The sequence below is a fragment of the Aquarana catesbeiana genome, linkage group LG10 (assembly GCF_042186555.1).
Source record: "Aquarana catesbeiana isolate 2022-GZ linkage group LG10, ASM4218655v1, whole genome shotgun sequence".
NCBI lineage: Eukaryota > Metazoa > Chordata > Amphibia > Anura > Ranidae > Aquarana > Aquarana catesbeiana.
In genome coordinates this window covers 56946475-57018563 of record NC_133333.1, presented here as the reverse complement: position 1 = coordinate 57018563, position 72089 = coordinate 56946475, and the positions used below count along the sequence as shown (strand labels likewise).

The 72089-nt window shown below is 43.3% G+C and overlaps 1 protein-coding gene across 2 annotated transcripts; it reads right to left on the bottom strand.

The window, feature by feature from the left end:
* Positions 1 to 15183: 15183 nt before the first annotated feature.
* Positions 15184 to 64998, bottom strand: LOC141110706 (galactoside alpha-(1,2)-fucosyltransferase 2-like). Of its 2 annotated transcripts, none has more exons than XM_073602231.1 (2): positions 64610 to 64998; positions 15184 to 16946 (listed from the first exon to the last, which is right to left on the bottom strand). In XM_073602231.1, exon 2 carries the CDS (start codon positions 16922 to 16924, stop codon positions 15848 to 15850), a length of 1077 nt encoding a protein of 358 aa, XP_073458332.1. In that variant the 5' UTR covers positions 16925 to 16946; positions 64610 to 64998; the 3' UTR covers positions 15184 to 15847. The 2 variants fall into 2 exon arrangements, 1 of the variants encoding a protein (XP_073458332.1); XR_012236324.1 differs by lacking the exon at positions 15184 to 16946 and adding an exon at positions 63098 to 63377.
* Positions 64999 to 72089: the final 7091 nt, after the last annotated feature.

The following is a 72089-nucleotide window of genomic DNA, read 5'->3' as shown; positions in this document are numbered from 1 at the left end:
CCAGAAAATAAAAATTATTTTGGTTACATTGTGCATTTTCTGCTTATCCTTTTTTCGAATTTGAGGTAAAGACATGTTATTCTGCATTTGGATGCAATGAAACATAACATACATCTAAATAATATTCCAAGAAAATGCATGGCATACATTATGCTATGGCATCCTGCTGCCAGGGGACAGAACCAGCAGCAGACATAAAATAAGATGAGAATCCCTCACGCACACTGGCACCATTGGTGGTGCCCCTACTGGCACTCCATTGTGCACCTTCCAGATCGTGCATGAGGGAATCTTCAAAAAGATAGCCATCACGAATTCTAACAAAATTATGAAGCACACATGCTGCTTTTACTGCAGATATTGCATTCTCCAGTTTTAAATTTATCGGTGTATGTAGCAAACGCCACTTGTTGGCTAAAATGCCAAAAGAACATTCTACCACTCGTCTTGCCCTCGTTAACCGGTAATTGAAGATTCGCTTCTCTTCACTCAGACACCTATTGGAATAAGGCCTTAAGAGATGCTCACTGAGAGCAAAGGCCTCATCCCCAACAAACAAATGGCATTGGCGGCCCATTTGTTCCTGGCAATGGACAGTCCTGTGGCAGGTCCAGACCATTTTCCCGCAACATTCTTCCAAAGGATGATCTTTGGAAAATACTGGAGTCTGAGCTGCTGCCATATGATCCAATGTCTATATAGCTAAAACAATAATTGGCATCAGCCACTGCTAGTAATACAAAAGAAAAATATTTTTGTAATTAAAGTATTTTGTTCCACTGCCAATGGGCATCACTACCCTCATATGTTTTCCGTCAATTGCCCCTAGACAATTTGGGAAATTGCAACGATCCCAGAAAAGTTCCGCTTTCTTGCACCAATCTTCGCAAGTGGGCTTCTTCAGGACCAAATCCCTAAGGACATTCCAGATGTCTCGGCAGGTATCGTGGACAATATTGCTGACAGTAGTTTTGCCAACCAAAAACTCATAATGCAAACTTGAAAAGGAATGTCCAGTTGCCAGGTACCTAAAATGGAAAAGTACATACATTTTATGATAATGATACATATTTACACTAAGCTACTTCAATAAACAAAAAAAAAAGAGCTAGGAAGGAGGTGCCTGAGGACGTGAAGAATGAAGAAGAGGAGCAGGAGAAAGACACTGGTGATGTAGAGGCAGAGTTAAGATTGTAAAAACAAGCTTACGCACAATTACATGCTAGTATTTATTTTTGGACTTCATGTAAAGATGATGAAAGAATGATGTGGATCTCCAAATGCCACATAGAAGTTAAGAAGAAGAAACAGTAGGTATGAAAAGTTACCTCAATGTTATTATGAGTCTTTCAACAGCTGGAATACTCCTTCTGAAACTTGTGTTTTGTCACTCTAGATGACTAGAGAGCAAAGCCAACAATTCATCAAAACTGTAAAGAGACAAAATATGGCTATTATCTACACTGACCATGTAAAAATCAAACATTTACAAATGTTCCATTTTTCTAAAAATTTGATCAGATTATAGTTAACACTTCTAGCTATTCAAATGTAAAAATAATAAAAAGAGTCATACTGACCAGGCATATACACATTTTCATAAATATATCTGGCAGCATTTGCAAGTTGACATCAAAAAATGTTCTCACCTTCTAATTGACATCCTTGTGTAATTGAAGAATTTGTCTTCATGAGCCCGGAGGTCATTGTAAAGGACCCCAAACTGGCCTCTCACTTCCCTTTGGGCGATGATGGGATGTATCCAAAACCTATGCCTTCTCCTCCTCCGGTTATCCTCCTCTTCTTTATCTATAAATGCTGCTACAGCAGCCAAAATGACTGCTGACCCAACATATTGCATAGCCAACATGTTTGCTAACAAACATACAAACATACAACACGTGACAACGAAAGAGGAAGGGGAAATAAATAAGCAGGATAAGGAATTACATCACTATGACTAAATCGCAGAACATCCAAGTCGCACAAAGTCGTTATTAAAGTCGCAACAAAACACACCACAAATCGCAGTGTAAATCGCGCGACTTTGGGGACGCAATAGTGGAAACATAGCCTTAAGCATAAAGAAGAGTAAGGAGTCCTGGAAGTGATGGTTTGGCCCCCATAGGCACCTGATCTCAACATCATTGAGTAATGTCCTGGAATACAGGAAGAGAGAAGGATTTGAGGCAGCCTACATCCACAGAAGATCTGCAGTTAGCTCTGAAAGATGTTTGGACAACCTACCTGTTGAGTTCCTACACTGTGTGCAAGTGTACAGTACCTAGAAGAATTGATAATGTTTTGAAGGCAAAGGAAGGTCACACAAATATTATTTTGATTCAGATTTCTCTACACTTCTATTTCTGAAGCATTCTTAATTGACATAATTTTTTCACACCTGCTTAAAATTTTTTCACAGTACTGTATGTGCACTAAAAACAAGGCTTTTATCAGGCTTTAATTTTGTCATTACTATACAATAATGTTGGCACCTGAAAAGTCTCTTATGAGTTTTAGATGGTAATAAGAAATTAGTTGAATTGGGATATATGGTGCCTGGATATTTGGACCATTATTATCATTACTTACTATTCATTACTAATAGATCTACATGGAAGAATATTTGCAGACTATTCACAAATCTACAAATCCCTCATATGCATAAAGAAGGATGGGCAATTATACATCCTTTATAGTGTAGAATAGCCTCATCTTCTTGTTCCAAGTAAATTGGGATTTAGGCCCAGGTTTATTTACTGAATAAAAATGTTGTACACAGCTGCGAAGGCAAGAAATAAAGTTAATAACTCTATCACAGATCCAGTTTAAATTTTTGGAAGTCCCAGGCAGTGTTGTCCACTGAGCTACTCTTTTTGCCCTTGGCATAGAACTCCTGGCAATTTTGTTAAGATCCTCTCAATTGAATAAGGGATTAACCATCAACTCATTAGAGTATGTCTTTCCCTATTCTGATCATACGGATCTATCCGAAAGTCCCTAATCTATTAAATACCCTTAACCCCTTGACTCCAATGTAACACATGCACTCACTGGCCACTTTATTTGGTACACCTTGTTAGTATCAGGTTGGACCCCCTTTGCCTTCTGAACTGCCTTAATTCTTCGTGGCATAGATTCAACAAGGTATTGAATTCCTCCGAGATTTTGGTCCATATTGACATGATAGCATCAAGCAGTTGCTGCAGATATGTCGGCTACAGATCCATGATACGAATCTCCCATTCCACCACATCCCAAAGGTGCGCTATTGGATTGAGATCTGGTGACTGTGGAGGCCATTGGAGTACAGTAAACTCATTGTCATGTTCAAGAAACCAGTTTAAGACGATTTGAGCTTTGTGACATGGTGGTGCATTATCCTGCTGAAAGTAGCTATCAGAAGATGGGTACACTATAGGCATAAAGGGATGGACATGGTCAGCAACAATACTCAGGTAGGCCATTAAATGATGCTTAATTGGTACCAAGGGGTCCAAAGTGCACCAAGAAAATATCCCCCACACCATTACACCACCACCAGCAGCCACCAGCCTGAACCATTGATACAAGGCAGGATGGATCCATGCTTTCCATGCCAAATTCTGACCCTACCATCTGAATGTTGCAGCTGAAATAGAGACTCATTAGACCGGGCAACGCTTTTCCAATCTTCTATTGTTCAATTTTGGTGAGCCTGTGTGAATTGTAGCCTCCGTTTCCTGTTCTTAGCTTCCAGGAGTAGAACCCGGTGTGGTTTTCTGCTGCTGTAGCCCATCTTCTTCAAGGTTCAATGTGTTGTGCGTTCAGGGATGATATTCTGCATACTGTGGTTGTAAGTGGTGATTAAAGTTACTGTTGCCTTTCTATCATCTCAAACCAGTCTGCCCATTCTCCTCTGACATCATATTTATGTCCACACAACCGCCGCTCACTGGATATTTTGTTTTTTTCGGACCATTCCCTGTAAACCCTAGAGATGGTTGTGTGTGAAAATCCCAGTAGATCAGCAGCCTTTGAAATACTCAATCCATCTGGCACCAACAACCATGCCACGTTCAAAGTCACATAGATCCCCTTTCTTCTCCATTCAGCAAGTTATCTAGATGCCTAAAGGCATTGAGTTGCTGTCATGTGATTGGATGATTAGCAATTTGTGTTACAAAGCAATTGCACAGGTATACCCATTAAAGTTGCTGGTGGGTGTATATGCGGCACTGGGCTTTTTGCCATGGGGCCGCATATTTGCATATCCCCCTTTGTGCTGGGAGCACACCACACAGCACAGAAGTATGGCTTTTTGCTTGCATGTCTTCCATGAAGTCCACTTCTAGCCAGACTTCTTCTGACAGTCCTGGCGCCACCGCACTTATGTATTGTTTGCCAACTACATGCTCCCGATGAGGGAGGTTGGCGCCAATCGCTGAGCACCCATTGAGCTCAGGTGCGGACGCCGCCCCTCCTGGGATGCACGCACGTGGTGCTGGTGGCGTGTATATACACATCCCCATTTGGAGCAGGCTGTCTACACGGCCAGTCTCCTCCTGGGCTCCTTGCAGACTGGCTGTTGGTCCGCTGGTATTGTTTGGATGCAGCATTTAGGCAAGGGCTTCTTGGTCACCCCTCACTGTCTCATTCTGGGTGTCAGGTTTCCTGTTTCTCTCTAATCTGTCTCTCATCATTTTGACTTGTTCACATACCTACTATTTCTTTTAAGTTTATTTAGCACTATGCACACCAACTATTTAGCTTATTCATATTCCCCTTCTTTACACTACTTCATACACATCTGGGTTTATTTAATAATTACTTTAAAACAACTTTTATGGTTTCAAATTATACATATATGTAATATTCATTCCCAGATATTCCTGTTTGATGAGCTACACAATACTGCCATGTTCATATGGGCACCATTCCTTACCCATGCACTCTTCACACCATCCCATGCTGCAATCCTCTATACACGTCACCTCAGCCCCCATGGAGGGGTCATTTGCCTCTGGCTCTCCGTGTGCCATTTCCCGCATGCTTTACTATCTGCCCGATTTGGTAAGTCTGTTTGGCCAATTATTTCTAGCATAAGTCTACTATTTTTATTCCCCTCTACATTGAGTGTGGTTTATCATATTTATTATATTCTATAGGCAATTGTCGCATCTGCTCCTGACGAGTGAAGGTATTGAGGAAACGCGTCGAGATACGAGTTTAATCTGATGCCACCTCTATATTAGTTATCTACCCATTTTTATATAAACATGTGATCACGGACACAGTTATCGAGCATGCCACTCTTGGCACTTGTAGGCCACATTATTGCTCTGTATGTTAATACTTTTATTATCATGTATCTATCACGATATGTGTTTCATGGATATTTACCTCTGTATTTATTACACCTACATTTGGTGCTAAGGATATATATGTGTATATATGAATGAATTTCCATTTTTTATTATTACTACTTTACGGAATAAAACTTTTTACTTTTACCTTTGCATTCCATCTGCTTCATTTAATGTCCCAACTTCCCTTTGCTGTATATCTGACAGTAGATGGGTGTACCTGGGTCCTACTGGTTTCCACTAGTTTTGTGCTGATGGCACTACTGAACATCTTTCGATGTTGAAGTAAGCATGATGTGTCTTTCATCTGCTACATTAAGTTTCCTGGCCGACCACTAGGTTAGCAGTCCTCAACATTGCACAATCAATGATGTCCTGAATGCTGAAAAATACAGGCAAATATTTATCCATCATGCCATACCATTAGGGATGCCTGTGATTGGTCCCAAATGTATTCTGAAGCAGAACAATGACCCCAAAAAGACAGCCAATGCCATTAGGAATGATCTTCAGTGTAAAGAACAAGGAGTCCTGGAAGTGATGGTTTGGCCCCCACAGAGCCCTGATCTCAACATCGAGTCTGTCTGGTATTACATAAAGAAAGAAGGATTTGAGGCAGCCTACATCCACAGAAGATCTGTGATTAGTTCTCCAAGATGTTTGGAACAACCTACCTGCCAAAGTTCCTTCAAAAACCGTTTGCAGTTGTACCTAGAAGAACTAATGCTGTTTTGAAGCCAAAGAGTAGTCACACCAGATTTGATTTGGATTTTTCTTCTGTTCGCTCACTTTGCATTTTGTAAATTGATAGAAATATAAACAATTAAAATATGTTTTTAAAAGCATTCTTACTTTACAGCATTTTTTCACACCTGTCTAAAACTTTTTTTGCAGAGCACTGTACTTGGGTATATCAATAGGACTATTTTCAGAAATGATTGGTCTGCCTACCCAAATAACACAATTTTGGGAAATTCATCTCTGAGTTTTTGACAGATCCTAGCGCTGAGTTATGGTCCTCTCTAGGCATATTTATACATTAACGTTTTGTTGGCAATAAGTTTAAAAGCTTACAAGTCTTTTAATTAGAGTGTGGAATCTCCACAGATATATTTTCATGCTATTAGCAAGTTAGATATGCAGTGACTATTAAATTTAGGGCCCTAGAGGCAAACATGTGTCAAACTCCTCTGGAACAACTTCTTTGGACCTTCAAAAACGTAACTCAATTAATCTCACTGTATTATGCAGAGTTACTCTCTGACAGAATGGACCAACCGTCTTATGTTAGAAATAAATGGCACCAAAAGTTGTCTCAGCTGACATCAGAGGATTGGAAGGGTTTTAAATAGGCTTATATGTCCTCAGGCGCCTCCTTCAAAGTCAAATTATAATACAGGGGTGCCCAACCTTTTGAAGAGTGAGGGCCACTTAAGTGACTTGTTAACCGGTCATGGGCCACAATGAGCAGAGCAGGCGGATGACAGGTCTATGTCTACTCTGCATATGTAGAGCGGACACGAACACAGCCCTCTCTACCTTATGGGCCTTCCTATCCGATCCACCCAGACGGGACGGATGCTCTTTTGGATTTTTAGAGGTAAATGGAGGGTCCGGTTGGGTCCGCCTGAAAAACGATGATCAGACCGATCATTTGAAAATGGCCTAAGGCTGCTTTCACACTGATGCATTGCGGGTTGCCAGCACAGTGGGTGCAGCGCAGCGCCCCTGTGGCTTACCTGCAAGTTAGCTGCACTTTGCCATAGACCTCTATTAGACTTCTATTATATTCTGCAGGTGGGGTGCACTTTCTGAAAGTGCACCAAATCTCTTTATTCAGGCATTTTGGTGCACTTTCAGAAAGCGCACCAAACCCGCAGGTAATAACAGAAGTCTATGGCTCATCACAGGTAACCCACAGATGCACTGTGCTGCACCTGTGGATCAATTTGAAAGCAGCCCAGTCACCACTGCAGAGCAGGAATGGCCATATATACAAAGTGATTTTAGTAATTAACTGACCTTTAAAGAGGGAGTCCTGTGAAAAAAAAAAAAGTCAGCAGCTACAAATACTGCAGCTGCTGACTTTTAAAATAAGGACACTCACCTGTCCTAGGGTCCAGCGATGTCGGCACCTGAGACCGAATCGTCCCTCGGTCCTCGGGTGCTGCCGCCGCCATTCTCTGTAAGGGAATTAGGAAGTGAAGCGCTGCGGCTTCACTTCCCGGTTCCCTACTGCGCATGCGCGAGTCGCGCTGCGCTTCCTAACTGGTCCTCGCTGTCTCTGGGACCCGTGTGTGTCCCGGCAGACCGCGCGGTGGGGACGGGAAGAGGCATAGACTCCCGTGGGAGTCTATGCCGGAAATGGGTGCAAATACCTGTCTTAGACAGGTATCTGCACCCCCCTCCCCCCTGAAAGGTGCCAAATGTGACACCGGAGGGGGGGAGGGTTCCGAAAAGCAGAGGTTCAATTTTTTTGTGAACCTCCGCTTTAATAACAGTCTTCCATTCAGGTATCGCCGGCTGTTGCTGTCCCAGGCAGAGTGCATTTGGTATCACTGTGACAGGAGCTGATGCTATACAGGAAGCATTAGCTTATGTGGCTCTGCTCCACAGCCGCTTGCTTCTTCTACCACCGACTCCATTTACAACACTATTTCTTTGGGATGGCAGGTCGGCAACTTGTAAGCTGAGCTTGCTGACCTGCCATCCCAGAGCAGGAGGTCGCGGACCACATCAGAGGGCTCCACGGGCCACTGGTTGGGCACCCCTGACATAATACAACCTAAACTGTCACCAAATCTACCACACTCCTTTGAGGCTTTATAGATTGAACTCTGGTCATTATATAAAGTGGTCATTGACCACTTTGCTTTCAAGGTTATAGTCAGGCAGTGGATGTTCATGTGGTCTTGTCCTTATATACACCAATTTTGGGTACAAGTTACTTTATTATTTATTTTATTGAATCTACATCTAGTCTCCCTAACATTAGTTTTCTCAAAGTTTGTCACCAGTGGTTGGTGAATGACCTAAAACTTCCTTCCCAGGCCAATACATTTTTAAAGCACTATACGCCTATGCCAAAATGGTGGAGAAATTTGTTCATAACCATAAAGTATTGGAGATATTGGATATAGTTTGAAAACACAGCTTTCAAACATTTTCTATATGGTTCGCTGCATGACCCAGAGAAAGTGTTATTCAACTGACCCATCTATCCATGATTGAAATTGCAGTTTTTAGATTACCAGGAAAGCATCATTGCTACAAACTGTGTCCTACTAGAGACAGCTTGAGGGATGAAGAGAGCCTGAGTTACTAAAGGAGACATTTTAGCTGTCAGAACTGACAAAGTAATATTCTCTAGTTATAAACTGTGATCTGTGGAAAGTCGCTGTAATAGCTTGCTCATAAATGAATCTGCTTCTATCCACTGCTCTAGTTCTCTTTTTCCATCACCCCTCCCCCCAGTCGCGGTACGTCCATAAGGGCGCACGGGCGCCGCCCCCCTCTCCAGCTACCCCCTCTATGACTAATGGATAGATTCATGCATTGAAGCCACCTCCTATTCAGGCGTCTGGCTCCTTTTCAGACGCCAGGCGCCGGAATTACAGCGGCTGGGTTTTTTTTAAGCACCTGATTAGAGCCATAGGTTTTAAATGGCTTCAAAAAAGGTGGACTTGTGGCGCAAAGCATTGCACTCGGAGTCCACACAGGTGTGTTAGAAAAGCGAAAGAATATTTGCTTTCCTAACACTGAACCGCCTCTCCGCCTATCAGGTGCACAGGTCTGTTACCCGTCACCTGATTGGCTGAAAGGACAGGCGCTGCGATTGAATGCCTGTCAGGAAGAAGGGAGGAGATGCATGGAGGACACAGGAGCGGCTGCCTGACCCGCTGCAAGGTCCCACCGCTCGCCGCTGTCACCCACATGCCTGACCCACCATCGAGACAGGGTAAGTGCAGGGCAGACGGTGAGCGGGCGGGGGGGTCACAGTGGCACTATTTGATAGGGCACAGTGGCAGCGTTTGATGGGCAGAGTGGCAGCATTTGAGGGGCACAGTGGCAGCATTTGAGGGGCACAGTGGCTGCGTTTGATGGCACAGTGGCTGCGTTTGATGGCACAGTGGCTGCGTTTGATGGGCACAGTGGCTGCAATTGATGGACACACTGGCTGCATTTGGGCACAGTGGGGCTGAAATTGATGCTTTTTTTCCAGAACTTTTCAGTTTGTTTGCGCCCCCCAAAAATTTTGAGCACCAGCTGTCACTGCCTCCCCCCCTACACTTTTTCTTCACTCTCTCCTTCTTGGACCCTGGTGCACTAGCTGCTCACCCTTCTCAGGTGCAGTTCCCCCAATATAACCCTTATGGATCTCCCCTGCTGTGGGGACTACCCTGGGTTGAGAGAGCCCTAAAGGTTGCTTTCATTTAAACTATCCATAGGGGTTGATTTACTAAAACTCGAGAGTGCAAAATCAGGTGGCCAATCAGCTTCTAGCTATAGCTTGTTTAATTAGAATTTAACAAAAACCTGGAAGCTGATTGGTTTCTATGCTGCACCAGATTTTGCACTCTTCAGATTTAGTAAATCATTCTCATAGTCATATTTTCAGATTTCAGACCTAGATTGCATTCCAGATCTCCCTCTACTGGGCCTTTTTTTTCTTTGTTAAAGTGCTTGTGCCCTGAAAAAAATAAATCTGTAAGGTAAAGGCATAATGAGCTAGTATGCAACGCATACTAGCTCATTTTGAAATACTTACCTTAGAACGAACTGCCTCCCAGTCACTGCTGAGGGAGCTGACATGTTTCCTCTGCATTTCTTCCGGGTTCACGGCTCCGGCGCTGAGTGGCCGAAGCCGTGATGATGTCACGCCCGCGCATGCACGCAGGAGTCCTCTTTCCAGCAAGGTCCGGCAGCATCTGCCGGACCTTCAGAGAGCATGCGCCACTGACATCAGCGGCTGCATGCTAGGTGAATATTTCCTTAAACCATACAGGTTTAGGAGATATTCGTTTTACCTACAGGTAAGCCTTATTATAGACTCACCTGTAGGTAAAAATGTGCAAGCGGGGTATACAGCCGCTTTAAGGGCAGATCACATATGCTGATTTTCATATGTTACTCTTTGCTTCAAGCACCATGGTTTGGAAATGCAGTCTTGGCCACTGATGGATGTCCCTGCACTCGTATGTGGCACCAAGCTAGACAAGGGCCCTAGAGAGGAATACGCTTATACTCCAAACAGCCACACTGAGTTTAAGGCAATCTTGACTCACTGCAGTGTACAGGCAGTACATTTTGCATACTGTATCTACAGTGTCACCATCCTGGCCTGTTTTTATTGCTGAAACTTCAAATAAAATATAAATTACTTACCTCTTTCATCACTGGGCACTCCTTTATCCTCATTTCTTCTACACCATCCTGAAAAGACATCGTTTTTGCAGACACTGAAAATGCAACTGTTGAACATCATAAACCGGTGCATTTTCAGGGATTTTTATCGACTGTCTTTAATTGTACATATGGCTGGGAACTTTGCATGCATACATAGGGTAGGTTTAGATTCTGTTTCACTGGGCTCAGTTAAGCCATTTCCGCTGTCGCTGTAGTGTGGCTACACCAACTTCTCACCATAGCACCGTGCTGCAGGGAGATTCACCCTCTCTATTTCTGTTCACTGTTGTCATTTAAAGTGAAAGTAACAGAAAAACCCAAATTTTGGTTTGTCTCCAGAAAAGTAAGAAAAGGGGAAATTTTCTAATTGGGACACTAGTTCTGGTGAGCTAAATGTCTCCAAGGAATTCCTGTAATTTGCAGGGATTTCCTCTCACTTCCTGTTGTGGCTACTGGCAGGGCCGTCTTTAAAATGGAGCTTTTTGGCAACAACAATAAACGCTACATTTGGGGAGGAGTCAACAAGGCCTACGATGAAAGGTACACCATTCCTACTGTGAAACATTTTGGGGATGTGTGAGCTACAAAGGCGCAGGAAATTTGGTCAAAATTGATGGCAAGATGAATGCAGTATGTTATCAAAAGATACTAGAGGAACATTTACATTATTCAGCCAGGAAGCTGCGCATGGGACGTACTTGGACATTCCAACATGACAATAAACCAAAATACAAGGCCAAGCCGACTTGTCTTTGGCTATAGCAGAATAAAGTGAAGGTTCTGGAGTGGCCATCTTTGTCTCGTGACCTCAATACCATTGAGCCACTCTGGGGAGATCTCAAACATGCAGTTCATGCAAGACAGCCCAAGAATTTACAGGAACTGGAGGCTTTTTTGCCAAGAGGAATGGGCAGCTTTACCATCTGAGAAGATAAAGAGCCTCATCCACAAATACCACAAAATACTTCAAGCTGTCATTGATGTTAAAGGGGGCAATACATGATATTAAGAACTGGAGTATGTAAACTTTTGATCAGGGTTATTTGGGTAGTGTCTGTCGATATTATGATTTAAAAAGAGTAAACACAGTTAATTGATAATAAATGGCTTCAGCCAAACACTAACCATGTGTGAAAGAGAAGTTTTTGTGTTATCATTCATATTCTCTGAAAAATGGCCAAGAAATCAAATTCTGTCAGGGTATGTAAACTTATGAGCAGAACTGTACTTATTTTGGGTATTTTTACCAAAGATATGTAGCAGTATAGATTTTGGACAAAATTTATGAAGAAAATTTACTATTTTGCAAAACTTTATAACCTAAACGAAGAAAAATGCATTTTTTTTACAAAATTTTCGCTCTTTTTTAATTTATAGCACAAAAAATTAAAAACACAGTGTTGATCAAATACCACCAAAAAAAGCTGTATTTGTGTGAAAAAAAGGACAAACATTTCATATGGGTACAATGTTGCATGACTGAGTAATTGTTATTCAAAGTGTGAGAGCACTGAAAGCTGAAAATTGGTCTGGTTAAGAAGGGGGTTCAAGTGCCCAGTAGGCAAGTGGTTAAAGCAGAACTTCAGTAATTTTTTTCGTCTTTTGATCTCTTAAATCTTCTGCCCTTGTTGTTTTAAGTTTGGATAGTAAAACATTTTTTTTCTGCCAGTAAATACCTTATACAGCCCACTTCCTGTTTTTGGATGATAAAAAGCCTAAGCTTATGACATCATGCACAGCTCTCCCTCTCACTCTCGTGAGAGTTTGCCAGGAAGGGAAGAGGGATGAGGCATAAGAGGGCCAATGAGAGCTGCAGAGCTGGAGGTGTGCCTCTGTGTGTCTGTGTAAATCCAGGAAGTGAACAGGCAGCAGCTTCAGCTGCCCACAGTTAAAATGGTTGCAGCTAGACTCAATGGAGGGAGATTTCTGCAGCATATTTGGCAAGTACAGAACCACAGTATATATAAAATAATATGCAAAGTGGTTGGAGGGAAGCTTCAGAATGTGAGCAGACTGCAGTTCCTCTTTAAACTATGTTTTTAAAAGTGTTAAAAATGTCTCTAAATGCACTAAGGCAAACTAAAAGAATCCCTATCTTTTGAAGAGTGCTACTATAGTATAACCCTCTGAACATACCTGTCGAGGTGACAGTGAAAGTTATTTTAAAATCATAGTTGTCATTGCTGTTGTTGTGAAGGATTGATAGGCCCAAAAGCTATCTGGTGGCAATTTAAAAAGAGTTAATTGCTTAGTTATCTTAACCCAGTGACAATCACTCTGTTGGCACTTAGATTGTGGTCCCACGAGCTGGAAAATTTATGTGCAGGGTAAGGCTGACAGTGTCATTGTTGCGTAAGTGACAGCACGGTGTGAGGTTGACCAGCCTTTTGTCACAAATTGGTGAGAAGGGCAGTGGTCTGGCACCATGTGTCATCACAAGGACAACTAGAGAGGGCCCTGACAGACAGCAATAAAAACTTGATAGGTGTTCTACTCCATCTCCACTCTATCCTAAACTAAAAAAAAAAAAAAAAAAAAAAAGAAGTATCGCCTAGTTGTACTTTAATGGTTATACTGTTCCTCTTTTCTGGAAAAGTGAAGACAAATTAGAGAGATCACTCTGAGATAAGATGTTGAAAAATATGAAGCAAGAAGATTTGGGCAACAAATAATTTGAAAGATTAACCATCTCACCTCACACAAGATAGGCAACCCAATCCCAAATGTCTCAATGGTTATCATTGAGTGGTAACAGGGTGTTAAAAGTGCAAATTCTTGAGTAGGAGAGGTTCAATTTCCATTAGGTTTTATAGTAACACCTTCCAGTGAGTTTTCAATATTCTCACCAATACTTACACCAATCCATCCCATTACTGGCCACAATAAAAAGTGACTTTCCATATTTAGAAAAGGATGCTTTCATTCCATTGTTCTTTTGACTGTTCTCCGATTCTTTTTTTATCACGTGTATAGAGAGATCAAGGCTCACATCAAAGTAAAAGATGCCAGGTGAAAACAATAAGTACTTATTGTTTCCATAATTTGTGAGGTCGTTTAGACAACCTTATACTTGGTCTATGACTAAGCAATTTAGTATCTCCAGGACCAGGAGTATAATAAATTATGTAGGATATTTAAATGACTAGACTAATCAGTGTCTCCAGAATAATACATGTAGGATATTTATGACATCTCCCTTTGATTATTAAATATAGAATGTTTCAAGATAAATGGTGTGACATTCAATGTGCTTGATGCTATATACCAATTCTTTGTTATATATTTAAAGGTTAAGGGCTCTTTCACACGGGCTGTCCGATCAGGTCCGCCTGTCAGGGTTGAATGGAGGGTCAGATCAGGTCCGCCTGAAAAACTATGGTGCGGCGGATGTCAGCAGACACATGTTTGCTGACATCTGCCGTTATCCAATCTGATCCTGTCCACAAAATCCAGACAGCTGGAGGTCCTATTTTCCATCCGTCTGGCGGAGTAGATCAGATATGATCCGATGAAAATTGACAGGCAGTTAGTTTTCATCCGATCTCCCTATAGAGGAGAGCGAGACTGGGTCTGTCTCTCAGTAAGCAGAGACGGACCTGTCATCCGCCTGCTCAGCAGGGATTAGCGGAGCGATCCCCCGCTGAGAAATCGGATCCCACAAAACAGAGGCGGCCGTGTGAAAGGGGCCTAACTCCACATCTGTGTAAAAAAAATAGCAAAATAATGTAGCAAATACAATAGCTACAGCTTCCAAGTTTTATTGTCAAAGCTTAAAAGAACAAGGTAACGTTAGAAGCTAATTGGTTACTATGCACAGCTACACCAGATTCTGTGTGCACTAGTTTTAGTAAATCTCTCCCTTAAGGTTATTAAAAATTACCTTTCCTTTTTAATTTCTAGCCGCTGCAATTTTCTGTAAAATGAAACATAATATGGCAACCTGGAGACATTCTGTACACAGTTGGTGATTGACTCACTGATTTTTTCAGAAGTCTGCACTAAGATACAAGGCAGATTTTAGGCATCCTCTGCAATGAAACTTTAATTTTGGTGAGATACTCCTAAAGGGTTAATTACATCTAAAGGGATACAGACTCTGCAACTTTCTTCATTAGAACACCACAAGTGCATCAGCTTATTAATAATGAAAAGGTCACTCCTACTCCGATTCACTCTGTACAAAACAAACTGCTATTTCTTCAGAGCAGAAACAGGTAGGAGTGTGCAGCAAAGTTTCTTAAAATCCTTGCAATGTACATTGATCACCCAGAAGGGATTGTTTTTTTGTTTAAATTTTAAGTCAGTGCATTAAAAAATAGATTTTTTTTAAGATTTGGTAGCTGCTGGGGAGTGAAACTACCTACAAGGGAGGAACTAAAACCATGAACTTTTCAAGGGTCGAAGTCCCCAAAGGATATAAAACCTACAGGGTGGCTCAGCCAGACTTACTTTACCAATAACTGAAATATAATTTTTGGGTGCACTGACTCTTTAGCATGTCAGAAATTGGATGACCTCAACCAGAAGGAAAAAAACCCTTTTACTATGATGTCATAGCTGCTTGCTCTAGTCTGATCTTTGAAATCTTAGCCTGTATTCACCATGATGCAATGGAAGAGTCGGCACAATTGTAAATTTTATCAAGAAGTAAGGTCCTATATTGTATTTAATCTTCATTTAAAAAAAAAAAAAAAAAGTATATAAAAAGTATACAGTTGCTTTATATAGCTACTTCAAAGGCTAACATATTTAAAGCAGTGTCTTGGTTTTCCAATAGACTGAAGTTCTGTAAAATGGATGGATACTCATATCATATGATGTATATTTTCATTAGAGGTGGCTCATTTACTTTTTTCTATCTACTAGAACATATTGAGAGCCCCAAAATATGTAGCATTCTAATATGCAAATATTAAGTCTGCAATTGGCCCCACCAGCTACTGGTCTCTGTTAGTCATATTGATGGACCAATGGAGAGCCAGGGAGGCTGTATGGGGTGGTGTTGTGTCCCTTCTTATGAATTAAGTTTTATATTTACATTATAGTGCACCCCAATTTTGGAGTTCTTGTGGTACATATGAAGAATACACCAGTATTTAGTTTTGGTAAACACGTTTTGTCTTTTTCTTCAAAAGTGAAGACAGATTAGCAGGGATTCCAATCCATTCTGGGAGATAAGATGTTTCATACCTGAAAAATCTGAAGTAAGGAGAATTTGGTAACAAAAAATTTGAAACATGAACTGTTTCACCTCCCACAAGATAGGCAACCCAAATCCCAAAAGTTCCAATAGTTATTATTGAGTGGTTACAGTCTGTTAATAGTGCAAAATCTCGAGTAGGAGAGGTTTCATTTCCATCTCCAGCTAAATAAACATCTCCCAATGAGTTATTAATATTCTCTTTACACCAATCCATCCCATTACTGGTCACAATAAAAAGTGGGTTTTCATACTTATTTCTGAAGTAATCCATGGCTTTTTGCAAATATCCCTTGTCTGCTACAACTCCTTTCCATTTCTTGGGCATAATTTCTACATAGTCCCCTCTACGGACATGGACACCAACAAATGTAACATTTTCCCTGTCTCCTTTGACATTAGAAAGATAGGCATTGGCTTCTTCTTTAACAAAGTCATGGAAAGTAAACTCCTGATGTATCTCCTCCCAAATATGGCGATGAAAGGTCCATGAACAAGGCACTCCAACCAGTTTAACATACTGACCTGAAATGTTCTTGTACTCTGGACACATCCAGTTCTTGATCGGATACTCTCTCCATTTGATACGATTATGTACTTCTTGGGCAATCATAGGCAAGTTAATCTTGAATAACTTGGACAAGGTTTCATGCATTCTAGGAACGATATAAGCTGGATGTCCATTTAGTTTGGCAAGGTAGTAAAGAGTTGCATATTGCCCAATCTGATTGCCAAGTCGACCCACTGGTTTCACAGTCCAAATTCGGCTTGAGGGCTTGCTGGAGAGTTTTGAAAACTGATTTTTAACTAGGTTTATGTCAGGTATTACAACTTTAGTGCTTTGACTGCCTACAGTACAGAACAATGATGAAGATCTACTACTGATCTTGAAGGAATAGTGCCAATAAGACACATACATAATGATGAGTATGAAAGAGAACACAATCTTTGCCCAAACTGACAGTTGCTTCATCTTCTTATTTCAAGTTCCAGTACTGTAAATAAAAGGAAAATTTGGGAAATTAAGTTTGATTTACCTAAAGTTGAGAAATATCACAAAAACCCTTTAGAAAGTATTTACAAGTGATGCATTTACACCAGCTAAATACCTCACCTCTTGTTAGAACCAACCTATTTTACAGAGACCAACACTAACATTTTAACATAAAGTTCACTAAAACTACTGAATCAATAAAAATCCAATTTCAACAAACTAGAGAAAAGTGTCATAGACTGTTTATCTCCTGGTTTAGACAAAAAATTCTGGTTTTATAGCTAAAGGCTGGTCTAAAATTCTCGAACATGTTAGGTTAGGGTATGACTAAAACAAAATAACTGTCCATCTGTCCATCCCTAACTCATTACTTCCTCACCCCCTTTCCTGCTTTCTGTTTTATTTGTTTCCTGATCCTTCTTTCCCTTGTTTCTTATATTCTCTGTCGTACAATTTAGTTTTGTTGCTCTATATTGTTAATCAATTTTTCCATTACTTTGCTGTACTTTAGATTGAATTAAAGTTAAAGTTTCTAATACAATTATTAATTTTTCTTACAACATATTTTGAGAATATTTATAATGCACCTGGAGCAGCCTTTTTCAAACAGGGTGACCAGGCACCCTGGAGTGTCTTCATGTTTATTTAAGGGTACCTTAGAAAAATGCCTAAAAATTGCCCAGTTAGTTACACAAAGCCACAGGTTTTCATTGTGCACCATTACAACCTTCACATGTCGACGTCCTAACAACTGCTGGAGTCATTGGTTGATAAGGAGGATGTTGGATGCCTGTGCAGTATCCTTTTTTGCCCCTCTCCATCAGCACTGGGGGTCACATAAGCAGGGTAAGGGAAAGAAACTGAGGGAGAAGAGAAACATTGGAATACTAGTCAGTATCAGTGTGCAAAGGTGTATTTGCTTTGGAAGAATAAATCACCTCCTAAGTTGGGTGTCCTATGTGCGTGGACTTTGCTGCGTTATTTAAAACGATTAGTTTTATTTTTTGATATCTTAGAATGGGGTGCCTCGAGATGCATAATTTGACTGAAGAAAGGTTGAAAAACACTGACCTGGAGGACATTATGCCATGAATGTTTGATGAAGGTCACATTCACTGCTCCTTAAATATACTTGAATGTATTAAACTAGCATAGTTAACCTTTTAAACCTTGTTTTGATGTTTTTATTATTTATCTCACATATCCAATAGATCTATTTACATTTATTAACACTTTCACTGCTACCCCTGTAAAATATGCAAAATTTACTCTCTTCTGTCTCCAAAAAACTACAGCTAAAAAAACCTTACTGTCAGGACTTTTTGTCTTTAGTGTTTATTATAAACAGGGTTTCAAAAGCTCCAAAATCTAGTAATAAATTGATTTTTGAAAAAAATAGAGGTATAGAAAATACATTTATTGGAGGTATATTTTTTATGCAAAATACATTGTCTGTTGGTTATGTTTTATTGATCTAGTGTATACAACTGCAGAAAGCAAAGCTGGGAAATCTGACAGGGCTAGCAGTAAAAGCCTCAATAAAATGTAAATGAGTGTATAAGGTTTATGAGATAAACAATAAAAACAAAAAAGCAATAAAAAGTTACCTATACTGGTTTAAAAAATTGGATTGTAATTATAAAGTGGTGAATGTGATATTTATCCAGGTACCTCCAGGTACAGTTTTAAATGACAATGATCATGTTTCCAGGAGTGGTTAATTTAATATATACATTTATGTACAAAATAGGAACAAGTGATGCTCATTATCAAGTTGCAAACATAAAGTGAGAGAAAATGCACCAGGGGCTGCTTAATAAAGCAGTGAATGCGATATTCACCAAATACTGCCAAATGTTTGGTGAATGTCCCATTCACTGTCTCAAACGTAGTTTACTTAACTGCACTGTATAAAAAATATCTTAAGTAAACACCTCTGTCAGCAGTAGTCACTGGTGCTTATCTCTATATCATACCATGCACAAAAATAACACATACCTACCTTAGTCCAGATAATCTTGGGTAGTGCCTTCTTTACACCTTGAACACTACTGAACTGCTATCACACAGCCTCTCAGTAAGATCTCTGCAAGGACATTGCCTACTATGACATTGCTTTGTTTGAACTGTTTATCATTTGGACTATCCTAGTGGTGACAGCAGCTTGTAGCTTCCTCAATTGTTTTTATTCATTTAAAGGGTTGTAAATTGAGAAGGTTTTTTATCTTAATGCAGTAAGATAAAAAGCCTTCTGTGTGCAACAGCCCCCTCCCAGCCCCCCTAATACTTACCAGAGCCCCATCTAGATCCAGCGATGTCCATGAGTGCCTTGGCCATCCAAGACTCTCCCTCCTGATTGGCTGAGACACAATCAAATTCAGCCAATCAGGAGAGAGAGAGGCTCCATGTCTGAATGGATACACGGAGCTGTAGCTTGGCTCGGGTACCCCCATAGCAAGCTGCTTGCTGTGGGGGCACTCAACAGGAAGGAGGGGCCAGGAGCTCCAGCTAGGTACCCGAGAAGAGGAGGTTCCGGGCTGCTCTGTGCAAAACCATTGCACAGGGTAGGTAAGTATAACATGTTTGCTATTTTAATAGAAAAAAAACTGAGACTTTACTATCAACTTTTGTTCATATTTCCTATAGAGGACCTTTTTTTTTTAAAATGGTGTTTATTTAAGATTTTTGATTTTGTAACATACAAAGCAAAAGAAATCAATTGCCATCTAAACCAGGGAGATGGCATTAACTTCTGGTTATGCAGAGCCCAACAATAGTAAGGAGCACAATAATTCGGAATACGTGTATATACGTTGGGGCTTTGACAGTGGTGGCTGGTGATCAAAATTGTTGGGGGGGCATGAACAAACTTAAACATTCTGAAAAATACTTAAAAAAAAATCAATTGCAGCCTCACTGTGCCCGGCAAATGCAGCCACTGTGCCCGGCAAATGCAGCCACTGTGCCCGGCAAATGCAGCCACTGTGCCCGGCAAATGCAGCCACTGTGCCCGGCAAATGCAGCCACTCTGCCCGGCATATGCAGCCACTTGTGCCCATCATGTGCAGCCACCGTGCCCATCATGTGCAGCCACCGTGCCCATCATGTGCAGCCACCATGCCCAGCATATGCAGCCACTGTGCCCAGCATATGCAGCCACTGTGCCTACCAAATACAGTCACTGTGCTCATCATAAGCAGCCACTGTGCCCATCATATACCGCTTCTGTGCCCATCAAATGCAGCCATTGGTGCCCGTCAAATGCAGCCACTGGTGCCTAGTATATGCAGCCTCTTATGCCCAGTATATGCAGCCACTTGTGCCCACTATATGCAGCCACTTGTGCCCAAATGCAGCCACTTGTGCCCATCATATGCAGTGACTTGTGCCCACCAAATACAGCCACTGCGCCCACCAAATCTGTGCCCATCATATGCAGCCACTTGTGCCCAGTATATGCAGCCACTTGTGCCCAGTATATGCAGCCACTTGGGCCCATCATATGCAGCCACTTGTGCCAGTAACATTCAGCCACTTGTGCCCAGCAAATGCAGCCACTTGTGCCCAGCATATGCAGCCACTTGTGCCCAGCATATGCAGCCACTTGTGCCCAAATACAATCACTGTGCCCATCATGTGCAGCTGTGCCCATCATATGCAGCCACTGTGCCCACCAAATACAGCCACTGTGCCCACCAAATACAGTCACTGTGCCCACCATGTGCAGCCACTGTGCCCACCATGTGCCCATCAATTCAGTGTCCATGAGGCTCCAATCTCTGCCTGTCTGAAATTGTGCAAGCCTGGCTGCTGCCTTGGTGGAGAAGGAACGATGGTAATCATAAAACAAAAAGCAGCCACTTGTGCCCAGCATGTGCAGCCACTTGTGCCCAGCATGCGCAGCCACTTGTGCCCACCAAATGCAGCCACTCGTGCCCACCAAATGCAGCCACTGTGCCCATCACATGCAGCCACTGTGTCTACCAAATACAGCCACTGTGCCCAGCATATGAAGCCACTGTGCCCACCAAATACAACCACTGTGCCCAGCATATGCAACCACTGTGCCCAGCATATGCAGCCACTGTGCCCATCAAGTGCAGCCACTGTGCCCATCATGTGCAGCCACCGTGCCCAGCACATGCAGCCACTGTGCCCAGCCCATGCAGCCACTGTGCCCAGCACATGCAGCCACTGTGCCCACCAAATACAGTCACTGTGCCATCATATACAGTGACTGTGCCCAGCATATGCAGCCACTGTGCCCATCAAATGCAGCAACTTGCACCCATCATATGCAGCCATTTGTGCCCCATCAAATGCAGCCACATGTGTCAAGTATATGCAGCCAGATGTGCCCTGTATATGCAGTCACTTGTGCCCATCAAATGCATATTTCCTATAGAGGACCTTTTAATTTTAAAATGGTTGTCACGGAACGTCCCACACTCCGCTTGAGTGCTTCAGTCAGTATACCGCTTCCTAAGTTCTGGAACACAAGTCCAATGGATCTGGCTATAGGAACCTCCAAGAACTAGACAACACCAGTCTTGGAGTACATCAGGACTAACTTTATTTAGAATGAAAATTACAAGACTTTATATGCCGTTGGAACCTCCTCTAACAATACAACTGTAACCTAATTAACATGAGCTAATTATCTAATCCTTTATACAGCCTAGGTGACTGAGACATGATCTTTCGCCCAGACTTGTGGGCACCGAGCTTCACACAGTAATATAAACACAATAGCTGGAGCTAATTACAATTAACAATACAAACAAAACCTAACTAACCTAATTAACATGAGCTCCAATAGGAGTCGTCCCGTCTCCTACATTGTATAGAGGACAATGTGATCAGCTCATTCAATTAACAGGTTGCGTTCAGAATCAACCAAACCAATAATAGTCTCTACATACATCCTGGGAGATATTGTGGACAAATATTACTGTCCCATTTTAAGTAGTCCAAGATATATTTTCTCCCTCACCCTGTGCCAGGATGGCACAGGGTGACTTAGACATAAGATGTATTCTGAGTTCCACGGGCCCTCCCGTTACATCTCTCCCCTTTCGGCAGGAGACTAACACAGGAGGAGACCCCAGACGGGTTGACTCCGAAGTTAGTAAGTAGTTCCAGTCCTCTACTGCCTGTACCCACACAGTACCCCAAACAAATTGTTCCAAACAGAGTATTACTCACCCAGCCAACCTCTGCCTCTCTCAGAGAACATATCTGCCACTGGGGAGAGGCCTGGACTGGCTCTTCTCCCGGGAATCCTTTCTGCCGCTGGAGAGAAGACAGGGTGTCTGGGCTCACTCTGTCATGCTGTTGGGGATCTGGGCCGACTGCCCTGCATCCCTGGGGTATACAGGTGGAGACTGAAGTCCCATCCACCTTCATAGGAAATCCATCCTCTGTTAGTTGAGGGCAGAGTCCAGCAGCCCTCGGCCCTGTTGCCAGCCCTTCTGCTGGAAACCCCACACCATCTGTTCCGGCTAACTGTTGGAGAGGGAGGCCGACTGCCCCGCCTCCCTGGAACTCTGTAGTTGTTGCCGGTGCTGGGCAGAGGTTGGTAACACTCTGCCCTGTTGCCAGCACTTCTGCTGGGGACTCCGCATCCCCCGCTCCGGCTAACCGTTGGGGCAGGAGGCTGGCTTCCTCCACTCTCAAACTGTGTAGCTGCCATTGGGGAGGTGAGCCGGCTGCTTCCTTTTCTATTCCCTCATCTGGCTGCTGGGACAACATGTCGAAGGTACTGTCTCCCAGGTACACGGATCTTTGCTGGTGAGGAAAGCCTGCTTCCTCCACCCTGGCCAACTGTTGGGGAGGGACAACACACACCTCCTCTCCCTTCTCCCCCTGTATCTGCTGCTGGGAAGTGATTGCCATCTTCTCACCCTGAGCCTCCACAATTGCTGCAGGTATGGGGCAGAGGTCTTGGACCCTCTGTCCAGTTGCCAGCACTTCTGCTGGGGGTTTGCCAGGTGGTTCCTCCTCTACAGAAATGTCTATTAAATCCCCAGTCTCTGGAATTGGTAAAAGTGTGGGACAGAGGTCTTGGACCCTCTGTTCAGTTACCAGATCTTCAGCTGGAGAAGTTTGTTTTAACTCCATAGATGCTGCTGGCAGAAAATCAAATGTCCCTGTCAGTGCTGTGGGAGAAAGGCCGACTACCTCTTCTCTCAAGAAGGCCGAAGCCACTGTTGGTGCTGGGCAGAACACAGTGAACTTTGGCCCTGATAGCAGCTCTTCTGCTGGAGGCTCATCAGGTTGTTCTTCCTCAGCAGAAAAGTCTATCAAATCCCATGTCTCTGAAACTAATGTCTGGGGATAGAGGTTCACCATCTCCTGTCCATGGAACCCAGAAGATGCTATCATTTCTGGGCAGAGGTTAGCAGAGCTCTGCCCTGTTGTCAGCACTTCAGGTTTGGGGACGGCAATCTCTGGATTTTCCACTGCCGATTCTCTGGCATGCTGCTGAACTTGTTCTAGCAGTTTCCTGTATGCCCTTTCCAGATGCTGTTCCTTCCTTAGCAAATGGTCCAGATCAGGTTTGAGCTCTGAGACCCCTGCAAGACCGAGCATAGACTCTCTATATTCTCTCAGGTCCTCAAGGTCAGGTTCCCCTTCATTGCCAAACATAAAAAGATCTGTAAGGCTCTCCCACAGCAATCCAGGGCCGCCAAAGTCATATCCCTCCGGAGAGCATTCTGTTGTCTCCCCTAAATATCCCTCCTCTGCGTGCCATTGCAGAGCCCGATAACGATTGTCCAGCTCTATCTCCTGCTGGACCAACCTGTCCAACTCAGTCACCCATTGCTCCTGGGGCTGCTCTCCAAGGAATGCCATCCGCAATGCCCGTTGGTCACTGGCCCGTTGCTCTTGGGTTGGAAAGCACTTGCCCTGTTTTATACCAGCGAGACGGAGGGCTGCAATCCAGAGCTCCACCCGAATTTGCTGCCTAAGCTCCAGGTATTCATCCTCAGACACAGTCCTGGTGTATGTTGAAAGGATGATCCGCAGCAGCCCCGGGAATTCTGATGCCAGGTCCATATCTCCGTTGGGGTGACTGAAGTCTGCTATCCTGATCTTGGATCCAGGTGGAGGTTTAGATTTCCCAGACTGCAGGAAGCTATCCCACCGCTGCCACCAATGTCACGGAACGTCCCACACTCCGCTTGAGTGCTTCCGTCAGTATACCGCTTCCTAAGTTCTGGAACACAAGTCCAATGGATCTGGCTATAGGAACCCCCAAGAACTAGACAACACCAGTCTTGGAGTACATCAGGACTAACTTTATTTAGAATGAAAATTACAAGACTTTATATGCCGTTGGAACCTCCTCTAACAATACAACTGTAACCTAATTAACATGAGCTAATTATCTAATCCTTTATACAGCCTAGGTGACTGAGACATGACCTTTCGCCCAGACTTGTGGGCACCGAGCTTCACACAGTAATATAAACACAATAGCTGGAGCTAATTACAATTAACAATACAAACAAAACCTAACTAACCTAATTAACATGAGCTCCAATAGGAGTCGTCCCGTCTCCTACATTGTATAGAGGACAATGTGATCAGCTCATTCAATTAACAGGTTGCGTTCAGAATCAACCAAACCAATAATAGTCTCTACATACATCCTGGGAGATATTGTGGACAAATATTACTGTCCCATTTTAAGTAGTCCAAGATATATTTTCTCCCTCACCCTGTGCCAGGATGGCACAGGGTGACTTAGACATAAGATGTATTCTGAGTTCCACGGGCCCTCCCGTTACATCTCTCCCCTTTCGGCAGGAGACTAACACAGGAGGAGACCCCAGACGGGTTGACTCCGAAGTTAGTAAGTAGTTCCAGTCCTCTACTGCCTGTACCCACACAGTACCCCAAACAAATTGTTCCAAACAGAGTATTACTCACCCAGCCAACCTCTGCCTCTCTCAGAGAACATATCTGCCACTGGGGAGAGGCCTGGACTGGCTCTTCTCCCGGGAATCCTTTCTGCCGCTGGAGAGAAGACAGGGTGTCTGGGCTCACTCTGTCATGCTGTTGGGGATCTGGGCCGACTGCCCTGCATCCCTGGGGTATACAGGTGGAGACTGAAGTCCCATCCACCTTCATAGGAAATCCATCCTCTGTTAGTTGAGGGCAGAGTCCAGCAGCCCTCGGCCCTGTTGCCAGCCCTTCTGCTGGAAACCCCACACCATCTGTTCCGGCTAACTGTTGGAGAGGGAGGCCAACTGCCCCGCCTCCCTGGAACTCTGTAGTTGTTGCCGGTGCTGGGCAGAGGTTGGTAACACTCTGCCCTGTTGCCAGCACTTCTGCTGGGGACTCCGCATCCCCCGCTCCGGCTAACCGTTGGGGCAGGAGGCTGGCTTCCTCCACTCTCAAACTGTGTAGCTGCCATTGGGGAGGTGAGCCGGCTGCTTCCTTTTCTATTCCCTCATCTGGCTGCTGGGACAACATGTCGAAGGTACTGTCTCCCAGGTACACGGATCTTTGCTGGTGAGGAAAGCCTGCTTCCTCCACCCTGGCCAACTGTTGGGGAGGGACAACACACACCTCCTCTCCCTTCTCCCCCTGTATCTGCTGCTGGGAAGTGATTGCCATCTTCTCACCCTGAGCCTCCACAATTGCTGCAGGTATGGGGCAGAGGTCTTGGACCCTCTGTCCAGTTGCCAGCACTTCTGCTGGGGGTTTGCCAGGTGGTTCCTCCTCTACAGAAATGTCTATTAAATCCCCAGTCTCTGGAATTGGTAAAAGTGTGGGACAGAGGTCTTGGACCCTCTGTTCAGTTACCAGATCTTCAGCTGGAGAAGTTTGTTTTAACTCCATAGATGCTGCTGGCAGAAAATCAAATGTCCCTGTCAGTGCTGTGGGAGAAAGGCCGACTACCTCTTCTCTCAAGAAGGCCGAAGCCACTGTTGGTGCTGGGCAGAACACAGTGAACTTTGGCCCTGATAGCAGCTCTTCTGCTGGAGGCTCATCAGGTTGTTCTTCCTCAGCAGAAAAGTCTATCAAATCCCATGTCTCTGAAACTAATGTCTGGGGATAGAGGTTCACCATCTCCTGTCCATGGAACCCAGAAGATGCTATCATTTCTGGGCAGAGGTTAGCAGAGCTCTGCCCTGTTGTCAGCACTTCAGGTTTGGGGACGGCAATCTCTGGATTTTCCACTGCCGATTCTCTGGCATGCTGCTGAACTTGTTCTAGCAGTTTCCTGTATGCCCTTTCCAGATGCTGTTCCTTCCTTAGCAAATGGTCCAGATCAGGTTTGAGCTCTGAGACCCCTGCAAGACCGAGCATAGACTCTCTATATTCTCTCAGGTCCTCAAGGTCAGGTTCCCCTTCATTGCCAAACATAAAAAGATCTGTAAGGCTCTCCCACAGCAATCCAGGGCCGCCAAAGTCATATCCCTCCGGAGAGCATTCTGTTGTCTCCCCTAAATATCCCTCCTCTGCGTGCCATTGCAGAGCCCGATAACGATTGTCCAGCTCTATCTCCTGCTGGACCAACCTGTCCAACTCAGTCACCCATTGCTCCTGGGGCTGCTCTCCAAGGAATGCCATCCGCAATGCCCGTTGGTCACTGGCCCGTTGCTCTTGGGTTGGAAAGCACTTGCCCTGTTTTATACCAGCGAGACGGAGGGCTGCAATCCAGAGCTCCACCCGAATTTGCTGCCTAAGCTCCAGGTATTCATCCTCAGACACAGTCCTGGTGTATGTTGAAAGGATGATCCGCAGCAGCCCCGGGAATTCTGATGCCAGGTCCATATCTCCGTTGGGGTGACTGAAGTCTGCTATCCTGATCTTGGATCCAGGTGGAGGTTTAGATTTCCCAGACTGCAGGAAGCTATCCCACCGCTGCCACCAATGTCACGGAACGTCCCACACTCCGCTTGAGTGCTTCCGTCAGTATACCGCTTCCTAAGTTCTGGAACACAAGTCCAATGGATCTGGCTATAGGAACCCCCAAGAACTAGACAACACCAGTCTTGGAGTACATCAGGACTAACTTTATTTAGAATGAAAATTACAAGACTTTATATGCCGTTGGAACCTCCTCTAACAATACAACTGTAACCTAATTAACATGAGCTAATTATCTAATCCTTTATACAGCCTAGGTGACTGAGACATGACCTTTCGCCCAGACTTGTGGGCACCGAGCTTCACACAGTAATATAAACACAATAGCTGGAGCTAATTACAATTAACAATACAAACAAAACCTAACTAACCTAATTAACATGAGCTCCAATAGGAGTCGTCCCGTCTCCTACATTGTATAGAGGACAATGTGATCAGCTCATTCAATTAACAGGTTGCGTTCAGAATCAACCAAACCAATAATAGTCTCTACATACATCCTGGGAGATATTGTGGACAAATATTACTGTCCCATTTTAAGTAGTCCAAGATATATTTTCTCCCTCACCCTGTGCCAGGATGGCACAGGGTGACTTAGACATAAGATGTATTCTGAGTTCCACGGCCCTCCCGTTACAATGGTGTTTAAGATTTTTGATTTTGTAACATACAAAGCAAAAGAAATCAATTGCCATCTAAACCAGGGAGATGGCATTAACGTCAGCTATGCAGAGCCCAACAATAGTAAGGAGCACAATAATACAGAATATGTGTATATACGTTGGGGCTTTGACAGTGGTGGCTGGTGCCCACCAAATACAGCCACTGTGCCCACCAAATACAGTCACTGTGCCCACCAAAGACAGCCACTGTGCCCACCAAAGACAGCCACTGTGCCCACCAAAGACAGCCACTGTGCCCATCATGTGCAGCCACTGTGCCCAAAGACAGCCACTGTGCCCATCATGTGCAGCCACTGTGCCCACCAAATACAGCCACTGTGCCCACCAAATACAGCCACTGTGCCCACCAAATACAGCCACTGTGCCCATCATATGCCCATCAATTCAGTGTCCATGAGGCTCCAATCTCTGCCTGTCTGAAATTGTGGAAGCCTGGCTGCTGCCTTGGTGGAGAAGGAACGATGGTAATCGTAAAACAAAAAGCAGCCTCTTGTGCCCATCAAATGCAGCCACATGTGCCCAGCATATGCAGCCACTTGTGCCCAGCATATGTAACCACTTGTGCCCAGCATATGCAGCCACTTGTGCCCAGCATATGCAGCCACTTGTGCCCAGCATATGCAGCCACTGTGCCCATCATGTGCAGCCACTGCGCCCAGCACATGCAGCCACTGCACCCAGCACATGCAGCCACTGTGCCCAGCATATGAAGCCACTGTGCCCACCAAATACAGCCACTGTGCCCATCATATGCCCATCAATTCAGTGTCCATGAGGCTCCAATCTCTGCCTGTCTGAAATTGTGCAAGCCTGGCTGCTGCCTTGGTGGAGAAGGAACGATGGTAATCGTAAAACAAAAAGCAGCCTCTTGTGCCCATCATGTGCAGCCACTGTGCCCATCATGTGCAGCCACTGTGCCCATCATGTGCAGCCACTGTGCCCACCAAATGCAGTCACTGTGCCCACCACATGCAGCCACTGCGCCCACCACATGCAGCCACTTGTGCCAGTAAAATTCAGCCACTTGTGCTCAGTATATGCAGCCACTGTTGCCATCATATGCACCCACTGTGCCCAGCACATGCAGCCTGTTTTTGACAGGTCCCCTTCCCCACTTCTGGGAGACGGGCCGCGGCCCGATCTTCCAGTAAGCTCGGCCCCCCTCCTCCTTCCGCCGAGCCAATTAGAAAGTGCAGCGCGCTTTGTGCATGCACAGTAGGGAACCAGCAGTGAAGCCGAAAGGCTTCACTGTCTGGTTCCCTTACCAGGAAGGGCGGTGGCAGCACCCGGGATTCGATCCGAAGATCGACTCCCAGGTTGCCGACATTGCGGGCTCCCTAGACAGGTAAGTGCCCTAATATTAAAAGTCAGCAGCTACAGTATTTGTGACTTTAAATTTTTTTCATCCAGGCTGGACCACCTCTTTAAAGTGTATTTTTTCCAAAAAAATTGCATTTGCAAAACCGCTGCTCAAATACGGATTGCTGTTTTATTCCCTAAGGTCTCTGCAAAAAAAAATTATAATGTTTGGGGGTTATAAGTAATTTTCTAGCAAAAATACTGAATTAAACCTGTAAACAAAAAGAGCCAGAAAAAGCCTGGCCCTAAAGTGGTTAAACCATCCATAGAGTATTACAACCGTTAGCAGAAATAATCTCCTACAGAGGACCTTGATACAATGATGTAGTCCACCTTTTCCTGCTCCAAAATAAACTGGGGGAAGTAGTTTTGTAAAAAAAAAGTGACACTTAGGGATACTTTATCAGATGATCACTGTCCAATAAAGTAATATTCAACAATCAGTGATTTATTTTAACCTAACAGACAGAGCACAATAAAATAAAAACTTTTCCTAGTGTTTCTGACTCCTGTTCTCTTGGAGTGCTGCTTTTCTAAACTTCCAGCCCTGATAAAGTTAACAGTGAACATCGCAGTCTTGAGCAAGTCTGTTAGCTTGAAGAAAGGAGGGGAGGGGAGGGAGGAGCAGGGGAGTGCCTTGCCATCCTAGGCTATGGGGCTGTGTTTTTTTTTCTATTGATGCACACAGTGTAGGAAGACACAACAATAATCTTTGCATACAGATGTGGTTCCATAAAATGCTGCGAGAGAAAGGAGCCATCCTGAAACAGAAAACCTGGGGCAGTGGTCATGGCACCTGCTTAAACAGAAACCTGAGCAAGGATTAACGATAAAGGAGCTATATACTCAGCATGGGATTTAACCAGTTTCTGAAGTGCTTTAAAATAAGCGGGTTTAATATCACTTTATTAACTTGTTAAAAGTGAACACTGATGAACATTATTGTTCACAATTATTTTCATGTGACCTTCCATAATGTGTGGTAACAATTTGCACTGTGTCAGTTACATAGTTACATGCTGTAGTTGGTAAGGTTGAATAAAGACATCCATCTATCCAGTTTAACCTGTATGGGTGTGTGTGTTTGTCAAAACCATTTCCCAAATCCCTGTATGCTGCTTTCTCTAAGATGCCAATCTAAGAGTTTTTGAAACTATTGATACTTCCTGCTGACACCACAGATTGTGAAAGAGAGTCCCACATCCTCACCACACTGACAGTAAACAACCCCCAACTTCTAAACCACTTCTCCTCCAATTTCATTGAGTGGCACCCATGTCTTCTTATGCCGCGTACACACGAGCCGACTTTCCGGCAGACTTGGTCCGGCGGACCGGACTCCGTCGGACAATTCAATCGTGTGTGGGCTCCAACGGACTTTTTTTTCCCCAAAAGTCAGACAGACCTAGAAATGAAACATGTTTCAAATCTGTCTGACAAACTCGGCTTTCTAGCGCGCAAACCATTCGTCTGTGTGCTAGTCCGGCGGACCAAAACTGACGCATGCTCTGAAGCAAGTACAAGAAGGAAGCGCTCGGTCTGGTAAAACTAGCCTTTGTATTGAAGCTAGCACATTCCTCACGCTGCTAATTCTGTGATCTTTTAATACAGCGCATTCTTTTCTTCTTTATAATGCTAGAAGAATGAAGTTGTTTTGCTGCTTATATTCACAGAGTTCTCACAAACTACTTTCTTCATTACTTATCCTCATGTCATGACTAATATTATAGTTTTTAAAAGCCAGATCTCCATAAATAATTTAGAAACTTATTTATTTGACTCATCTTTTTTACTTTTATATTTCAACAATATATATTTTACAATTTGTGAAAATTTATAAAAAAATCAATTTATTTAAATGTGTATTTTTTTTAGGAGTTTCAAGTTACCACAATAACATTATTATCTTGTATTGTTTAGGAAGCTTAATGAGGTTGGTGTCCCTTGTTAATTTGACATAGGGGGGTTATTTTCAAAAGGCAAATTCATTTAGCACTACAAGTGCAAAGTACACTTGAAATTGCACTGAAATAGCACTTGGAAGTGCAGTCGCTGTGGATCCGAGGGACACATGCAAGGAAACCAAGAAAAATTCATTTTAGCTTGCACATGATTGGATGATAAAATCAGCAGAGCTTCCCCTCATTTCAGATCTTCCCCTCAGATTTACAGTGACTGCACTTCCAACAAGTGCACTTGCAGTGCAATTTAAAGTGCACTTTGCACTTGTAGTTTGCGCCTGAATAGCGAACTAATTTTGCCTTTTGTAAATAACCCCCATAGTCTTTTTGACATGCACCTGCCTACTCACAAACAAAATGTCCTTTTTGAATAAAAACACATAGTAAATAATTTTAGTTAAATAAAATAACCATTTATTCTGGGAAAAACACAAATGAGGAAGGCAACACTGGAGACACTTTTGGAATTTGTGAAGCCTCTTGTCCCCCAGGGCACACATTAAGTCAGTGGAAATCAAAATTGGGATATTGCGGAGTCCATAGTATAGGGAGCACAATCTGTGTCTTCTGTCAGACCAGGGGCCTAGGCCTATTGGTGGTAAGGCAGAGGGGAGGCACCTGGCATTCGGTGAGGCTTCTACTGGGCCCAGCCACCTCCTGCCTGCCACTGGGCATGGCCTCCTCCTCTCTCCCACTGGGCAAGGCTTCCTCCTTTATACCACTGGGCACGGCCTCCTCCTGGCTGAGCTCATCCTGTGTATCAAAAAAGGCACATGGTTGTAATTTTTGCTTCCTCAATCACACACAATTTTCAGCTCATGACTTGCAAATATAATTTTAAACAAATAGAAAAGGCTATCATTTTGACCCCACCATTATTCTAGCTGTTCACCAATCTTTGAACAACATTTTTGGCCACTACTGTCTAGTGATATGTATACATAATAATAATTGGGATTAAATAATAGATTTGTAAGCAATTCCAACATTTTAGTTTACATTATTAATATTTAGACAATCCAAAATTAACCAAAAAAGTATACCTGGCTGCAGCTGGGCGCATCCACTTCATCAAGGATGAAAGGGCCCGATTCTTCCTGGGACGCCTCAGCTGGGGTGGAGGGAAGGGTGGAGGGAAGGGTCAAAAGCAATTGCCTTGCTTCTGTCTGGTCATCCAGAAATCTCAGTTTGTGGTAGTACCACAGCTTGGGGACATAAACCGTGTCTGCTGTAGCTCCTGATTTGAGGGAATCCTGTATCTTCTTGTGTTCCCGCCTGTACATATTCCACAAGATCCCAATTTTATTTTCCACTAACTTAATGTCTGCCTGAGGGACTCGAGTCTTTACAAACTCCAGAAGTCTCCCCAGTGTTGCCTTTCTTGCATGTTTAATGAAATACAAGGGGTGCTTGACCTCCCACAGGTTTGTGTTCTCTTGATAAAGATCAATAAAATGAGTCAAAAAATCCTCCTCCTTAAAGGGATTCATTTTTTCTGAAAGACAAGACACAAGATAAAAACTGTAATGTCAGTCCAAACTCCCAGGATTATTTTTATCAGAATATAGGGTACACACACAAACACGCGTACTAGCTTTTTATACACTGCGCATGTGTCATGCTCCGCCTGCGTCGCCCGCCCCTGACGATCTTTGGAGCGATTTTTCCCCGCCCCTTCACTCTTCGTTGCGCAGTGGGAGTATATAGAGAAAGATGGCAGAGAGATTATCTGGAACTAGCGCGGAGGAAAGCCCGGATCCACAAACATCCAGATCCAGGAGGAGATATAAGGCCACCAACATGGCCTTTGAAGAGATGGTGGAGATGGTGGCCATATTGAGGAGGGAGGACTATGATGGCAAAAAAGGACCGTACACCAGACCCAATATGCGGAAGGACAAAATAATGTCCTCAGTTGTCACCACTATTGAGGAAAAATTTGGAATTAAACGGGCTAAAGAACAATTGAGAAAGCGCTGGTCTGACCTAAAAACTAGGGAGCCAGAACAATATTGGCAAATCAAGAAGGTGCTTAAAAAAAAGTAAGTCCTTGTCATGTGTTCCTTTTTGACATACTTAACTTGCATGCTAATCCATATGCTTTTCGTTTATACAGCATCATTCGTAAAGATCGTTCTTTTGAAACTACATATGATTATAATAAAATGTTGTTCATTTGGAAAGAAATATGATGGTACAGGGTTCTACATACATTTAGGTCTTGATAATTTGTCATATTAAAAGAAGTTTGAGATATTGTTGTGTAGATGTGTTTGAAACTAGAATGCTTAATAAAAAATGATTCAGTGTAATGTAATGACAGGACACAGCAGCTGTTTCCACATCTGGACTCAGGAGCACTAGTGTACTGTGTGACACCAGAGAACATTTTTGAGGGTAATCCACACAGGGGCTCCAGGGGATACTTGAGGTGTCTCCATCTGTGAAACTTGGACAAAAATGTTAAGTATTGCAGTTTTGTTAAAAGGGAATTTGAATCCTGGCTTCAAATAGGTTTTTTTTTACAAACAGACAATTGTCCACCACTTCAAAGCAAGGTTTCATATTCCTATTTCTGGACTGAAATATCACTGTGTTAAGTATACCTTTTGTTTCATTCTCATAGGGGAGAAAAGATCCCAGGACCCCACAAAGTCACCAGCCTGAATCGGGAATGACCCCAAGCCCAAGACCACGCCCACCTGAGGATCTGGAGGAAGGAGAGGTGGAGGAAGTGGGCGAGATTTGCACCCCACCAAGTAAGTGTCTGACACCCCAGCTTAAGGTAATATATTTAGGCGTGCATATTTATAAGTAAATTTTTCTCCTCAAATTTTAGGTAATGTTCTGGTTATGGAAGGCCAAGCGGCAGAGCCATTTAGCATAGACAGTGCACAAGGACTTATTGGGCAGATAATGGTGTGGAATGGCCAAACTGACAGCATGAGAAATCGGCTGGACAGCATGCAACAGAAAATGAAGAACATGATTGATGTTTTGGGGAGAATCTAATCACTTTTTGCCTAAAACATCAATCATGTTCTTCATTTCAGTTATTTTTATTTATTTTTTTTAAGTTTTTTCAAGTTGTTAAATAGTAAAAGCCAAATTTAGCAGATGCACACGGTGTGTCATCATGTGCTATCTGCCATCAGGGGATCTCAATATACTTGTTTTGTGTTTGCAATCCCTTCCTCATAATGCTAGTTTGTGAGAGGAAGGGATTGCACCCACAAAACACGTCTATTGATCACCCATGATGGGAGATAGCACATGTTGAGTCCATTTGGACTCACAATTTGTGTGCATCTGCTAAATTTAGCTTTTAAATGGGTGACATCACCGGCACATTTTTTGACATGTTGAACTTTGTAAGATCCAGAGTTATGTATTTTTATTATGTTTAAAAAAACCCTGTTGTAAAAAACAAAGTTGTCTAGTCAAATATTTTTGAAAAAATATGCATAAAATAACCAAAAATTATTAGATATAAAATCCCCAAAAAATGATAAAAAAAAAAAATTAAAAATGACGTTTTCAAAAACTGCACCTTTGAATGTGCGCACAGTAAAATGTTTTTACTACAACAATGTGTGTGGCTTCTTCTTTCAATACTCAATACCAGTTTTGTATATTTTTTTTGTGTTTACAGTGACAAAGGGCCTTATTGACTAAAGGGAAATGCACTTGCCACTACAAGTGCACTAGGAGACAGCCAAAAATATAATCAAACAAGAATAAAAACAAGAGATTTAATCCAAAATATTTTTTTTTATTAGTTTAAATTTTGAAGATGTTCTGGCATTGCAATGCCCCCCTACCATTAAAATAATTGACATATCTGTCCCGCACTTGACGGGCGGTTTGGGGAGCCAAGCCAGTACGGCCAGTATCCAGGCCTGTGAGTTCAGCCTCAGGTGAGATATGTTGTAGAATGTCTTCTTAAAAAATTATGTAGAATGCAACAAGCCATGATAAGATAATTGATTTTATGGTCCGCCATATTGATGGCCGAGAGGAACAAACGGAACTGGTTGGCCATAATCCCCGAAGGCATTCTCCACAACTCTTCTTGCTCTGGCCAGCCAGTAGTTAAATACCCTCCTCTCCGGGGTGAGGGATCTTTGGGGGAATGGCCTCATCAGGTGCTCGCCAAGAGCAAAGGCTTCATCTGCGAAGAAAACAGAGGGGAGTCCCTCAACGTTCTCGGCATCAGGTGGCAATCCCAGGCCACCAGTCTGGAGACGCTGACACAACTCGGTCTTTGCGAAGACTCCTCTGTCCGACATCCGGACGCTCTTCCCCACGTCCACGAACATAAAATCCAATTGTGCCGAGACCACCGCCATCAATACTACACTATTAAACCCCTTATAATTAAAGTAGTAAGACCCCGAATGGGGTGGTGGCACAATGCAAACATGCTTCCCATCGATCACCCCTACACAGTTGGGAAAGTCCCAATGGTCAGCGAACTGGGAGGCCACAGTCTGCCATTCCTGTGGGTTGGAAGGAAACTGTGGAGTCAAACAAGAAAAAAAAAAATATATATATCTATATATATATATCTATATCTATATATATATATATATATATATATATATATATATATATATATATATATATATATATATATATAGATATAGATATATATATATATATAGATATGTACATATCTATATATATATATATAGATATATATATATATATCTATATATATATAGATATAGATATATATAGATATATATCTATATATCTATATATATAGATATATATCTATATATCTATATATATATATATATATATATATCTATATATCTATATATCTATATATAGATATATAGATATATATATATATATGTATATATACATATATATATATATATATATACATATACACTGTATATATATTTTTTTATAAGTACTTTTAAACATAACTTTGCTAGCAGATTACACAAAAACATTCTTGCACAACAGCAGTCTAACATTTTTTATAAGTATTATTTCTATAAATGTAAAAAATAAGGCCCACTTATAAGATTACTCACCCTCTCTGATGGCCCATTGATCAATTTGTATGTGGGGGGGGGGGGGTGGTAATTTAGTAGGAGACCACACATGACATTTGCAGACATTTAAGGGGGTGGGGGGGGTTGTAATTTAGTAGAAGACCACACATGACATTTGGAGACATTTGAGGGGGTGGGGGTGGGGGGGTTGTAATTTAGTAGAAGACCACACATGACATTTGCAGACATTTGAGGGGGTGGGGGAGGGTAAAGCAGTACAATGGAGCTGACAATATACATTGTTAAAGGGACTAGGCTATAGGTGTATATAGGCACAGGATTGCATGGTGGGGAGGTTAATGAAGGCAAATATGCATGTAGGGCAAAAAATGATTTACCAAAAAAACCATGCATGCATGAAGATAAAGGGGACATTCACAGCATATTCCAAGCATGGTAATTAGGTAATGATGACATTAATACAATACATTAGCAAACATTAAAGACGTATCATGTAATGCTAAAGGATAAAAAAAAACTTACCTTCATATAGTCTTTCTGCAGGACCTGAATTATGGCAGAACAGGTCTCTGGGATAATGATCCCCAGAGCCTGGGGGGAGATGCCTGTCGAGAACTTAAGGTCCTGAAGGCTTCTCCCAGTCGCCAAGTAACATAACGTGGCAACTAGCCTCTGCTCCGCAGTGATGGCTTGCCTCATGCAGGTATCCTGCCTGCTGATATAAGGGGTCAGCATAGCCAGCAGACATTGAAAAACGGAGTCCATCATCCTGAGATAATTCCTGAAATCCTCAGGATTATTCTCACGGATCTCACAGAGCAAAGGCATGTGCGAGAATTGGTCACGCTGGCGCAGCCAATTCTTTTTCCATGAACTCCTCCTCGCCCTGTTCATGGACTGGGCTCGGGTCAAAGTATGAACCCCAACACCAAGCCCCCACGCAGCACGAAATCGAGAATGAGTACGTCCACGCACCGTGGCTTCAAAACGGTCGGCTGGTCAAACAAACTTACACGAAAGCACTGAAGAACAGCAAGGCCTATAAAGAGCGACCTGAAGATCAGGAACAAGCGGACCAGAACGGCCTGCTATATAGGTTATGAACTGACCAACACGCACTGAAAACCAGATACAAACCTCACAGGCACAAACTGAACTGCAGAAAACGATCAAAATAAGCTGAAGTCTGAAAAGCGCGAATGGTCTCTAACCAAACTTCTACTAACACGCGGTAAACACGAGATTAGCAGAAGGAGCCCAAAGGGTGGCGTAATGGGGCTTGAACTTCCTTTTTCTAGTCCCGTCGTACATGCTGTACATCACTGCGTTCAAAACCATTGGACTTTTGGAGTGATCATGTGTGTCCAAGTCCGTCCGTTTGTAAGTCCGGCGGACCTATGCTACAAAGTCTGTCGGAAAGACCGTCAGACCTAGTCCATTAAAAAGTCCGCTCATGTGTACGCGGCATTAAGCTCCCTGAAACTGAATAGTTTTTTCTCTATGCTAGAATCATTGTTGAGGTATTTGTTTATCGCTATCATATCTTCTTTCAAGTGTCTCTTCTCCAGGGAGAATAAGTTTCATGTTTGTAGCTGTTCCTCATAACTGAGGTCCCCTAGTCCCCATATTCGCTCTGTTGCCCTTCTGTGGATTCTCTCTTGAGTTCCAGCACATTCTTTCTGAGAATTGGTGACCACAACTGAATGGCAAACTGGCAGATGTGGCTGAACCAGAGTTTTATAAAGTGGCAGGATTATTGTTTTAGCTCACGAATAAGTACCCTTTTTAATGCATGCTAATATTCTGCTAACTTTGCATTCTACAGCTTGCCATTACATGCCATTGCTGAGCCTGTCATCTAATAGGACTCCCAGATCTTTCCCCCAGAGGTTCTCCCCCTAGTACAGTGGTCATCAACCCTGTCCTCAGGGCCCACTAACAGGCCAGGTTTCCAAGATAACTGAAATACATCACAGGTGATCTCATTTGCTGCTCAGTGATTGCAGTATTCTAGTCTGCATCTCCCCAAGGTAATACATAAAACCTGGCCCGTTAGTGGGCCCTGAGGACAGGGATGATGACCAGTGCCCTAGTGAATAACTTGTGTTCATATTTTTAGCCTCCAAGTTCATTACTTTACATTTCTCAACATTAAACTTCATTTGCAAAATAGTTGCCCATCCCATTACTTAATTGATATCTTCCTGTAAATTTTGTATATCCTGCTGTGAAGTTATTGCCCTGCTTAACGTATTATCATTAGCAAACACTGACATTAAAGTGTTACTAATCCCACAACAGTAAAATCAGTCTGTATATGCAGTAAAGCATGCTTTTTATACTCACTGTGGAACCTAAGGCTGTTTGATCTTGTCTTCTCTGATCTTTCCTTTCTACCACAGTCCCCAAACCATCTGAACAGAACAGATCCTTGGGGCAAGCTGCACCTGCTCAGTTTGGTGTGTATCGCTCTAGAGTTTTTTTTTCTTGGGGGAGTGCATGTAATCAGCACAGGACCAATCAACACTGTCCAAACAGAGGGTCAGGGATCCTGCAGCCTCATAGGACAATCAGGGGAGAATGACAACTCCTCCTACAAGCTTTAACCAGTGCTCATCCAGACACTGATAGAAGTCACAAGACTGCTCTAACTGCTGATGAGAAAAGGTATTTAGCAGTTTATATTTACTAAAACTATTGCATTTCCATGTTCCGTGTACTGGGGGAGACCAGATATACAGTAGTGAATGCAGGGTCTTGGGTTTAGTAACACTTTAAGTTATTTGTACCAACCTGTATATCAGGAGTATTGAATTAAAATTCATGGAGGTCTGATCAGTAAATTGTTCTTTCAGCAGAGGTCCGAATCACATCTTTGGGTGATGATTCAGATCCTGTTTATTACAGCCCCTTCATTTTATATCACAATCCCGTTCATCCCCTTTAATCCTGCTCAATCCCCTACATCAGTGTTCTCAGTCCCACACACACCACAGTTCCCTACTTCACATCCGTTTACCCATCATATTAGTGTCCACTGCCCCTTCATATCACTCCTCCCCTTTATGTACCCCCCCATAGCACTTGCCCCCTTTACATCTCCCCTCCTCACCAGCACTCACATTATCCCCCACAGCACTGCTCCTATTTGCATCTCCCCCCCACAACATTTGCCCTCCTTTATATCTCCCCCACAGCACTTGCTCTCCCTTCACATCACCCCCCACAGCACTACTGCCCTTTTCATCCCGCACTTGCCCTCTGGTACACCCCCCCACCCCACAGAACTTGCCTCTCTTCACATCACTCTCCCCCCACAGCATTGCTCCCCTTTCATATCAACCTCCACACAATAATATGCCCCCTCTTCAAATCACCCACCCACACGCAGCACTGCCCCCTTCATGTCACCCCTTGTCCACCCTACCTTCACAGCCATGTACTCTTTCCCATTTTTGGTCTCCTACCTTACAGAGAGTGGGAGGCACAGCAGCACTAAATCAGGGGGCTTCAATAACCAAAACTGCAGTGTTTATCCTTATGACACATCACAGGAAGCATCTCCATGGTTAACAGAGGACAGAATTAAAATTAGACTTGGGAAACTTAACATTAATATATCACCGGGACCAGATGGCTTGCACCTGAGGGTACTTAGGGAACTCAGTCAAGTAATTGCCGGACCATTGTTCCTAATTTTTACTGACAGTCTACTGACCGGAATGGTACCAGCTGATTGGAGAAAAGCCAATGTAGCACCAATATTTAAAAAGGGCCCAAAATACATCCCTGGGAATTACAGACCAGTTAGCCTAACATCAATAGTATGTAAACTCTTAGAGGGGATGATAAGGGACTATATATAAGATTTTAGTAATGAGAACAGTATCATTAGCAGTAATCAGCATGGATTCATGAAGAATCGTTCTTGCCAAACCAATCTATCAACCTTATATGAGGAGGCGAGTTGCCATCTAGATAAAGGAAGGCCCGTAGACATGGTGTATCTGGATTTTGCAAAAGCATTTGACACAGTTCCCCATAAATGTTTACTGTACAAAATAAGGTGCGTTGGCATGGACCATAGGGTGAATACATGGATTGAAAACTGACTACAAAGGCGAGTTCAAAGGGTGGTGATAAATGGGGAGTACTCGGAATGGTCAGGGGTGGGTAGTGGGGTCCCCCAGGGTTCTGTGCTGGGACCAATCCTGTTTAATTTGTTCATAAACGACCTGGAGGATGGGGTAAACAGTTCAATCTCTGTATTTGCGGATGATACTAAGCTAAGCAGGGCAATCATTTCTTAAGATCTGAACAAAATAATGGGGTGGGCAACTACATGGCAAATGAGGTTCAATGTAGAAAAATGTAAAATAATGCATTTGGGTGGCAAAAAATATGAATGCAATCTATACACTGGGGGGAGAACCTCTGGGGGAATCTAGGATGGAAAAGGACCTGGGGGTCCTAGTAGATGATCAGCAATGGCATGCAATGTCAAGCTGCTGCTAACAAAGCAAACAGAATATTGGCATGCATTAAAAAGGGGATTAATTCCAGAGATAAAACGATAATTCTCCCGCTCTACAAGACTCTGATCCGGCCTCACCTAGAGTATGCTGTCCAGTTCTGGGCACCAGTCCTCAGGAAGGATGTACTGGAAATGGAGCGAGTACAAAGAAGGGCAACAAAGCTAATAAAGGGTCTGGAGGATATTAGTTATGAGGAAAGGTTGCGAGCACTGAACTTATTCTCTCTGGAGAAGAGACGCTTGAGAGGGGATATGATTTCAATATACAAATACCATACTGGTGCCCCCACAATAGGGATAAAACTTTTTTGCGGAAGGGAGTTTAACAAGATTTGTGGCCACTCATTAAAATTAGAAGAAAATAGGTTTAACCTTAAACTACGTAGAGGGTTCTTTACTGTAAGAGCGGCAAGAATGTGGAATTCCCTTCCACAGGTGGTGGTCTCAGTGGGGGCATCGATAGTTTTAAGAAACTATTAGATAAGCACTTGAGCAACTGCAACATACAGGGATATACAATGTAATACTGACATATAAACACACACATAGGTTGGACTTGATGGACTTGTGTCTTTTTTCAACCTCACCTACTATGTAACTAAATGGAGGTCGGAAGCGGGAGCTGCCACGTTTAACTTTAAATAAAAACAATAACACCTTCTAGTTAATATAGAAAGTTAACTTGTGCAGCTCCCACTCCTGCCTTCCATCTAGTGTGGCTGTGCCTCCCGCGCGTCATTCTTTGCTATCCTGCCTCCTGCTCTCCACGCTGCCTAAATGGCACAACAGCAGGTCTGGATGGAACAGTGGCTTGCCATTTAGTGATCATTATCATTAGCTCTATATCATTAACCACTTCAATACCGTGCAAATTCAGGCTGACTTTGCTGTACCTCTGTCTGCTGAGTGAAGTTTGGGTGGCCCGGAAATAATTATCCTCCCTGCTGCAAGAGTACACTAGTAATCTCAATCAATAAAACAGACAAATAAAGAGGCAGAGGTATGGCTCAATAATAATATATGAAGTAACAATATTATGACAAGTTAGCAATAAATATTATACACCTTTCAGAAAAAAGAAATCAGGACAAATACTGTAAATATGCAGTGCTATAAAACTACAACATACAGTAGGTCCAATGTGAACGTATAACAAAAGAGGATTACCCACAGAAAATATCCATAAAAGCACACAGGGAAACATACATATCACAAGTCTTCCATATACAGTATACCACAGGGATATGAATGGGCCTAATATTCAAAATACATTCTAATCAACCTTAGCAAGCATGCTTTATGCCGTGTTTGTATAAAATATAGGTTTATGGTATCAGTAAATTATACTAATAATAATAATAACAACAACAACAACTGTAATAATATAATATATGTATATTTTGATCAATGCTCATATAAGATAAAACTAAAAGTAAAGCAAAAAGATGGATTGAATTAAAAAATGTGACTCACCTAACTTATTGAGATTAGCGTAATTAATATAATAACCATTGTTAAAATATATCAATCCTATGTGAATCTGTTAATTACATAGATGTTGGTAGTTACCAATGGAAAATAGCACCACAACTAGGCAATAATGGACTTTACTTGTCCATAGTGACATTTAGTGGTATGAATTAATGAAGACGAACTGTATTATCCTCTAGTGACATCTAGTGGTGTAAATAGATAGTGGCATAAATAACTAGTGATCATAATAAGCTGTGATGGTTTTTAGTGATATCCACTAATATCAATTGGTGGTGGATTACCCATAGACAGCCCATCCGACAGACTTTCGACAGACTTTCGACGGACCTCCGACGGACTTTTGGCGGACTTTCAGCAGACTTTCTAACGACCGGACTTGCCTACACACGATCACACAAAAGTCCGACGGATTCGTACGTGATGACGCACACAGGACTAAAATAAGGAAGTTGATAGCCAGTAGCCAATAGCTGCCCTAGCGTCGGTTTTTGTCCGTTGAACTAACATACAGACAACCAGATTTCTGGGTCCGGCGGAGTTATGACGTAAAGATTTGAAGCATGTTCCAAATCTAAAGTCCGTCAGATTTGCTGGCTGGAAAAGTCCGCTGAAAGTCCGGGGAAGCCCACACACGATCGGATTGTCCGCCGGACGTGGTCCGTCGGCGTCCATCGGACTTTTGTAGCCGAAAAGTCCGACCGTGTGTACGCGGCATAAGATTTATGTAATTTTTTAACTTTGATGGATCCTTATCTTGATACCTTTTTGACATAATACCTTAATATGCTATGTTTTTGAAAACCCATAATAGCTGAGTTAGACAATTTGATCAGCAATTTGGGGTGTTATGTTATTTCTTACAGGATGTCGTTATTAGTCTGCCCTTCTTTGTAAAGAATTCAGGTCATATGCTGGACATATTGACATTGAGTAACTCTTACCTGCGCGCTGAGAGTAACCATCATCCCAAATGAATCTGCAATGTCCCCTTTGGACAATTTTGTAGGTTGAGGAGGACATGCACAAGAAAAGTGGACTTTGAGGAAAGCCGCCTAGGCTTGAAGAAGAAATTTATTTGAGAAAGGTTATGAGGCCTCATTGATCAAAGATGCCTACCCTAAATATAGTTGTAAAGGTAGGTAAAAAGGAGCGCCCCGATATCCAATGAAATGCAAGTTGAAAGATGAATATGTGATTGTTTTATTGAAAGTAGCGACAAGTGGTCAAGCCAACGTGTTTCAGGGGAACAGAGACTCCCCCTTCCTCAGGGCTATCAGAGAAAAATAAGAGTGTTCAGAAACACACACACACACACACACACACATATATATATATAGATATAGATATATATATAGAGAGAGAGAGAGAGAGAATGTAAATAGAAATGAGGTTAAAAAATAAAAATAATTTATATAATTGTATATCAGAACATCTTATAAAAAGGTGAAGCATATGAAAACTATTTGAAACACATACATGTATATATATTTTTTGCATAATACTCAAAAAGATAAAAGCAGCAAAAGTGAAAGAAAAGAAAAACAATAAGAAAGGGATAAAAGGTGTTTATTTAAAAGTTAGCATCCTAAAAAGTAATGAGTCTCCTCATGTATTAAAGGAACATAAAAATAATAGATGTATATGACCGTTATATGGTAATATATTGAATAGAGTGATCAATGTATACATTGCCTTGAAAAGTATTCATACCCCTTGAAATTTTCCACATTTTATCATGTTACAACCATAAATGTAAATGTATTTTATTGAGATTTTATGTGATAGACCAACACAAAGTGGCACATAATTGTGAAGTGTAAGGAAAATAATAAATGGTTTTCCAAATTTTTTACAAATAAATATCTGAAACGTGTTGCGCAAATTTGTCTTCAGCCCCCTTTACTCTGATATTCTTAACTAAAATCTAGTGGAACCAACTGCCTTCAGAAGTCACCTAATTAGTAAATAGAGTCCACCTGTGTGTAATTTATTCTCAGTATAAATACAGCTGTTCTGTGAAGCCCTCAGAGGTTTGTTAGAGAACCTTAGTGAACAAACAGCATCATGAAGGCCAGGGAACACATCCGGCAGGTCAGGGATAAAGTTGTGGAGAAGTTTAAAGCAGAGTTAGGTTTTAAGAAAATATCCCCAGCTTTGAACATCTTATGGAGCACTGTTCAATCCATCATTCGAAAATGCAAAGACTATGGCACAACTGCACACGTACCAAGACATGGCCGTCCACCTAAACTGACACGCTGGGCAAGGAGAGCATTATTCAGAGAAGCATGCAAAAGGCCCATGGTAACTCTGGAGGAGCTGCAGAGATCCACAGCTCAGGTGGGAGAATCTGTCCACAGGCCAACTATTAGTCGTGCACTCCACAAATCTGGCCATTATGGAAGAGTGGCAAGAAGAAAGCCATTGTTGAAAGAAAGCCATAAGAAGTCCCATTTGCAGTTTGCAAGAAGTCATGTGGGGGACACAGCAAACATGTGAAAGAAGATGCTCTGGTCAGATGAGACCAAAATTTAACTTTTTGGTCTAAAAGCAAAACGCTATGTGTGGTGGAAAACTAACACTGCAAATCACCCTGAACACACCTTTTTTCCAGCAGGGACAGGGAAGCTGGTCAGAGTTGATGGGAAGATGGATGGAGCCAAATACATAGCAATCTTAGAAATCTAAGAAAACCTGTTATGCCGTGTACACACGACCGGACTTTTCATTGGACTCAACTCTGAAGGACATTGACGGAGTTCCGACGGAGTTCCAACGAATTGGACTTGCCTACACACGATCACACCAAAGTCCGATCTTTTCTAACGTGATGACGTACGACCAGACTAGAATAAAGGAAGTTCATAGCCAGTAGCCAATAGCTGCCCTTGCGTCGTTTTTTGTCCGTCGGACTAGCATACAGACGAACAGATTTTTGGATCGGACTCGAGTCCGTTGGAAAGATTTAAAACATGTTCTATTTCTAAAGTCCGTCTGATTTTTCGACAGCAAAGGTCCGATGAAGCCCTCACACGATCGAGTTGTCCGGCAGATTTGTTCCGTCGGACCTTTGCATGACGAAAAGTCCGGTCGTGTGTACACGGCAAAATACTTGAGACTGGGGGGGGGGGGGTTCACCTTCCAGCAAGACAATGACCCTAAACATACAGTCACCTGAAAACAAATGCACGGCACACTTTTCAGATATTTATTTGTAAAAAAATTTGAAAACCATTTATCATTTTCCTTTTACTTCATACTTATGTGCCACTTTGTGTTGGTTTATCACATAAAATCCCAATAAAATACATTTACGTTTTTGGTTGTAACATGACACCATTTCTAAGGGGTATGAATACTTTTTCAAGGCACTGTATAACCCTTTGTCCTTTTGGGGACCACATGTCTCCTTGGGAGCCCCACTGGATCAGTGAGACACTTTGGTCCCAAGGAAGCTTCTGTGAGACTAGGGGGGGTTATTGGGGGTAAGCGGAGGGAAGGATGTGGCTGGGGTGGTGGACAAATTAGATTGGGCCTCTGATCTGTTATTTTATGGGGCATGGGATAGGAGTTAGAGATTGACGCAGTGTGTAGGAGAGGCTAATGTGAAAGGGCCGGGAACATGAATGGGTTGAAGAAGCTACTGAGAAATGGACTGGAGATGGTGGTGGATGGTGGGCGGGACTCTGCGGAGCCTGAGGGAGGGATGAGAAGGGATGGGAGAGACATTGGGCAGTGGTGACAGCTGGCGGTTAAAACAAGCAGTCCATGAGCACATAGGTTGGACTTGATGAACTTGTGTCTTTTTTCAACCTCACCTACTATGTAACTATGTATGTAGCCTGACGACTGTGGATGTGTGATCGTGCAGGAGAGAAAGGGCGGGCTGGAGGGAGAGGTGAATGCTGGGAGTATGCAGGGGAGCTATGGTCCGTGATTGCGGAAGAGAAGAAATTATGGTCCATTGTGGCAGCTGGCGGGAGAGGGATGGAGCGATGATCGCTGGCGTGAGAGGGATGGAGCGATAGACCTTGGTGACAGCTGGTGAGGGAGGATTGTGGCAAGTCAGCCGGCTTGGGCAGCGTAGGTGGATGACCAGACTGGAGCAGGAGACAAGTTGGCGGGAACGCAGACTCACAGCAGGACAGTCCGTCAAGGTCCAAAGATGGACTACCATCAAAAATAGAGTCCCCCCAAAACCTAGGCAATAAAGCTACCATTCCCTACAAAAAATAAGAAGAAATCAGAGACCCGGTGAGAAAAGTTGAAGAGGAAGACCCCTCTCCAATCATCGCAACTCTAACAGGAGCAGTCCCCCAGGACCCCCCACCTATCCTTTCAATCTATTCCAACCAACCCCCCTAACTCCCATTGATTTTTTAGACCTACCAACCAGTTCAACCACCATCTGAATACACCCCCAAATACAGAGTCCAAAACCTCAGAAAATAACCCAGTTCTTCACACCTTTAAGAACAAAGCGCCAACACACAGACACCGGAGAAGAGGATGTAGAGGAGGAGCCAGAAAAGGGAAACCACAAGAAGACACACAAAACACAGTGAAAATTTTTAACCTATCTACACATAAGCTCTCCCAGGCCGAAATAGCACTCTTGAAAAAAAGGCCTGAACTTTTGCCCCTCAACCAAACCCAACACATTTGAGCCATTTGTGGACCTACAAAGTTATATAAGAAAACTCACTCTCCACAAATTTTATGGTACCATGCGTCCATAACATTCAAAAAACAGAAAATTACAGAGAAAACAATTCCAATACTGCTCGGTAGCCCTCCACCCACAAATGATATCCTTTCCAGATGCATAAACACGGAGCAAAATCCAAAGCCTATCCTGTACAACATAAAGGGAATTTTATATCCACCTTTCAATCTCTGGTAACGACCGATTTTAACATTCTAGCCACCAACCAGGGGAAAACCATCAGCAACCTCAATAAATCTGAGCGCAAAGCACTGAAGGAGAATAGTGAAATTGTCATAAAAATTGCAGATAAGGAGGAATAATAATCCAAAACTGAAAAAAGTATATCGCAGAAGCAAAAAGAATCCTGGGAGACAAGGAATATTATACAACTCTCAGGGAACACCCCACAAAAGAGTTCTCGACAGAATAGCAACACTTTATCCAAAGAGCGCATACTGAAAACCTAATAACAAAAAACGAAAAAGAGTTCCCCACTGTTGAAAACCCAAACATCCCTTTTCTATCACCTTCCAAAGATCCACAAGTCTAAAGACAACCCCCAGGCAGACCAATCATATTTGGCATCAATTCTCCCACATCCTATCTCTCCAATTTCATTGACCTCCACCTCCAAAAATTTGTAAAAAAGGTTACCATACTACCTCAGGGACACAACAAACCTCTTACTCAATCTGAAGGATTACACTTGGTCCACAGACTCACTCCACAGACTCCACTAGCTCACTCTGGATGCAGCTTCGCTATACTCTAACATCCCTCATTCCAACGGAATCTTTGCCACTAAACAATACCTATTCTCTGACCCACTAATGCCCAGACAGCAAGCTGCTTTTCTTCTAGAAGCAAGTCTATTTCATCCTTACCCATAATTACTTCACCCATCTAGACGACTTCTACCTACAAACCAAAGGAAATGGGAACCAGGTCCGCCCTGAGCTATGCAAATCTATATATGGGCCAAATTGAACAAGAACACAATGTTGCCAAAAAACCCTTACCCAATATATCTTCTTCTACAAACAGTACATGGACAACCTGATCCTCATTTGGCGCGGCGACCCTGAGAAGATTCTAGGGTCCATCAACCATCTGAACCATAACGGCTGGGGCCTCACCTTTACCTACCACACACACCCAACCACCTTAGACTATTTAGACATCACTATCAATGGAAACACAAATGGCACAAGCACCACTACCAATTTATTTAAGAAGGTAGACAGCAACAGCTATCTACACTTTAACGCAGTCTGCCAAACTACCGGCCACCAGGTGCTAAGTCTGTTTCCCTCTTAGGGTGTGGGTACTTTCTTTTTGGGCCTTACATCCTTTGGTCAGGTTCTGGTTTCTTGTTGCTTCTCACTGGTTTCCATCTCCCCGCCCTCACACAGCTCCCGGGGGAAGCTTGGTGGCATGGTTGGCATTTTATGCATTTATCCATCTACTTTTATGGACGTTTTGTTTTGAAGTTTATTTTATAAAGCTAGGGTGGTACACCCACCCGTATACATCAATCTTTCTACTACTTTACAAAAAGTCATCTATACTACGCTAGTAGGCCAGGAGCTTCTTGTCAATTGCATCTATCTGTGCTTCTCCCAAAGAAGCAAGGCCCCTCTCGCAAAACGAGTCAAGACCTAGCACAGTTTTCCCAGACTACTGACAGTCATCTTTATGACATATCCAGGTCTCATGGAAAGGTTTATTACATGAATGTAAAACTTACCAATATGTTAATGCCTAATATATTTTATTTTTTTCTGTATTACATGTTGTTTTTAAATGTGTGTTAATAAATCATTTATAAATAAACCTGGTACGTTCTGAGGTGTGCTCTTTAAAAGTCCCATGGGAAATTTTGTTTTTTTGTTGTGTACACTTTAAGAGTTGCCACCACAAACCATGGCTGAAGAAGATACCGCTCAGTGACAGACCTTCAGATCCAGGTTCAAAGCCAAAGGATACCCCTACCAACTAATGGAGGGAGCATTCCAATGAGTTTCAAACATTTAATATTAAGATTGCCTGAAACCATCTATTGCTAATGATCCAACAAATCTCCCCACACAGTGTAATTTCATTACGAAGTACAACATGGATCACACATTTTACAATCAGATTCACTCCCCAAAATCACTCTGCCCCTCCAACCCAGACTCATCTTCCAGAGAGCCAAAACTATCAAAAAACCCAGCAGACTACCTCCCATTCAAGGGCACCATAAGTGCCCTTGAATGAGCACTTATGGTTCTCAGAGGATGCAGGATGCTACAGATGCAACAATTCCAGATGCCTCTCCTACACCATACTTACCAATGGGAACAAAACCTTCCAGTCGACCAGCCACCCCAAAACCTGAGCCATCACTTCTTACCTAGACTGCTCCTCTTAGTTTATCATTTACCTACTGACTTGCCCATGCAACATGCAAAATGTCTGAAGAACCATTCAGACTTTCCTCCAAAGATTCAACAAGTATAGTTTCAACATCAAGAATGCAGTCCTGGAACACAGTGTCTCCCATCACTTCTCCACACATCATGATCGTAACCCAAAATGAATAACCGTTACAATTATGGAACAGATACCAGAATCCATCAACTATAACCGATACACCAGCCTGTGCCAAAGAGAATCTTATTGGATATACCAGCTCAATACTCCTACTTCAAATGGACTCAATGAGATGATAGAATCATATTAAAAACGAATGCATTGTGCGATGAACCCTTCTTTTGTTTCCAGATCCATTCACCAGCATTTCTTTTGTGTTTATTTAACTATTTTATTATTATTAATAATATGCTTTTTCCTCTCTCCTCTTCCTTATCGATTATTCCTACATAGAATTAGGATTTTTGCTTTTCTGTTACCACTTTGCCCTTTTTATTTAATTTTTTATTTTTTATCCTTGATTTCATTCTTGCATAACCATATGGGATGTACATGGGTGTGTATTTAGGCATGTGGAGGAATGGATGTTGTGTACATGTATATTTCTGCACATATATACATACACACATATATATATATATATCTGCATGAACAGTCAGGGATGGCCCACAATAACCTGTTTTTTTTTTTTTTATTATATATATATATATATATATATATTTATATATATAGCACTAACTCTCGGTGGAGCTGCTGGTTTAAGCGGGCTTGTTACCTTCACTCTCCTTCCCTCTGTTTTACTGGCACCGGGTCTAGGGGTTCCGTTGAGTTTACCTCTGGACGATACACGCACCAACACTTGAGTACGTTTTCAATGCTTTATTGAACAATTTACTAAGGAAATAGCAGGAAAGAGGCAGAAGGGAAACTGCAGAAGAAACTCAAATATCTTCTTGTAAGGTTCTTGACAAATGTCCTGGTAGAATTTGGATATTATAATAGAATGCGCTCCCCTCATGGGACACACTCTTTGCTCGCCTGGATAGGCCTCTCTCACTTGCCTAGCAGCCAGTACGTAGCACGAACAAAAGTCTCTGCCACAGACTCGTTTGAGATAAACCGGTATGATCCTCTGCCACAGGATGTATTGTTTTTTTTCTGCGATGAACGTCAGTCACAGTGCTTGAACCTTTAAGCCAACCCGGCAACACTATGCTGTATAGTTACTTTTAGGATACGTCCTCCAACCGAGTCACCAGGCCCCTCTCCAGACCAGCACGCTGCATGATCCTTCCATGACGGGTCCTCCACTGGGATCTCCTCGGTTGTCCAGCTTCCTCCCTTTGGATAGACAACTCAGGACCATTCCTCGGCTGCTGTGGCAGGCCCCAGACAAGCTTCTGGGCCCACCCCTGCACCACAGCGACCTGGGCCTCTGGAACGGAGGACCACGAGATGGCTTCTCTAACGCATACCTGTCGGCCAGGAGGGCCAGCAGGTGGCTGTAAAACGAAACCCCACAATATGGCGTCTCCTCCCATAAATACCCTCGCCCAGAATGCATCTTGGAGGACCACCTCCACCGAGTTGTCTCCGGGACAGAAGAGCATCCATACGATTAGACACGTTGCATTTCCAACACTGACCAGTGATAACAGCGATACCCACCGGTCAGCACGGAAACACACACAACGTCAGCCAAGCTGGAACAGAGGCAAACCTAACCTATTTAACAAACAAGTTACTAAATTTACCTAACATATATATGTCTAATATATATATTAACAAACTTTTACAAAATTCTTTTACTGTTTTGTAGATTTGTATAATTTCCCCCCATCAGGGTACACACTCCTCCCAACACACCTCCACACAATCCATCCCAGATACTCCCTCTGGGAACCTAGTCCGCCTCCACATCTGTCAAACCCAAACCACACCCACCTGTCAAGTTCAAATTCAAGTGATCAAGCCACCACATTTTGGGGTAACAGAGACTCCCCCCCCTTCCTCAGGGCTGCCAGAGAAAAATAAGAGTGTACAGAAACATATATATAGAAGAATGTAAGTATGTAGAAAGGAGGTTAAAAAATAAAAATCATTTACATAATTGTATATCAGAACATCCTGTACATAATTGTATTTTAGAATTCCTGTGGCACCAACTGCCTTTCTCTATGCTGTCTCTGCAAACACATCAGACATTCTCCATTTCGGTCAGTATGATCCCCCACCAACTGTCCCTCACACCATTCTCTCCAGCCATACACTACCCACCCCTTTTTCTCTCTACCACCCCGCCAACTCATCTCCTGCTCCAGTCCTGTCCTCCACCTCCGCTGCCCGACCTGACCATCCCTCTCCTGCCAGCTGTCACAGCAGACCATCATTTCTTCTCTCTCCCGATACCATGGGCCATGGCTTCCCTGCATTCTCCCTGCATTCCCCTCTCCCTCCAGCCCTCCCTTCCTCTACTGCATGATCGCACATCCACATAGCTCCCCGCAGGCTCTCACCCACTATCCACCACCGCCTCTAGTCCATTTCTCAGTAGCCTCTTCAAACCCATTTATGTTCCCAGCGCTTTCACATTAGTCTCTCCTACACCCCACATAAATCTCCTATCCCATGCCCCATGCAGAAATAGATCAGAGGCCCAATCTAGCTTATCCAGCCACCTCCCCCAGCCACCGTCTGGCACATCCTTCTCCCCGCTTCCCCCTCTTCCCCCCGTCAAAGTCCCCTTTCTCCCACCCCCACTCCAGGTCCTTATACCCAACTTCCCCCCCCATTCCCTACGCCTTTCTCTCCACCCTTCCACCTCCCCAATCCCCCTCCCGTCCTATGCTGCCCCCCCTTCCCAATTTTCCCTTGCACTAACACCGGATTGACTCTTTTTATACAGATTTCGGTGTCACAGACACACCTGTTTGGGATCCTTCCCCATTCACCACAGCTAAAAGACTTTTAACAGAAATAGTGTGCAGATATGGTGTCCCAGAGGTCATGGAGAGCGATCAGGGGCCGGCTTTCACGGCCTCAGTAACCAAGGAGATATGGACAGCTTTAGGTAGGGGTCACACTAGCTTTCCACACCCCATACCGTCCTCAGAGCAGTGGGAAGGTGGAAAGAATGAATAGCACAATAAAATCTAGAATGCTAAAAATGTCTCAGGAAACGGGAATGAGTTAGCCAGACAGCCTACACATTGCCTTTGCCATTGCCTTATTCAGTGTTAGGTACACTCCAAGGGGAAACCATGGTCTGTCATCCTATGGGATATTGTTTGGTTCAGCCCTCAGTCTAGGTTGTTATTTCCCACAACAGTTGCAGCTCCAATCTGATGTATTAACTGATTATGTGACTGTTTTATCTCGAGAATTAACCCATATCCATTCGGAAGTGTTTTCTTCCATTCCAGATCCTGAGCTAGATACAGGAACGCACAAGCTGGTTCCTGGTGACTGGGTCCTGGTAAAGAAGTTTGTGAGGAAACACACCCTTGAACCCAGATATGATGGTCCTTTCCAAGGACAACTACCACATCAGTAAAAGTGGCTGGAAGGAACTCGTGGATACACGCCTCTCACTGCAGGAAAGTCCCTGTGCCCGAAGAAGAGGCTGAGGAGACCAAGCCATGATCCTGTTTATCCTTTTTGTTGTGATTTTTGCTCAGGCCCAGGAGGTGGCCATCAAACAGAAAGATGGTATAACTCAATTCTGGTATAACTCATCCAATACACATGTTGCCACTTTCATATCCCCTTATAAGATACTTCCAGGTACTGATTACAGTGTCCGGTTCAATGAGAGAGCAAAAGGTCCCATGACTGTGTATGTAGGTGTAACTGACACCTACTGGGGCAACAACTGTGATTATTGGGGAGCAGTGGGTTGGAACACTGGGGATGAAAAATGGGAAGTCACTCTTAGATAGAATGACAATCAACAAGCACACAGATCAATACTTCACCAAAGAGTTCAGACTGACCATTGAGAATCCCAGCCCAGGAGACAGTGGGACCTATGTATTGGGCCTATGGTGGGGAAATGGGTATTACGGTTTTGGAAAACCTTTCCAACTGAAAGACATGTTCAATAACCCAGAGTGGACAGTTCCCCAATCTACTGAACTCGTGTATGTGTCAGTAATTTGCTTCAAGTGTGCACACTTTTACAATGAAGGCTAATTTGGCCAGGGGGACAGAAACAAAAGTACTGAACGGTTCTGGTTCAGTCCAAAACATTTGGTGCCCAACAAGCGTATGCGGACCGCAAGATATACATATTCATTATTATTATTAAAGTATAAGCTTTCAGCTGGGTTATCTATATAAGGGATCTATATAAGGGAATAGCAAATTATCATAGCTAAATAGGGTGTCTTGTTTCCAGTTCTTAAAAAAACAGGCGCAATCTTCTTTAACTTGTTCTTAACTCTCGCAGTTCTGTTCCACATGAAGGGGGAGGGTAAGCTGGCAGACATCTAATTGAATATGGTTAAGGCTGATAGCAGAGGCTGAAGTAAGCACTTATATCTATATGGTTATATTGGAAATAGGCATTTCACCATAACACTCATATTCACATCCATTACACAGCAAAGGTTACTAAACTATTTTTCTGGTAAAGTATTTTTCTGATGAACCCTAGTCTTGCAGAAGCCTCCTTGGGACCAAAGTGTTTGGCTTACTGACTCTAGATATGGGTCCCAGTGGGGCTCCCAAGAAGACGTACGGGCCCCAAGGGGAAAAACGGTTATATACATTGATCACTGATTACATTATATTAAGAAGCAAAATGGCTGACGGATCATTTCCTGTTTGCAATTTCTCTAAGGAGAGGATTAGAGCAGTTTTGAGAGGCTATATAAACTAGTTTGACGTCTGACACTAGAGGACCCCTTGATAAGGTCCTATTGGACAAAACGCATAGGGGAGGAGACACTAGTGCTGATGTCAGGCCACTGTCCGATACTGGGTCGGCAGTGGCACCCATTGTCATATGTTTTTATGATTCATTTTATATTGGCTTTTAACATACAAATCCAATAAATACTACACTATAGAGACTTCATCTGGTTTCCGGTGAGCTATATTTACTACAGCTACATCTGGGAGGTGCAAATTGCTGAACAACCTTCCCCACAACAGATGGTGGATCTACACTGAATGCGTGTTTACTGCTATAATGGCAGCCAGCTTTTCCGGTGAGTGTCCATTTCACAGGGGTGCGGTGGATGATTCTGGAGCACTGTACTGGATCACCTCTTCACTTTTCAAGTCACCACCAATTTTTTTGTGCACATCTTGGCACTGAACTATTGTGCTTTCACCAATAAGTTTATATTGCTGATCCTATCATGGGACTGTGCATTTAAATCTATATTTTTTACTATATTGTTTTTTTATTGTTGATTTCCATTCAAGATTGGACTTTTTTTTTTACTTTAGCATTTTTTTCTCTTCAAAGTGCTGTCTATATATAACACAGTAATCACGTTTCATCAATTCCTGTCAGTAATTTCAAGAAAAACTCGCCACCACTCAAAATACCACCACTGCGCCACAGGACAGAAAATCTATCTAGGAGCTGCCACTTTAAAAGAAATCAAATGAGAGCTGTATTTTAACCACTTGTCAGAGAAAAAATATATTTATGACAATGTGCAAAAATAGTGGCGCTAAATAGCGCCACTATTTTTTCTCATTGTCATATATATACTTTTTCTCTGACAAGTGGTTAAAATACAGCTCTCAATCACGTTTCATCGCTGTTTATTTACTTTTGGCAGAACACACTTTTTCTTAAGAATATTTATAAATTTGGTATATTACTTATCTGTCAGCTGCCGCCCCACCACAGCGCAGAGATACATCTTTTTTATTTCATATACATTATATCACCATGATATAACAGTCATATACAGTGGATATAAAAAGTCTACACACCCCTGCTAAAATGTCAGGTTTCTGTTATGTAAAAAAATAAGACAAAGATAAATCATTTCTGAACTTTTTCCACCTTAAGGCTCTGTTTCCACTAGTGCGACTTTTCATGCGACTTGGGACTGAAAAGTCGCATGACAAATTGTTTCCCATGATTTCCAATGAGTACCGTTCATATCTGTGCGACTTCAAGTCGCAGCGACTTCAAAGTAGTCCCTGCACTACTTTGGTCCCACTTTGATGCGACTTGAGGTCTATAGATACAGGCATTGCTTCAAATCGCGGTAAAAAGTCGCGGTAAAATCGCGGTAAAAAATCGCGGCAAAATCGCGCGACTTTGGGGACGCACTAGTGGAAACATAGCCTTAATGTGACCTATAAACTGTACAACTCAGTTGAACAACAAACTGAAATCTTTTAGGTGGAGGGAAGTAAAAATAAAAAACTAAATGAATATGGTTGCATAAGTGTGCACACCCTTACACTAATACTTTGTTGAAGCACCTTTTGATTTTATTACAGCACTCAGTCTTTTTGGGTATGAGTCTATCAGCATGGAACATCTTGGTTAAACCAAATTGTACACACGCTGCGCTTATCAAAATAAAAAATAAGAAATTTCCACTAAAATATTAATAAAGTGATATTGTGCTTAACATATACAAAATCTATTAATACTATACTATACGTTAATGTGCAATAAATTTCAATGAATGAATAAATAGGTAAAAGTGCTCCAATAAGCCTGTGTATTGCAAATATTCCACAAAGCTTGTGCAATTTTCAAACATTAATAGATAATTCAACACAAACATCCATGCGATTTAGTGTTGCATCCAAGCATATCAGTACTGCACCTATGCAATATGGTGTTAGTGCAATGTTCGAACAATAAAAAGTTAAAAAATACAAAAAAATGCATCCATGCGATTTGGTGCTACATCCATGTGATTCTATGCAATTTAATGCTGTGTTGCTGTGCAATGATTAAATTAACAGTCCGATTTAGTGTTGCATCCATACATTTCAGTGCTGCATCTATGCAATATGGTGTTAGTGCAATGTTCAAACAATAAAAAGTTAAAAAATACAAAAAAACGCATCCATGCGATTTGGGGGGGCATCCGTGTGATTCTATGCAATTCAGTGCTGTGTTGCTGTGCAATGATCAAATTAACAGTCCACAGATCTTCCACAATCCATTCATGTGTTATGGTGAACACAAACTAAAGTGCTGTGCACTCATACAAGTGCTCCCCCCCAGGTGATAGCCCCTCACCTTAGGGCGTGCGACCTTGCAATTAAGCTTGGTCAGAATGCGCCTTAGAACCTCTCTGGGTTCGATGTTATATGGAGGGTCCTGGATAGATTTGCACTGGTGCCTCTGTTCCTCACAGCAGTCCCGTTTGTACCTCAATATATCAACATAAAAAGGACTTCATGGTGCAGTATGTACTAAATTTATTAAAATCATAAACAAATCCTGCAATGGATACTCACAGTAACAAGGCACCACACTAAAACAGCAGAGACGAACGGGCAACAGCGGCCGGTATGGGGTGGCGTGCTAATCTGTCCCAACAGGTTGTATGTATAACGTTCCGTCCTGTCCCCTTCCCCTACGCGTGTTCGATACAAGGGATATTCCGTATCTTTATCAGGGGGTGATTAAAAGTCATGGACCATGGCTTTATGAACTTTATTTGGGGTTAATCAGAGGCACATTAAATGATGGCAGGTGTGTACTGACTCCTATTTAACATGAGTTTGAATGTGATTGCTTAATTCTGAACACAGCTACATCCCCAGTTATAAGAGGGTGTGCACTCTTATGCAACCATACTATTTTCGTTTTTTTATTTTTACTTACCTCCACCTAAAATATTTCAGTTGTAAAGTTTATAGGTCACATTAAGGGTGGAAAAAGTTCTGAAATGATTTATCTTTATCTAATTTTTTTTTACATCACAGAAACCTAACATTTTAACAGGGGTGTGTAGACTTTTTATAGCCACTGTACATCTACTATTATTTTTATGTCCTTTTAATACATCAGGTGACTCCATAGGCGTGCGCACAGGGTGTGTCGGGTGTGCCTGGGCACACCCTAATCACCCCATGTGCATTAGCATTATCCAGAAGCAGCACCAGGTGGGTGGTCGGGGGTGCCAGTGGCCAGTGTAAATGCCACCATTATGTAAAAGTCTAGGTTCAACTTTAGGAACACGTTACACCAGTATTTAGGGTGTACCATAATATGCTCCCAATCGACTGCCTCCCACCACCAGAGCCCCCTTCCTGTGACAGAAGGTGGCATTTATGTGTGTTGGAACTTTGGGGTGCATACCCTAATGCAATAGGCTGCGCACACCTATGGGTGACTCACATTACTTTTTAGGATGCTAACTTTAATATAAGCTCCTTTTATCCATTTTATTGTTTTTCTTTACTTTCGCTTTTGCAGTTTTTATCAGCTTTTTGAGTACTATGCAAAAAATATATATACATGTATGTTTTTTAAATACAGTTTTCATATGCTTCACCTTTATAAGGTTTTCCGAAAAACAATTATGTAAATTATTATTATTTTTTTTGAAACCTCCATATTTACATTCTTCTATATATATGTTTCTGTACACTTATTTTTCTCTGATAGATAGCCCTGAGGAAGGGGGAGTCTTTGTTCTCCCAAAACACGTTGGCTTGATCACATGTCGCTACTTAAAAAAAAAAAATTTGCACAAATTCACCTTCCAACTTGCATTTCATTGGATATCGTGTGCTCCCCGTACGTGGCTAGGCTCCCAAAAAGTGGTATCCCCATACTCAGGAGAAGCACCTAAATGTATTTTGAGGTGCAATTCCACATATGCCCATGGCCTCTGTGAGCAATATATCATTTAGTGACAACTTTTTGTAAATTTTTATTTTTTTTTGTCATTATTCAATCACTTGGGACAAAAAAAATAATATTTAATGGGCTCAACATGCCTCTCAACAATTTCCTTGAGGTGTCTACTTTCCAAAATAGGGGCATTTGGGGGGGTTTGTACTGCCCTGCCATTTTAGCACCTCAAGAAATGAGATAAGCCGTCATAAACTAAAAGCTGTGTAAATTCCAGAAAATTTGTAGACGCTATAACTTTTGTGCAAACCAATGAATATATGCTTGTTGACATTTTTTTTTTGCCGAAGACATGTGGCTGAATACATTTTGGACTAAATGTATGACTAAAATTGAGTTTATTGGATTTTTTTATAACAAAAAGTAGAAAATATTGTTTGGGTACAGCATTGCATGACCAAGAAATAAGCAGTTAAAGCGACGCAGTGCCAAATTGTAAAAAGTGATCTGGTCAGGAAGGGGGTATATCCTTCCGGGGCTGAAGTGGTTAAATAGGCACTTAAACCAGCCTAGGTGACCAGACTATTCAGCACCTACAACCCTACAATAATACAAGGTACTATACAATACACATTATTATAAGCAAAAAATATAACATCTCACAATAGTTCCATAAGTTAAAGTGTTCACAAGATTAATCTCATCTACAAGAGATGCTCAGACAGACAGAAACAATAGAACAATGGAAATGACCTACTTAACAATAAACACATAACAAACCCCACCCCACCTCAGACTATCCGGTAAAAAGTCTACAACCTTCTATGAGACAAACTCCTACAATATTCCAGCAGTCTGAAAAGGTGGTATTAATTTACCTTCGTAGATTTCTTAAGGGATATTGTTGATAAATATTTCTGTCCCAAGTGAAGGCGCCTCTCCAACTTAGTCTGCAGGAGGGCAACCATATTCCCTCTGACCATTAACCTGTACAATATTCATATTACCTCTTTCCATCTACTCCAGAAGGGCAGCTTTATTGTCCTTATTCAGAGAAGTAACCCAAACCACACTCTCAGCATTCATTATTAAAGAATGATCTGCTCTCTCCCTGGGCCGTAATCAGTGGGTAGCAGGCTTGCTACCAAGTCCTCTCCAAAAGCCCCTGTCCTAGCTTGATCTGTCACAAATCTCCAACCCTAAAAAATGACCCTAAATATAGGAAGTCTAGGTTACCAACATTGAACCTAGTTGAGTACAAAGCAAGTTTTTGCACAAAGTACAACAGAGTTTGAGATGCAGCTAATTTTTAAGAAAAATTGGAACATCCAAAAGCAGGACCCTATTCTAAGGGAAACTCTTCCCGGCTAGATCCAAGATTATCTTTAGGAGACCTAAGGATCTAAGTGGCATGATTGCTCCTAGTAGAGTCAAGTAAACTGTCAATAGTCAGGACCCAAACCAGGGGGTTTGCTATTCGACCAAAAGGGGAACTATAAATGCGGTTCAAGGAATTGCTGTGCATGCAAGTTAATGTGGCATCGAAAAAAGAGAGTCATGGGGACAGATGGTAAAAATACAATTATGCAATTCATTAATTTCAGTACCCAATATGCTATCTATGGGTTGATCTGTTCATATGGACTACTCTATGTAGGCCGCATGTTTTGATCCCTAAAAGTCAGTTCAGGGAACATAAACACAACAATATAACCAACCAGACTGCTGGTTGGAAGCTAAACAGTGGGGACCTTGAGTGGAGAGTGTGAACAAGTTTTGCTTTTTGCCTGCTGGTGATTGCTGGGTTGCATTTTTCGGTTCTTTTTGGGGCTTTTCCTTATAGCTTTTTAACACCTCTTTCTGTCACTTTTTAAACAGCTTTTTTTTTCTCTTTGCTTCCTTTAGCCTACTAATTTAGGGTAGTAGTTAATTGGTCACAGATGCTTGAGCTCTGTAGAGCACATCTGAAATTGCCAGACTGCTGGTTGGAAGCTAAACACTGGGGACCTTGAGTGGAGAGTGTAAACAAGGTTTGCTTTTTTCACTGCTGGTGCTGGGTTGCATTTTTAGGTTCAAAATTTAACCCCATTTTTAGGTTATTTTTGGGGCTTTTCCTTGTAGCTTTTTAACACCCTTTTCTGTCACTTTTTAAACAGCTTTTTTTTTCTCTTTGCTTCCTTCAGCCTACTAATTAAGGGGAGTGGTTAATTGGTCACAGGTGCTTGTGGCCTATATAACCTTCTGTAGAACTCATTGTGAGCCTGCTCATCTTTGAACTTGCTGGAACTTAGACCAAGTGGAACTGGACTAAGTGGTGCGTTAAAAAAAAAGAGAGTTAGTGGAACTGGACTAAGTGGAGAGTTAAAAAAACAGAGTTAGTGGAACTGGACTAAGTGGTGAGTTAAAAAACAAGAGGTTGTAACAGGGGTCAAGTACCTGTGTAGGGTGAGTGTGTACCTGTGTATTGTAAGTACATGAGTGCTGCGAGTGTACAAGGGCTGTATTGAGAAGTAGTGTCAGGTAGTACCTGTGTATTGTGAGTACCTGAGTGTTGTCTGAGTAGTGTGTGTGGATCGTTATTACTTGTGTATTGTGTGTGTGTGCACGTTGGTCAGCGAGTGCACGTTGGTCAGCGGGTGCACGTTGGTCAGCGAGTGCACGTTGGTCGGCGAGTGCACGTTGGTCAGCGAGTGCACGTTGGTCAGCGAGTACCTGTGTATTGTCTTGTTGAGTAGCTGTGTATTGTCTTGTTGAGTACCTGTGTATTGTCTTATTGAGTATTAGTGTCAGGAAGCTAGTTGTTAGGTAATTTGGACAGGGTATAATCCCCAATCCTCATTAAATTAGTAGATATGATGCCCGGTGGGTGTGGAGATGCGACTCGGTTTACATCTTGGGGCATGTATGCGTTCCTTGATCATCCGATCGAGGAGGAATACTGCTGTGCAAAATGTAAGCACATTGATTCCCTGGAAGCCCAGGTTCTGAATCTGGGGAAGCAACTGTTAGCACTAAGAAGTCCCTTCATACTAAAGGAGAGCCAGGAATGTACATGGCAGGTGCCAGCAGGGGCCAGCACCGAGGCAGGTAGAGACAAAGAAGTGCAGGTGTTCTGCCATATAGTGTCCTCCTATCGGATAGTGTCCGCTCCGTACTGCGCAGGCGCAGCGCTTGCGCAGTACGGAGCAGAAGGAGATGCCGAAAATGTCCGAAGTTGATCAGCTGACCATCAGCTGTACACGGCGCTTCGGCAGTTCTTATCGATGGCTGTGTAAGAGGGCCCCTCACGAGCTCGCTTCGCTCGCCACGCTTCGGGCACGGCCTCGCTGCGCTCGGCAACTATATATTCTCACTCTATGTCCACTTGGATAGTAGGGAATGATCCTGGACATAGGGTGAGAATAACAGCGCAGGCGCCGTGTACAGCTGATGATCAGCTGTTAAACTTCGGAGACTTTCGGCGTCTCGTTTGTCCTCCGTACTGCGCCTGCGCAGTACAGGGAGGACACTATATGATAGGGGACTGTATTTGACAAGACACCGGCACTAGGAAAGAGTAGATGGGTGACAGTCAGAAAGGGTAGAGGGAGAAGTGCCGGAGAGGCTGATCCAGGGCTGGAGCATCCCAATAAGTACGCTCCATTGAGTGACATTGGTGAAACCAGTCAGGGATCAGCACTGCTGGAGCTGAGGAAGTCTCCTAGCTGCCGGGGGAAGAACTCCTCCAGTGAGAATGGGGGGGAAGTGAAGGGAAAGGAAAGACAGATTCTGGTGGTAGGGGACTCAATTCTTAGAAGGACAGAAAGGGCAATCTGTAACAAAGACCTGAAGCGCCAAACTGTATGTTGTCTACCGGGCACTTGGGTTCGGCACATCATGGATCTCGTGCCAGAAAGGCAGATGGAGAGGGATATTAGGGAAGTAAACAAGTGGCTGAAAAGCTGGTGTAGTAAGAAGGGGTTTGGGTTCCTGGAGGACTGGGCCGACTTCTCAGTCGATCACCAGTACTATAGAAGGGATGAACTGCACCTAAATGAGGAGGGTGCAGATCAGCTTAGAGTAAAGATGGCCAAAAAGTTAGAGGGGTTTTTAAACTAGGCGACGGGGGGAGGGCCCAGAGGTAGACATAGTCAGCGCTGAACATATTCCAGAGGGTAGTAATGGGGGCATTATTGGTAGGTTGACTAAAGCACATAAACCCAAGCTAAGTATAGTAACAAGTCCTAGTTGCAATCTGGGAACATCCAATAGAGGATAGTATGCGACCGGTCTAAACTACGTGGCATGTTCACCAATGCCAGGAGCCTGGCGGACAAGATGGGTTAACTGGAGATACTGTTGCACAAGGCTCTAGACTGAGTATTTCACCAAAAGTAGACCACAATGTTGCCATCATGCCTAATATAAACTTGTACATTGAGGGTCCCCCACAATTGGGTTGGGACTTTAGGTTCAATAAGTTTTTATTGCATATAAAATAATTTTCCAAACGGAAGATGAATACATTACCAAGACCAGATGCTCGACATCGGGCAAACTGACTTAATAGGAAAGGAACATACATAAGCAGAAAGGTGCAATATTATGCATTCTGTCGTCAATATGTAGATAACTTGGTGTCTCGACAGCTTTCAGAGCTTTTGCTGTTAAATTTATTAACAAAAATTCCTGAGATCTGGACGCCCCAACGGGATCTTGCTGCGTCCAGATGTCAAGAAACTAAAAATAAACAGACAGGTAATATAAAAGCCAACAGCATATATACATTGGCATGTTGTCTAGTATGCTGGGTGTTTGAGAAAATTAATACTGAAGATCAGAATACTTTGGGTTACAAGTCGTGGCTATAGATAGCCACAGGGGCTGAGGGTTGGGACTTTAAAGGCAACTGGATATAATAGAAAAGGCAATAAATCTAAAAATAAATATATTTTATTGTTGTGTCAAATTTAAAAGAGTTAGTGCATATGACTATTGCAACTGACTCATTAGTAACAGCAATGACATAAAAAAGGGGGTATCAAAATACAAACAGATATGGTCTCCTCTTTAAGAATGAGAAAAAAGCAAAAATATCAATATACAAACAAATATGGTCTCCTCTTATGAAAGAGAAAAAGAGCCTGATGCATTTCAGGAGCTTGTCCTTTCTTTAGGGGCTTGTTATATGTGGAGACAGATGTGCATCTATAAGAAAAACGCATTCATCAGAGTTGAACAATGTGGGGACAGGAGATAAGAGGAGCATCGGTGAGGCAAACAAGGCAAGCTGACCATGAACAGGCCCACAAAAAAAAAAAAAAAAAAAGGGACCATAAAGGATAAGAAAACAGTGAAAGAGTAAATCAAAATAATAACCCGATACAAGAACTGGACGTGTTTGCTGGTAAATGTTCGCTGGATAAAATTGGACAAGAAGCAAGTCCAGAAAAGAAGATTGAAGTAATCCACTATGGTCAGGCGATATAAGGTAGCACTCAATTGATGTATGTTGTATGTGACCACAGCTGTGCGGTGTAGCACTGAGCAGTGCCCTATCATAAGGATTTCAAGTTAACCTATGGTATACCTGTGTGATCAAAAAAAAGATTTTAATAAGTATAATACACAAGCTTTCCTTCAAAAAGGAGAAAGCTATTCATCTTAAATAGACAAGTGTGTTTAATCTAAATATCAAAAATATATTTTGAAACAATCAATTATATATAAATTATATATTTAATCTTAAATAGACAGGTCTGTTTAGTCTACATATCAAAAATATATATTGAAATAATCAATTACCGTATATACTCGAGTATAAGTTGAGATTTTCAGCCCTTTTTTTTGGGCTGAAAGTGCCCCCCTCGACTTATACTCGAGTCACTGCCATCTGCCTACATGATCAGCGTGTCATGCAGGCAGACGGTGGCCAGCGTGTGCTATTACTATTCGGCGGCCAATTACTGTTCAAAAGCCGCGCTTCCTCCTCGTCTGTGATAGGCAGTCAGTGTACAGCCTACCATGGACATTCTCTCATCCTTGTCCGTTGTATGAGGATGAGAGAATGTCTGTGATAGGCTGACTGCTGGGAAATGGAGTTTTCTGCCTATCATGGACGAGGAGGAGGCGCGGCTTTTGAACAGTGAATGGCCGCCGAATAGTAATAGCACACGCTGAACGGTGCAGAGCGGCACATGGAGGCATGCACAGGACACAGGTACATATACACATGACACATGCCCATATACACAGGACACAGGTACAGGACACATGCACATATATACATGACATATGCACATATACACAGGACACATGCACATATACACATGACACATGCACGTATACACAGGACACATGACACATGCACAGGACACATGCACAGGACACAGGGAGGTATACAGCTGCTGATGAGCATTGTTGACCCTCTTTTTCCACTTACAGTAGCTGCTGCATTTCTCACCCTCGTCTTATACTCGGGTCAATAAGTTTTTCCCATTTTTTTGTGGTAAATTAGGGCCTCGACTTATACTCGGAACGACTTATACTCGAGTATATACGGTATGTATAGACTATATATTTCCAAACGAAGGATAAATATTCTATAAGGCTTTAATATATTATTAAAAAAAAAAAAATTGTACTTATAGAGCGGAAAAAATTTCTATATAGGATTGATTGTTCCTTAACCATGGTATAAAAAGACCTTTAAGGGGTTAAAGCATGCCATAATAATGTGTCCAATGAATAGTGGTAATACATAAAGTATCAAGTGCCAGTGGGTTTAAACTTGTCATACAATGTAGTGATCAAGGTACATACCATAGGTTAGGATCAGGGTAAGTGTCCAGATTACAGAGTCGCCATCCCATCAGCAAACGGCCTGAATTGTGACCGTGACGATGCCTGGCTTTATATGAGTGTAAAGAGTCCACTGCGTCTGCGTGGAAGTGTATGAACAGCTGATTTGTATCAGCATCGGATCCCTGGGAGTGTGTGACGCCATATGTCACAACGGGGGGGTGGTGCCGCTTTGACAACAGCGCGTGTGTAATGCTGTTTGTGCGCGCATCATACTAGATGGGTATATTGTGCGTGCGCATCGTAGATGGGTAATGCTGTGTGCACGCACATCGTACTAGATGGGTATAAAGGCCTATTGAAGGAGCAGCCGCTCCGAGCGCGTAGCCTATCCAGTGCTCTCCCACTGCCTGAATCCTCCCTCTATGTGAGCCCTCCCCCTGGAGTGTACCCGGAAGCTGGAAGCCGCTGAACGGCCCGTGACGTCACGCACACCCTCTGTGCGCTCCACGCCGGCCCCAGCTTCCCCCTGATGGCCACAGGACGAACCACCTGCTGAACAGCTTCCCCTGCAGCCTTACACCGCTGACACACCATCCAGACTGGAGCCCGAGGAACTCACCAGGATTACCCATCTACAGATGAGCCTGTTTAATTATGTCTCTTGTAAGTGTTTTTTAACTTTGTGTCATTAAAAGTACCTACTAATGCTGCACTCAGGTGGCGCTTCCTTTCTTCACCCTCTCTTGCATATCACAGAGCCAGCTCTCTGAGGACAGCAGCTGCCTCCTAGATCCACTGCTCCACCAACCCACTCCACATACTCTGAACTGTCAGATCCTTATTAACCCCTGGACTGCCAACTTTTTAGCCATGTAACCTACTTTACATGCTCCGAACTGTCAGACCCTCATTAACCCCTGGGCTGCCAACACTTTAGCCTTGGACTATATGCCTGGCCAACCTGATTAATTCTGATTACTGTATGCTGTATATGCGCTTTAAGTTATTATTACTTTTATATATTGTGCGCGCATGCACAGTGGAAGTTATCGGCACCATTGGAGAGCCGATGCCGATCGGAGGCTGTTGTAATGACCAAAAGGGGTAAATAGATCCAAAGTGCGGCTGCGTGGTGACACCGCACGGTGGATCTATATCACTACAGGAAATTTCTCCTATGTAAAAAACTGCCATGCATGAATTGAACATCAAGATTATTTTGGATTAGCCAATGAAGAATATAGTAAGGTTTTTTTGTATGGATCCAAAAATAAAAATAAAAATAAAATTAAATATAAATATATAAATAAAAAAAATAAAAAAATTGAGCGCATGGCCAAGTTGTCTTCCTCTACTCAAGGGATTATTCAGTTATTGATAGGACGTGGGCGCTTCACAGCGGGGCCCCACTCTGTTGAAAATAGAGAAAACAGTGCCTAAAGCAGTCCCTGCAAAATGATGTTGTCTGATTGTATTGGATGACAACGAATGACACACAACACAGACAAAAACAGTAGAGCATCACTTTTTACAGAGCATGAATGAAACCTCCAGTAGTATCCCAATAACATATCTTTCTCCAAATTACAAACTTTTCTTATAATATTCATCTATATGTAATATAACAAAGCACAATTCTGTACAGAACATGAAAAGAAAATTCAGGCAGTTTGAATGTCATAATACATATCACTAGGGAACCCCCCGGTTCGGTTCGCACCAGAACCCGCGAACGGACCGAAAGTTCGCACGAACGTTAGAACCCCATTGACGTCTATGGGACTCGAACGTTCGAAATCAAAAGTGCTCATTTTAAAGGCTAATTTGCATGGTATTGTCCTAAAAAGGGTTTGGGGACCCGGGTCCTACCCCAGGGGACATGTATCAATGCAAAAAAAACTTTTAAAAACGGCCGTTTTTTCGGGAGCAGTGATTTTAATGATGCTTAAAGTAAAAAAAAAAAAGTGAAATATTCCTTTAAATATCGTACCTGGGGGGTGTCTATAGTATGCCTGTAAAGTGACGCGTGTTTCCCGTGTTTAGAACAGTCCCTGCACCAAATGTCATTTTTAAAGGAAAAAATCTCATTTAAAACTGCTTGCGGGTTTAATGTCATGTCGGGTCATGGCAATATGGATGAAAATCAGTGAGACAAACGGCATGGGTACCCCCCAGTCCATTACCAGGCCCTTTGGGTCTTGTATGGATATTAAGGGGAACCCCGCACCCAAATTAAAATAAGGAAAGGTGTGGGGCCACCAGGCCCTATATACTCTGAACAGCAGTATACAGGCGGTGCAAACAAGACAGGGACTGTAGGTTTGTTGTTAAGTAGAATCTCTTTGTAATTTTGAACATTTTTAACGTGTTTAGCTCCAGCCAAAAATTCTTTTCTAAGCTTTTTGGAAAACATAGGGAAGGGTTATCACCCCTGTGACATTTGTTTTGCTGTCTTTCCTCCTCTTCAGAAGATTTCACCTCACTTTTTTGTCCCAATGAAAAATGTTTTTTGAAAATTTGGGTTTTTTTGTGGAACAAGGATTGGAAAGCATCAGTGGAAAGGAGAAATTGTTTTCCCATATTAACTCTTACAGGAGAGAATTTCCCTTCCTAGGGGTAGATTTCATCTCACTTCCTGTTGTCTCCTTCCGTTTGCAAGTAGGAGTCGTTTGTAAGTTAGATGTTTGAAAGTAGGGTCCTGCCCTATATACTCAGCAGAAATTTGGGCCTTAGGTGTTGCTGTGGCCACAACACTGTAAGCCCTCACAGGGCCCTGCTGTGAAATATTAGATCAAGAATTGTAATTACATGCCCCTGTTGAACAGGAGCTGAAAAATTAGGCCTTAGGCACTGGTGCTGGTGCCACAACACTGCAACCCCTCACAGACACTCTAGTTGGAACGCAGGAACGAGCCCTGCTGCAAAGTATTGCTTCAAAAATTGTAATTACACGCCCCTGTTAGACAGGGGCAGAAAAATTGGGCCTTAGGCACTGGTGCTGGTGCCACAACACTGCAACCCCTCACAGACACTCTAGTTGGAACGCAGGAACGAGCCCTGCTGCAAAGTATTGCATCAAAAATTGTAATTACACGCCCCTGTTAGACAGGGGCAGAAAAATTGGGCCTTAGGCACTGGTGCTGGTGCCACAACACTGCAACCCCTCACAGACACTCTAGTTGGAATGCAGGAACGAGCCCTGCTGCAAAGTATTACATCAAAAATTGTAATTACACGCCCCTGTTAAACAGGGGCTGAAAAATTGTGCCTTAGGCACTGGTGGTGGCGCCCAGAACCAAAAATGTTCTTACAAGCTATCAGCGTGATGATTGAGGAGGAAGAGGATAATTACTCAGGGATAGTCACTCAGCATCAGCATAGGCAGTCTTTGAAGGGATCTGAGATTTCAAAAAAAATTATTCGGTTACATCAGCATCAGGTGCTTGGTAGCTGGTGGTGATCCAAGACTCATTCATTTTTATGAAGGTCAGCCGATCGACCGAGTCGGTGGACATACGCACCCTGTGATCGGTTACCACGCCTCCAGCAGCACTGAATGTGCGTTCCGAAAGAACGCTGGATGCAGGACAGGCCAGTAGCTCAATTGCATACTGTGCAAGCTCTGGCCAGTGATCCATCCTCAAGACCCAGTAACCCAGAGGATTTTTGGTGGGAAAGGTGTCCAAGTCTGATCTTGCCCCTAGGTATTCCTGCACCATGTAAAACAGACGCTGGCGATGGTTGCTGGAACCGATCATACCTTGGGGCTGCGGACCAAAAAATTGTCTGAACGCATCGGTCAGACGGCCACCTTCTCCACCGCTCCTTCTTTGACTGACCGAAGCCTCAGCAACACGTTGTCCAGAAACAGGAGTTTGTAACCTCCCAGTCTCTGGGAACGCGTTGCACAGACCTTTCTGCAAGGCCTCCCGAAGATGTTTCATCCTCTGCTCCCTCTGCGATGGCAAGATAAGGTCCGCAACCTTACCCTTGTAACGTGGATCAAGGAGGGTTGCCAGCCAGTATTGGTCCTTCTCCTTGATACCACGAATACGAGGATCCTTACGCAGGCTTTGCAGGATCAGGGAGGCCATGCAGCGTAGGTTTGCTGAGGCATTCGGTCCGGAGTCCTCTGGGTCACTAAGAACGACATGGTCCGCAGCCACCTCCTCCCAGCCACGTACAAGTCCATGTGTTTCTTGGGACTGATCCCTTAAAGACTGCTGCTGATGCTGAGTGCCAGGCTCCACCTCCATACTGACACAATCTTCCTCCGCCTCCTCTTCCTCCTCGTCCTCTTCCTGTGTGATCGGCGGGCACGCAGGAACACTGTCTGGATAAAGGGGGCCTTGAGAGCTAAGGAAGTCCTCCTCTTCCTGCCTCTGTTCTGCCTCAAGTGCCCTGTCCATTATTCCACGCAGCGTGTGCTCCAACAGGTGGACAAGGGGGACAGTGTCACTGATGCATGCACTGTCACTGCTCACCATCCTCGTGGCCTCCTCGAATGGTGACAGGACAGTGCATGCATCCCTGATCATGGCCCACTGGCGTGGGGAAAAAAAAACCAAGCTCCCCTGACCCTGTCTTGGTGCCATAGTCGCACAGGTACTCATTGATGGCCCTCTGCTGCGTGTGCAGCCGCTGCAGCATGGCCAACGTTGAGTTCCACCTGGTGGGCATGTCACAGATTAGGCGGTTCTTGGGCAGGTTAAACTCCTTTTGGAGGTCCGTCAGCCGAGCACTGGCATTATATGACCGGCGGAAATGCACACAGACTTTCCTGGCCTGCCTCAGGACATCCTGTAAGCCCGGGTACCTGCCCAAGAACCGCTGCACCACCAAGTTAAGGACGTGAGCCAAACAGGGCACATGGGTCATTTGTCCCTGTCGGAGGGCAGAGAGGAGGTTGGTGCCATTGTCGCAAACCACCATTCCTGCCTTAAGTTGGCGTGGCGTCAACCACCTCTGAACCTGCCCCTGCAGAGCTGACAGAACCTCTGCCCCAGTGTGGCTCCTGTCCCCCAAGCACACCAGCTCAAGCACCGCATGGCATCTTTTGGCCTGCGTACTTGCGTAGCCCCTTGAACGCCTACGGAGCACCGCTGGTTCCGAGGAAGAGGCCATGGAGGAAGAAGAAGAGGAGGGGGTGGAGGAGAGAGGTGTGTCACAATCAGCATTTTGGAGGCGTGGTGGCGGAACAACCTCCAACACTACTGCACCTTGTCCTGCATCCTTCCCAGCTGCCAGCAGACTCACCCAATGCGCCGTGAAACTTAGGTAACGTCCCTGTCCATGCCTGCTGGACCATGAGTCAGCGGTAATATGCACCTTACCGCTGACCGCCCTGTCCAGCGAGGCATGGACATTGCCTTCCACATGCCGGTAGAGAGCCGGAATCGCCTTCCGTGAGAAAAAGTGGCGTTTGGGTACCTGCCACTGAGGAACCGCACATTCCACAAACTCACGGAAGGGGGCAGAGTCTACCAACTGAAAAGGCAGCAGTTGAAGTGCTAGCAATTTTGCCAAGCTAGCATTCAACCGCTGGGCATGTGGATGGCTGGGAGCAAACTTCTTTCGGCGGTGCAGCAGCTGGGGCAGGGAAATTTGCCATGTACAATCTGACGTCGGTGTACCAAAAGCAGATTGCCCACAAGTACTTGGCTGTGACACACCTAATTCTACACCTTCATTCCTCTCACTGCAGGTCTCAGAGAGGACTGAAGGTCTAGTGGGGTTGGAAATCTCAGCTGATGAGGAGCAAGGAGAGATCCTCTTTGTTCTTTGGTGTGGGTCTTTTAGATACGCTTGCCAACGAACTGCATGGCAGGTCAACATATGTCTGGTCAAGCATGTGGTACCCAAGCGGGAGATGTTTTGGCCACGCGAGATACGCTTGAGACATATGTTGCAAATAGCAGCGGTGCAATCTGATGCACTCGTCTCAAAAAAGGCCCACACCAAAGAACTTTTTGAATAACGCGCAGAGACTGCAGCGCCCTGCACATGTGGAGCTTTGGGGTGTGATGCAGTCAATGTGCTGCCCTTAGGCTGGCCCCTGGAGGGCATCCTGCCTCGTTGGTGATGTGCCGCCGCCTCCTCCTCCTCCTCCTCCTCCTCCTCCTTCTCCTCTCTCCTATCAGGCACCCACGTTGAGTCAGTGACCTCATCATCCCCTCCCTCCTCATCACTGGAGCAAACCTGGCAGTATGCTGCAGCAGGGGGAGCATGACTGCCAGATTGCTGTCCTTCTTGGGCACCCCCTCTGTCCGTGCTCATGTTACTGCCTTCATCGAGCTCAGTATCGTCATCAGAGCCTTCCAAACGCTGGGCATCCTCCTGGAGCATGTACCCAACACTGTGGTCAAACAGTTCGAGGGAATCCTCATGAGGACATGGTGGAGCTAGGGAAGGAGTCACTGATGACATTGAGCTGAGGGAAGAGGCCGCTGCTTTGCCAGACAAAGCACCCTGGGCATGGGTGAGAGAGGATGAGGAGGATGAGGACGGCTTGGTCATCCACTCGACCAAGTCTTCCGCATGTTGCGGCTCAACACGGCCAGCTGCCGAAAAAAAGGCCAAGCGTGTCCCATGGCCACGTGCTGATGAGGATGCACCGTCTCCACGACCAGCACTAGACACAGAGCCTGCTTGCCCTCTCTTATTGGCTTGTGACTGTCTGCCTCTCCTTCTTGGCCTTCCAGACATACTAATGGCCTGTAGCTGCACTAAGCTGGGATAGAACACCTGTAATTTTCTTCAAGTAGCTTTATATACTGTAACCAGACAAGCCTGCCTGTCAGTAGGAAGATAACAGGAACGGATCTAGCTGAACACTGTGAGCAGGACGCACTGTACTAAATGTAAATAGTCTAGCTGCCTGACCGTGGTACTAATAGGATCAAATAGAACACCTGTAATTTTCTTCAGGTAGCTTTATATACTGTAACCAGACAAGCCTGCCTGTCAGTAGGAAGATAACAGGAACGGATCTAGCTGAACACTGTGAGCAGGACGCACTGTACTAAATGTAAATAGTCTAGCTGCCTGACCGTGGTACTAATAGGATCAAATAGAACACCTGTAATTTTCTTCAGGTAGCTTTATATACTGTAACCAGACAAGCCTGCCTGTCAGTAGGAAGATAACAGGAATGGATCTAGCTGAACACTGTGAGCAGGACGCACTGTACTAAATGTAAATAGTCTAGCTGCCTGACCGTGGTACTAATAGGATCAAATAGAACACCTGTAATTTTCTTCAGGTAGCTTTATATACTGTAACCAGACAAGCCTGCCTGTCAGTAGGAATTTAACAGGAACGGATCTAGCTGAACACTGTGAGCAGGATGCACTGCACTAAATGTAAATAGTCTAGAAGATAACAGGAACGGATCTAGCTGAACACTGTGAGCAGGACGCACTGCACTAAATGTAAATAGTCTAGAAGATAACAGGAACGGATCTAGCTGAACACTGTGAGCAGGACGCACTGCACTAAA

Coding starts and splice junctions, on each gene's coding strand:
- LOC141110706 (XM_073602231.1), bottom strand. CDS start 16,924: ATGAAGCAACTGTCAGTTTGGGCAAAGATTGTGTTCTCTTTCATACTC.